The sequence below is a fragment of the Amblyomma americanum genome, chromosome 7 (genome assembly GCF_052857255.1).
Source record: "Amblyomma americanum isolate KBUSLIRL-KWMA chromosome 7, ASM5285725v1, whole genome shotgun sequence".
Lineage (NCBI taxonomy): Eukaryota > Metazoa > Arthropoda > Arachnida > Ixodida > Ixodidae > Amblyomma > Amblyomma americanum.
The window spans coordinates 117,872,509-117,944,597 of NC_135503.1; the positions used below are offsets into that span (position 1 = coordinate 117,872,509).

Consider the following 72,089-nt stretch of genomic DNA (forward strand, 5'->3'; position numbering starts at 1 on the left):
CCGGAAATGGCGGAACTTCGCGCGAAGGTAGCTCAGCTAGCTGCGGAAAACAAAATTTTGCGCTCTGCGCAGGCAGAATCACCATCCCCGCCGTCGTCACCGGCGGTCCCAGTGGTGCGCCCTGTGGAATCTGAGCCTATGTGCGAGAGCCCTCAAGAAAAGGCGATGGACAGCCGTTTAACGGCTGTAGAACACGCCCTAGCCGAGTTGGTAGGCCAGCTTTCTAACTTTGGTAAGCTAGTGGAAGACATCACTCAGAAGGTGACCATTGTGGTCACCAATAACATTAAAACATGGATGAATGAGACTGCCCCGCGCCTTTGCAGCAGGCCTAGCCCACTGAAGGACGTTAGCCGTCCACCAAAATTTACCAGGAGTATTGACCTGGGCGAAATTGCCGAAGATTCCGTTCAGTCCCTCTCAGTTCAGGGCCTGGGAGCCGTAGCTGCGGAGTCTAGCCCAGCTCAACCCCAAATTAAACATGGCAGTGGGAACTAGGCCCACCCGCCCCTGATAACATCAGGCTTTCGCTGTCGTGCAATGGAACTGCCGCGGTTTCAAAAACCATAAAAAACGAGCCCACTTGACATTATATCTCGACACTTTTGAGCGTACGACAGAATTAGTCGCACTCCAGGAACCTGGGGCGGCGGTGAAGCTGTCACGTTACAACACTTTCCAACGGGACCCGTCCGCCTCTCTTCTTGTCCACAAAGGCTTTACCGCGCAAGAGGTCGATCTCCAACCAAATCTATTCCATTCGTACGTGATGGTGACAATCCTCTCCCTGCGTCGCACTGACCCACCCGTCCACATCTTAAATATTTACTGCCCCCTAAACTTAAGACCATTAAGTTCTCGGACATCTTTTGTAAAGCACTAAAGATAGCAGGTCGCGACCCCCTTCTGATTGTGGGTGATTTTAACGCCCCCAGTCGCTTGTGGGGCTATCGCAAGGAAGAGTCGCGTGGCAGAAAGCTTGCGGAACTAATCTCCACGCTGGGTATTACTCTCCATACTGACCCTGTCTATCCAGCACGTGTGGGTAACTCCATAACTCGAGACACCTGTCCCGAACTCACCCTCACCCGCAACATAAGGCACGCAGACTGGGTCAACACCGAGGACACCGTTGGCAGTGACCACTGCATTATCAACACTATGATTTACACTCGCCCCTTACACCGCTCCATTGCACAGGCCCACCTGCCAGACTGGACGGCTTTCTGGCAATCGCTGCCCCCCTACAGTCTGCTCCAAAACGATTATTCTTCCTGGGCCCACACCCTCATCCGAACGCTACACAAACACGAGAAGCAAATACAACTCACAGATAAGGTGACGGATGTGGACAACCATCTCCTTCATCTTTCGGCAGTGCGGCGCAGCCTCACTAAGAGGTGGCGCCGTCAGAAACATTACAGGAAACTCCGCTTGCGGATTCACGACCACACCCAGAAGGCGGCTGAGTATGCTGCCAAGCTCGCCGATTCAAACTGGGTGGATCGCTGTAACTCTGTTGCTAGACAAATGTCTAGTCGCAACACTTGGAAGGTATTCCGCAGCCTGATAGATCCAACTCATACCCGCGCAGAAACACAGAAACATCGGCAACGAGCGATTCACAATTTCAAAGGTAATACGGACCAACTTGGCCAGACTTTACGAGATCAGTACCTGTCTCAATTCCAAGACCCCTGTGGACAGGAATATCTCTATGCAAGCAGAGATAATCCGGATCTGGATCGTCCGTTCCAGCTCCACGATCTGCGGGCGGCTCCTACTAAAATGAGACGGGGTACCGCGCCGGGCAGGGACAAGGTTACGATCAAGCATTTGCCCAACCTTCCTGAGCCGACGTATGAGGCCCTGCTAGAATACATCAACGCAATCTGGAAAAACGATACACCCCTCCCCTAGAATGGAAAACGGCTCTTGTCACCTACATCCCAAAGGCAGACAAGCCCATCAATACCGATCATCTCCGACCCATCTCTTTAACGTGTTGTGTGGGCAATCTTATGGAGGCCATGGTTGGAGATCGCCTCTCCCAATATCTGGAGGCCCGTAACACTTTCGCAGACACGATGTTTGGATTCCGGCCTCACAAGTCGGCACAAGGCATTTTGCTTCAACTCAGCCACGAGGTACTCACGCCTGTCGAGCACCCTCATAATGACAAGGTGGTTCTCGCCTTGGATTTAAAGGGTGCCTTCGACAACGTGGAACACAGCGTCATTCTCTCTCACCTCAGCGAGAAACAGTGTGGACAGAACACTTTTAATTACATTAAACATTTCCTAACGTACCGCGAAGCCATTATCCGCATTCAGGACAAGGAGCATGGTCCTTACACTATGGGTACACGGGGCACACCACAAGTCGCAGTACTGTCTCCACTACTCTTTAATCGCGCAATGCTCCATCTCCCTGCCCAACTGGCTGAGGTTGAAGGTGTACAGCATGCGCTGTATGCCTACGACATCACCATTTGGGCAAGAAGGCAACATTAGTCAACTGGAAGACCGCCTGCAAACAGCGGCGAGCGTAGTGGAACGCTATGCTACGTACTGTGGTCTCCAGTGCTCTCCTCAAAAATCAGAATTTGTACATCTCCGCCCGTCGCAGAGATGCAAGACCCCAATACTTCTCTCTCTGGCTAGCGGACCCATACACGAAGGTTTTGATTAGAGTCCTCGGACTATTTATTCACCCGAACCGTCGCGCTGACACAACCATAGCCAAGCTTCGCAAGGTTGGCGATCAAGTGGGCCGCATGGTCCGCCGCGTCTCCAACAAGCGTGGGGGGCCTCAGAAGTAGGAATGCGATGCGACTCGCCCATGCTTTTGTGACGAGTCGAATTCTATATTCGACTCTATACCTGCGCTTGCGCAAGCATAAAGAAGACATCTTGGAGGTTACTCTCCGCAAGATGATCAAAAGGGCGCTCGACCTCCCGATCTCTAACTCAAGTGCGGGCTCCTTGCACTGGGGGTGGTGAACACCTATCGGGAGCTGCGCGAGGCGCACCTCACTAATCAATACACGCGTCTTGCCCAGACGTTGTCCGGTCGTCGCCTACAGGGCCGGCTAAATATACAACATGACCATCATATTGAGGAAAGGGTACGAGTGCCAGAACTATGGAGAGGCGCCCTCCGTGTTCGACCCCTTCCTACCAAAATGGACAGAGAGAACCACAATGGACGGCGTCAGGCGCGGGCGAATGCCCTGCACGCCATTATGGCTCTAAACACAGCGTTTTATATGTAGACGTTGCGGGCCCACATCATTCCAGGGGAGGATGGTACACGGCCGCAGTCGTTCACGAGAGAAGACAGGTGAACGGTCTCACTTTTAAGGCACATAGCACAACCCACGCGGAGGAGGTAGCAATCGCCCTAGCCGCCTCCCACGCTGAATCTAAATTCATCATATCTGACTCGCGAGGGGCTTGCCAGAATTATGAACTGGGCTGAATAACGCCAACAGCGCAACGAAAACTTCGGAGAGAAGCTCGGGATCAGGACCCCACGACCCGATTTCTCATTTGGACTCAAGGCCACCAGGGCCTGCCAGGGAATGAGGCCGCCAACTCGGTAGCCCGCGCACTCACTAACCGGGCCCCGGACGTAAACCCTACGATCTGGACCAGGACTCCTATCCTCTGTTAACTTAAAAAAATATCTCCGCTTATTACAAGGACTCGCACCGTCAGTGCCGGGCTCCACTCAAGGGGCTAGGGATAGCGGACGAGAGAATACTGCTTAGACTTTTTACTAACACTCTACTGTGCCCGGCAGTGCTCAAACATTTCGACACTTCTTTTTCTGGCCTCTGCTCTTTCTGTGGGGAAGTGGCTGACACATTCCACATGGTCTGGGCATGTCAACACAATCATTCTCTTCCGCCCCTAACCCCTTCCCCTACCCGAGAAGACTGGGAGGTGGCCCTGCTCAGATGCCTGGGCCTACCGGCACAACAAGCCCTAGTTCAGCGAGCTCGAGTGGCGGCCCAGACCAATGGCGTCCCTGAATAAGGGACTCCACCTAGTACTGTAAAGGGAGCGGCCCACTAGGGATTGCTCCTCATGCAACCTCTCAGCAATATTCAAATAAATGCTTTTACCACCACCTGTGCGATGTCAGCCAGGCTACCGCAACAATTGAATTGAATTGCCTGTTGTTGAAAGGAAATAGCGCAGTATCTGTGTCACATATCGGCGGACACCTGAACTGCGCCGCAAGGGAAGGGATAAAGGAGGGACTGAGAGAAGAGAGAGGTACCGTAGTGGAGGGCTCCGGAATAATTTCGACCACCTGGGGATCTTTAACGTGCACTGGCAACGCGCAGCACACGGGCGCTTTTCCGTTTCGCCTCCATCGAAACGTGGCCGCTGCAGTCAGGTTAGAACCCGGGTACTCCGGATCAGTAGCCGAGCGCTCTATCCACTGAGCCACCGCGGGAGGTCGAAAAAACTCCGGAGAACTCGATAACTATTTTCCTTCTTTCCCTCCATCCTAAATCTACTGCTTCACGGCGTGGTTAATAATAATTGGTTTTGGGGGGAAAGGAAATGGCGCAGTATCTGTCTCATATATCGTTGGGCACCTGAACCATGCCGTAAGGGAAAGGATAAAGGAGGGAGTGAAAGAAGAAAGGGAGGAAGACGTGCCGTAGTGGAGGGCTCCGGAATAATTTCGACCACTTGGGGATCTTTACCGTGCACTGACATCGCACAGCGAACGGGTGCCTTAGCGTTTTGCCTCCATAAAAACGCAGCCGCCGTGGTCGGGTTCGAACCCGGGAACTCCGGATCAGTAGCCGAGCGCCCTAACCACTGAGCCACCGCGGCGGGTCACAGCTTGGTTAATTATCATTTTTTATTCCATTCCATGGGGGACTTGAGAGGGCAAGTGAAAAAAGCTGCCTTGTAGAAAGGTTGACAAGCTCTACCAAATAAAGGTTAACGGCAAAGGCATGCAAAGAACAAATGACACGTTAAAGATTAGGGACAACACAATGTGTGCATTTAGCTGCCATTAAAAAAAAACCATTCATGTCGCAAGACATGACACGATTGAATAATCGCTCTAGTAAAGCAATGTTTCGGATAGTTCAATCGCCACACCAAATGCAGTGAGGCAATTGGCACAGTCACGTGGCATGAACGCTAATATTCTCGAAGGCAGACTCTTTCGAGCTGCGTAACCAACGCAGGGGAGAGAGATGAAGAAGAGACATGGGAGGTCTGATGCGGTTGGCTGCGTTCGTGTGAATATTCAACGTCAGCATGGTACGCGTGATAAGGGCACAGCCAGGCCTAGAGATAAATACTGCAAAATCATTTGATGGCTCACCGACACGAAAACCCTCGTCGCACAAAGCATGGGAGAGTTTCACAGGTGGTAATTGGTTAAATAAGTGTAAAAGTATATGTGGCTCAACTCAACTGAGCCAGGATATACACAGTGCAAGCTCTGTTGATCATTGGTAGACACGGTTTAGCTTTCGTTCATCTTTTTTTTCAAGACTTCAGCGAGAGCAAATCACGTGATGCTTCGCGTGCCACAAGTGCAAAATCGAGCGTCCAAAGCGGCGGTCGGCGCAGCGGTGGACGTCACTGCCAAGCACAAGAGCGTATAACGTTGACATATGACATGCTACAACCGGCGAGAAGGAGCGGCCGAGCAGCAGCCTTGCGCAGCGGTGGACGTAACTTCCAAGCGCGCAGCTATGGCGCTGATGAAAAAAATCGACGCAACTGCTACGCGGGATTTTGCACATGGGGCACGCCTGCCGTTACAGGTTAAATCCAAAAGCTAGATTACCTTCAGGATCAGCATTCGAGACGACCATTTTGCTCCAAAAGGTGCAATGGCATGAAGGTCGGCAAAATATGAAATGATAACCATTGATACTACTATTGTTTAGCACTGAACCAACTACAAAAAATACAATCGAATTCGAATAGAATTTGAAAAGAATTAGAATAGATATGGAATAGAATGGAAAGAGAAAGAAAGGTGGGCGGATAACATTACGAAGTTTACGGGGATAAAGTGGCCTCAGCTGGCACATAATCGGTTTAATTCGGGAGATATGGGAGAGGAATTTGGCCTGCAGTGGGCGTAGTCCGGTTGCTGTTGATGACTATTATTACAGAATTGTATGGTGTTGAATTACCGTGGACATGGAGAGAGAAATTGGTTTTTGAGGAAAGTAAATGACGTAGTAATTGTCTCACATATCACGGTGTACACCCGACCCGTCTTACGAACGGGGGTAGCCTAAAAGCGATGAAGCGGAAACTAGGCATAGGTAAAACCCAGATGAATGCATTAAGGGACAAAGCTCGCAATGTCGTCAGCAGTTTGTATATGGTATTTAAATTAGCCGAAAAGTTCTACACAAATGTACCCAGCCGTCAAAGTAATCAGAACGTTAGTGGGAGAGGCAGTCACGCCTAGCCATGAGAGATTCCGCCAGCGAACAAAAAGGAAGTAAAGGAAGCCTTGGGAGCAACGCAAAGACCAAAGCAGCTAGTGAAGGGCAGGTAACAGCAGATCTGTCGAAGGACGGAGGAGAGATTGTACTAAAAAACTAGCCACCCTTCATACGCAATGCCTAATGTCCTCCAGCGTACTTGAAGATTGGAAGAACGCAAACATAACCTTAATTCGTAATAAAGGAGACGCCAAAGACGAAAAATTACCGACCGATCTGCTTACTGTTCGTTGCCTAGAAGGTATTATTTAAGCTAATTGCTAAGATAGTCAGGACAACCTCAGACTTCAATCAAGCAAATGATCTTGCAGGCTTATTTGTAAAGGATACTCAACAATAGGCCATGTTCGCACTATAAACTAGGTGATAAAGAAATGCGCAGAATGTAACCAATCCTTACATATATATAGCCTTCATTAATTAAGAGGAAGCATTAAACTTTTGAAACCTCACCAGCCATGCAGGAATTCATGAATTAGGGTTAGAAGAGGCTTATCAAAATTAATGAAAAATACACAAAATGGCCGCACAGCTACCATAGTCCTCGATAAAAACAGAAATATAATTTCTGTAAGGAAGGGCATCGGTCAGGGAGAAACGAAATCGCCAATGTTATTCACCGCCTGTTTACAGGAGATTTTCCGAGGCCTGGATTGCCTGCAGTTGGGAATAAGAGCTAGTTAATGGAGAATACCTAAGGAATCTGTGATTCATTGTTGCCATTGACGTGCTAACCACTCAGGATACGGACTGCGAAGCATGATAAACGTGCTAGAACGGAAGGTCCTGACGGTTAGTTAAATATAACATGCTGAAAAACAAAGTGTGTTCAACAGTCGTGCAAAGGAACATGCGTTCACAATAGGTAGCGAGGTGCTCGAATTGGCAGGAGGATAAGAATACTTGGGTTATGAGAGGGAAATAGCCATAAAAATAAGAATGAGGTAGAACGCTTAAGGCAGGCTGTCTGACATCATGAGTGGCAGTTTGCCTATATACCTCGAGTTAAAAGTATATAACCGCTTTTTCTTACCGGCACTCACCTATACGAAAGAAACATGGAGGCTAACGAAAAGGGTTCAGCTCAAGTTAAGGACAACTACGCGAGTTATGGAAAGGAAAGCGATAGATGAAACGTTAAGAGACAGGAAGCTGGCAGAATGGGTGAGAGAAAACGCTGATTGTTGAAATCAAGAAGAAGAAATGGGCTTGGGATGGCATGCAATGTGAAGGCAAGATATCTGTTGGTCCACCTTAAATGTAACGAAGTGTATACCAAGAGAAAGTAAGCGTAGCAAGGGGCGGCAGAAGGTTAGGTGGGCGGATGATATTAAGACGGTTGCGGAGAAATGTTGACCGCAGCTGACAAAAGACCGGGTTAATTGGAGGAAGAGTGGAGAGTCATTTGTCCTGCTGCATCGGGAGTTGTCAGGCTCAATATGAATGCAATTACGACTGGTAACAACTTCCGGTGCTTTTAATAAAAAAAAACAATTTTTATAAGCAAAAACGTAAGCAAGAGTCAAAATTGCAACATAATCGAAAGCACAGTAAAAGACGAAAACAATTTACAACCATAGAAAAGCTAGCCATGTTAGCTTCACGGCTTGAGAAGGCATGTGCGTTTTCAGTTCCCTGCTTTTTAAGTCTAAGCTATTCCTCTTTTCTTTCTCGTCACGTGCCTCTTCACGTAGTTTACGTACAGGAAGTGATCACGTGTGGTGTTGTTCATTTGCGATAAAACTTCAATCCCGCTTTAATCACGCCGTCTATTCCATCGAAATGAATGTTTCACATCATATTAACAGAGGATTAAAAATGTGTAGTGGCGTAGCTAGGTGAAACCAAAGACGTATTTTTTCCCGTCGTGTGGCATTCCTCAGGACTTTTTTAAATTTCACTTTATTAATTGGCTGAGAATAATTATAAAAAACTCTAATATTCATTTTAAGGACCCGTGTGTATTCTTCAGTTTTAGTGGGGGTCACGAAAGAACCGATCCGTTTTTTTAGGAAGGTATGTTGGACGTGGTCATTTTTTTCCAGCATTTAAATAAAGCCCGCGAAATATGAAAAATATCACATGATTGCGAAATTATGCTACCCTGTTATTGCACTGCTGAAGCGCGTTCTGATGAACGATGCGTGCGCGCTCGCCGTCTCGAAGTGGCGGCGCCTCACTCAGCATAGCCTTGGAATTGCGCTAGCGCATTCTTCACTTATCGGGTGATCTGCGATAAGTAACGCTTGAGGTTCTTCAACGTGCGCTGACATCGCACAGTACACGTATAGAACTCTATAGCATTTCGCCTCCATCGAAATGCAACTGCCGCAGCCGGAATCGAACCCGCGTCTTTGGGGTCAGCAGCCGAACGCCATAACCACGGCCACATCTCCTTTAATCACTCTCGTTAATGCACTGCTAATAAAGTATGTGACGAATATATTAGTGCGTGATAACTCGTTTCTTAAAACAGCATGACCAAATTTGTTTCGGGGCAACAAAATTCATGTGGTGGTCCATGGTAGCAGCTTTTCAAATTGTCAAGGTCTACGATGGAAGAACTGAAGAGAATGTGGGCCTATGTGGCGAGTGTTCAAATTCGCCGAGGCCTACGTTAGAGCAACGGAAGTCAGCGTGGGCCAAAGTGGCCAGTTCTTAAAGTCCGCGATGCCTATGTTGGTTAAACAGAGGTCAGCATCGGCCAAAGTGGCTAGTGTTTAAAGTCGGTGAGGCCTACGTCGGATGGACAGGGGTCAACGTTGGCAATGGGGCCAGTATTTAAAGCCGGTAAGGTATACGTTCGATGAACAAAGGTAAGCGTAGGACAATGTGTCTTGTTTTATAAGTCGGCAAGGCTTACGTTGGATGAAGAGAGGTCAACGTGGGTCAACATGGGCAGTGTTTAAAGTGGGCAAGGCCTACGTTGGATGAAAAGAGGTGCACTTGGGCCAATGTGGCTGGTTTTAAAAGTCGCATAATGGCTGACGTTGTCACACGCCTTGTGAACGTCCATAGAAGCGTGCGAATTTTGCGAGATCTGCCTCCGAGCAGCACCATGCTTTATAGGCGGTCCACTCCGTCCTCTGCGCCAAAATGAGGGCGACATCCAATCTGAGCAGGGTGATTCCATTGATACCGTTCTAGCCACCATGAGAGCCTCGGAGCTAGCATTCGTCCTAGGAGCTTACATAGAGTTGACCTAAGCGCTATCGGGCGAAGGTTGCCTAACCTGCGAGGATCCTTTCCTGACTTAGGGGTCGGCACTACTTCTGCCTGTTGCCATGATGTTGAGTTGTGTCCGAATATCAAAATTGTGCTCAGGGCTTCAAGTAACAACTCTAATGCCGGGCCTTTATTATTTTTCAAAACCTCATACTTAGGTCCATCCGGCCTAGGAGCTTTACGCAGTATCGTTCGGTCTATGGCTGCAAGAAACTCAGCCATGGTGAACTGCTTCTTCCTGCCTGCAAGATCATCTTTGATTGGAGGCGAGCCTGCTTCTGAACGAAGAGTATTCGGGCAGATGAACGGCGGTGGTGGTTGGTCGAAAGCTGGAAATAAAGTTCTGACGACCTATCAAACGAACTGACTTGGCGTCTGTCCCAAAGCAAGACATGCTGAACTTGCGGGGTCTTTCGAACGCTTTCCGATTTCCACGAGACGAAAGGTGCGCTATATTGATGGGTGTCGTTGACGATGAGCCATGAGACGCGCACCAGTCCTGGCATCGCTGGCGAGAAAGGCGCTTCTCACTTCGGCTTGCTGCAGCCGTTAAACGATGTAATGTACTTCGGCGTTGCAACGAAGATGGGTCTCGAGCGACCGCCAGTTCTGCCCTACGTCGTGCTACCCAGAGTCGAAGGAGGTGCATATCCAGACTCGGCTGGCTTTCCTCCGCCCGAATTGAATGGGTGGCATTTTGAAGCGCTGCGCACAAAGCTTTCTGCAGATCCGATTATGCTGACAGCAGAAAGTCGTTGAGTGCCCTCCTGAAAGAGTCCCAGTCTGTGACATGGCAACAGTACTTACGGCTACGCTGTGAATCAGAATCCAACCCGATAAGCAATGGATAATGATCACTGCCCCAACAGTCTATTTTTCGGTCCCAGGATAACGGGTGTGCACCCCACCACCATGTTAGGTCTGGAGATGAAATATGAGACCGTGGTTGATCCCACCGGCGGGTTGCGGTGCCTGGGGAATTGAGAAGCTCAAACTCTGCCTCATTAAAAAGTGTTCAGCACCACATTTCACCGCAAACTATAGAAAGTGTCACCCCTAGTCTGATGCGGGGCATTGAAATCAACGCCAACCAAAATAGGACGTCCCGGGGATGCGCCGAATATGCGAGCTATCCATCCTAGTTGTAGGCGAGGAGCTCTGCCACTGTACGAATGTATGTAGCACGACACGGAAGGCGAGCCAGCGCAGCAGCAACTTCTTGCCAATTGTTGCACCGTGATGCCAGTGGATCTTCAGTATCAGGGTAACCTAGTGGCTACATAGACGGCGTCCTTTCAAGGTTTTCTGGAAGCCTTACTGCAACGGCTGTCTGGGCTAGTTGGGCAGGAGTAGGCAGTAAAGCCAGAATGCGCGGCAGAGCTTAAGTCTCTTCTAGAAGTAACGCCCACGCAGGAAGTTTACCTAAGCGCATTCGATGATAGATTTCGCCTGCCTTGTTCTGGAAACGCCGGCAGTTTCATTTCAACACATATCGGCGGGTGTTGAATTTTTAATCCATATCTAGGGAACCAAAGGAAGGTTACCTATAAACACCTTTGTCAGTTGTTGCAGTTGTCGCGCCACGAAGTGCAAGCGCTCTACAGAAGTCAACTGAGCAGGCTGTGGTGCTGCACAAGGGGCAGTCGATGTATGGAGACTGGAAGATTGAGGCGTTCGTTGTAGAAACCGACTACTTTCCATTGACTTGGTTAAATAGTACGTCGTCTAAAAGCAGCCGGTTGATAATGTAGAGTATGACACTGCAGAAGATCAATCTTGTCGTTCGTTATAAGAAAGAAAACTTCAGCGCAAACACAGCCGCACTACGCCACGCGTTCCCAGCAATTCTGCCTTTGACCTCCTCGTGAATTACATTTCGTCACTTCGCTAACAGCTATCAAGTTACCAGGGAGATGGGCGCAAAACTGATGTCCCGATTTGTAGCCACAGCTGAGTGTTTTCCGGCCCGAGTAATTTCAAGGGATCAAGTTTAGTTTGAATTCGTTTCATCCAGCGTGTTGCATGTATTTGATATTTGGTTTCAGTTCCGATTTTTAGTGTTTTATCTGCGACTTGTGCATCTTGATGTAGAGGGGCAAAATTGGGAATATACAGGTAGCTACGGAGACTATTATGATGTTTAAGTCTGGAGTCTTGACGTGTAGCACAAGGCACTCGCTCGTCCTCAGCGTTGCCTCTTGCCGGTCGGTTCTTGGCAAAATGCAGAACAATCAATGACCGGCGCTGAGAAGGGAGGTCGTCTCAACAACCGAGCGAAGCTGACCGAAACACCTGGGCGAAAAGGCGTTGTAGCTGTGATCTCGGTCTGACGAGTGGGACCTGTTCACAGATAAGAACGTGGGGCCACCTGCAGATGAACACCGGACAAGAACTTGGAGGCGCCTGGCGTACGGGCGCGCCCCGCATGAGACACGTGGAAGGAGCTCGTCTTCGTGGCGCATTGTCTTGCGGCGGGGGTGCTTTGTGCCTGAGCACGTGTTCCGCTGGTATCGCTTGGAAACCAGTGCCTTGCGCCCTGGCACCGCGCGAAGCAAGACCGGGGGTGCAACGACTGCCAAACTAGTTATGGCTTGCAGCATGACTCATCCAGGCTCGCCCAGAATCTGTTCCCCCCCCCCCCCATTCGCTATCCCCCAGCTCGAAACTGATACGACGCTTCGCCGGCATGCTTCTGAGCTGCAAACTTTGAACGGTTTAGCCCTCTCGCCGAGTAGTCGAACTCAAACGGCAACCGATGGGCGTCCTGATTAGAGTTTTCAAACTGCTGGCTGCTACAGCGGCTCCCGACGATATAGAACACGAGCTGCGGTGAGCAGGGTGGTGATGCAGACGTCAAGCGAAGAGAAGACGTCCTGCCGATTCATCGACGCGCAGCCTTGTGCGATACCGTTATGAGGTCGGCTCTTGTGCTGACAATGTAAAACTGTTGTGCGTACCGTATATAAAAAATGTTTCGTTAACTCAACGTCGCCTTGGTCGCTTCATCACTCATCTTCTCGCAGCAGTGGCAGCACGCTGAGGTGCGCGAAACCCAGCAGAGCGGAATTAGGGTGTCATCCATGTGACGGCGAAACACTTTTTCCGTAGCTGGATATACAGCCTCCACCTTTAGCAATGTTGGGAATGAGGAATGGGGAATGGGGTTGGAACGGCAATCCTCAACAGTGGTGTTGGTGATTGCGCCACCGGTGTCACGAGGGTTGGAGATGGGGGGGGGGGACTTAGTGTAGGCTGACTCGTTCAGCCCCGCAGGTCCCGTCTCCGAATGACGTTGTCGGACTCCGTTAAGTAGGGAAACTGTACAGTAGGGTTTATTTGCATTTTTACAAGGATGCGAATCAAAAGTGGGGATTTCGAGCTGATTTACTGCACTCGCTGTCGAGTTTTATGTCGTTCTTCGTCCCTAAATACCGTAGGTTTAGGACTTCCTCACCGGGGTGGCAGTGGGCTGAAACTTTCACTCAAGCGCACACACTCACACCACCGCACATAGGGACACGCCCCCCTCACATGTTGAGTCTGAAAGAGAGATGGATGCCGTTTGGTTCATGACGGCTAGAGAAGGTGATGTTATCTGGCCATTCGAAGGTTCCCACGCGCTGCCGACACCTGTTCATCGGATGACAGCCCACGGGTAAGGCCAGAAGGCAAGGTTGGGTAGAGAAGCCGAAAGGGGTCGTTTGTTCGTTGAGATGCTTGCGCAGATAGCGGATGATGACCGCCAGCCCGCCGCGGTGCTCCCAACGCCGACGAGCCACCGGAAACAAGGCTCTTGTGTTCCCCACATAGGAACGGAGATTGGTGAAGATAACATCCGCTTGCTCGTCCTTCCGGCCTCCGCTCTTTCGGGTCCCATACTCCGACCGGGCGGAGCTTGCTAATTGGAACCAGCTCACACCTGGGTCCATTCCGCGTGGTCGTTAACGGTAATCCTGGGAGCAGTCACCATCGAGTTGCTCGGAGACACTCAGTGGAAGCCTAAGTGTTGGCTGCCAGTAGGCGAGACTTGCTGTCGTCCTTTCTCTTCTAGACTGGCTGTCACCGTTCGTAACAACTATTGGCTTGGATATGTGATTACTCGCTTTAATTCGTCCTTCTTGTGGAAGAGCCCTGAGCGCTGAGGCCAAAGCTCCTTACGTCAGTTTGCATTTCTTTTGCTACTACTTCACCGAAGTAAGCGAGGGTTCGGGCTGCTTGAAAATGGTTTTGAAGCACCTTGAAACTTCAATCTGTATAGTTCTCCGTGAGAACAGAACGTTCGCGTTTCTGGGGTTAATCAAGGGTTCGGTAATGAGCGGGATGTCATTTAAAAAACAGCCTTAATCGGTCACAACCCATAAATGTTCGGAGGGTTTAACGCGATCGAGCTAGGTAGTGGTCCCTTTCAGTGGAAAACCCGCTGTCGCCGTCGTCGACGACAGCAGTGGTGGAGTGAGCAGAGAATATGCTCAAAGAAATCCACAGATCTCACCTTGTGACGTAATCACAACCTGCCCACTTGACTGAGAGCAAACTGCCTGCTGTGGCATGTGGCAGTACGTGATTGGTCGCCAGAGGTTGCTCCGGTAGATCAAACGGAGACTCAGAAGGCCCAGCGGTGGATGCGTTTGAAACAGCGACTTGCCTGGGAAGTGGAGCATCACCTAAGCTGTCCTGTGCTAGGCATTCTATGACTACTACAATAGGTCTATGAATGTAAAGTATAAAATGACCAATTAACCATCATCATCATCGAAGCCCGACTGCGCCCACTGCAGGACAAATGCCTCTCCCATATATCTCCAATCAGCCCTGTCCCGTGGCAGCTGCAGCCACCCTATGCCCACAAAGTTTATAATTTCATCCACCTACTTAACTCTCTGCCGCCGCCTGCTGCACGTTTTCTCTATTGCAATCCACTCTGTTACTCTTAACGACCATCTGCTATTTTTCCTTCGCAAGACGTGCCCTGCCAATATCTATTCCTTCCTCTTGATTTCGAATAGTTAAGATGTGAATAACCCGCGTTTGTTCCCTGACCAACTGACTCCTACCCTGGGCTCTTTTTTCTGTGTTACATGTCGAATCATCAAGAAGGTACTTTTTGCGCTTTGCTCATAGCAGCAACCACATGCAAGTCCCGCTTTTAGTCCTTAATTTTGTGAGAGAATGGGCCAAATCTGTTGTACCCCATTCTTGTTCATCTAGTTATTTCACTCTAGTGATGCCTATCTCCAGTCACTTTCTGCACTAAGTAGACGTCTTTACCACATTGAGCGCCCCGATACCAATCGTAAACTGCTGTTCCCTTCCTCGCAACAGGACGTACAGTCATGGTCCAAAATATGCAGCCTAATGCTCCGGCGCAAGGCGTGGCTGCTGGGCCTCATCGTGGTGCTGCTATCGCAGTCGGGCGCTCGCTGCGAGGGTGAGCACAGTGACGACAAAGCTTCGCCCTCATTCTCTCTTGGGCACGTCACGGGGCTGATAACATTCGCGGCTTTCACGATTTCACGGCTTAGGTCAGTACGAAGAGGGCTATGCAAGGCGTGCTGCGTTAGAGCCCCTCAATGAACTAAATGTAGCGACATCTCCCACCTCCTCCTAATCCGGCCCTCCTTCTTTCGGCTCCTCCCGAGCGGCGATGGTGGCGGCACCTTGGCAGGGGGAATCTAGCAGGCGTTGCCAACGCTCGATCTTTGCCGCGCAGTAGACAGCGCGTATGTTTTCGCCTTTGGGTTAATAATAATAATATTTGGTTTTGGGGGGAAAGGAAATGGCGCAGTATCTGTCTCATATATCGTTGGACACCTGAACCGCGCCTTAAGGGAAGGGATAAAAGAGGGAAAGAAAGAAGAAAGGAAGAAGAGGTGCCGTAGTGGAGGGCTCCGGAATAATATCGACCACCTGGGGATCTTTAACGTGCACTGACATCGCACAGCACACGGGCGCCTTAGCGTTTTTCCTCCATAAAAACTTTGGACTCGGTCAAAATGAGTTCACGGTATAGATTTAAAGAATTAATTACTCAAACAACTGCCCCGAGCAACGTTGCAATTATTTATCGAAGCTTTTTGTGCTGTGATTGCTTTGAATGCGGTGCTCACGGAGGAGGTGGTGTGCGTTACCGAGCTCCAGAGTTTTGTTTTCCAACGCTTGTGCTTTGGCGTGCAGTGGACGTGGAGCCCAAATCAATTGTTTGTTGTATTTTTTTCTTCGCATCTGCCGCAATTAGATCATGGCATGGAGGTTGTGGCAGTGGTTTTTACTAAAATAATAGTAAAAAGGAAGAAAAAGATTTTTGCTAGCCCCGGCATCTGCCATCGATACTGAAGCATCTGAGCTGAGGCAGCGGAAAAAAAGGATAGCAGGCCGAATGTAGAAATTAAATGAAAGAGGTGAGGGGACAGGAAGAGAGGATAGGGGTGAAGTAATATATAGAAACTATTTACACAATAAGAAATATGTCCAGCATGTGCGCGTGATTAGTTCATTTTAGAGGAATTAAAACACACGCGCACAGCACCGTGTTGGCAACAACTGAAGTGAGGCGTCCAGTTATTAATCGTTCAAGTTAGAACTCGCCAAGCGTTCGGTCACTGCGTGTAACTACCTGACGAAGAACAGACGGGACGTCAAGCCCGTGTGTTCGAGGAATACACAGAGGCTCACCAAAGTTCGCTCACGAGTGCGCGCACTGCCCTCCGGCCACAATAGCGCCTTGATGGAGTCTGGTAGATGCCATCCGCCCTATAGGTCACAAGCATATCGCGACGAGCATCGGCTAAAGCGGCACAGTGAAGGAGCAGGTGTTCTAATGTTTCCACTGCACCGCATCCGTCACATACATCACTCGTCGCGATTCCGTGACGCTCCCGTCGTTCCCTGGGCCACACGCAGCCAATGCGCGCACGGAGGATCATTGCACGTTGTGACCGTGTAAGTGCGCGACAGCCGGTGACACTGTCGATGCGCTCACCTCCCGCGATGCGTGGGTCGGGGTGCTGCTTTCGGAGATGGTCGTGGATGGCCGCACGCACGTCCTCCAGCGCAAGGGGCAGATCGCTGGCAGGTAGTTGGAGTGCAGCGGTCGCGAGGTCATCAGCTTCTTCGTTGTCGGCGATGCCGCAGTGTCCGGGCACCCACTGTGCACGCACAGCACATCCTATCTGAGCGAGGCGCTCGATGCGCGAGCAAATTTCCCGCACTAGTGGGGTACCGCGGTCGTTAGATTGTAGGCGGCTGAGGGCGGCGCGGGAGTCGCACAGCAGAGCACTCCTGGGCGGCGAAGGGGCCGAGGGTGAGCGGCAGGTCCAGCCCGAGCCGGATCCCCATCAACTCCGCCGTGGTGGAGGAGCCCAGGAAGGCTGCGTGTTGCTGGCTGTGCAGTCGCAGGGCGGGGATGGTAGCCGCCGCTGCAAGGGAGCGCTGTCGCGGTCCACTGAGCCGTCGGTGTACACGAGGAGATGGTCCTGGAGCTTCTCGTGTATGAAGGCTCTGGCCAGCTGCTGCACAGCACAGAGGGGTGTGCTCCGCTTTCCCGCAATGCCGACGATCTCTCGCTGTACCTCCGCGGCAGCAGGCCAAGGCGCGCAGGAGCCGTAGGGGGGTGGGTCTTGTGTCAATTGCTCGTACTCGAGCAGCGCCGCGCCCATTCGTAAGCGCGGGTGCGATCGCATACGCTGCAGCAGCGAGCCGCCGTCCGGTGTGCGGTGAAGCCGGTCGATGTGATTCAGTGCCCTGCGCGCTGCTTTTAGTTCAAGTGGCCACGCTCCTGCCTCCGTAACGTTCCGGCGCACTGCGAGGTTTTGGGCAGGCCTAGGCAAACGCGCTGGGACTTGCGGTGCTGGAGCTCGAGTTTCTTCCAGCACGGCTTGCGCACCGTGACGAGCGGCAGCGCATAAAGCACCGCCACCAAAGCTGCGGCATTGTATAGCCGTAGCGCCACTTGCTGGGAGATGCCCTGGCCTCGAGCAGTGGGCTTGTGAACGGTGGCGGTGATCCTCTTCATTTGCAGACAGGCCGTGGTCGCCGCCGGGCGGAAGGAAAGGCGCCAGTCGATGTCCAGGCCAAGGTACCGCACCGATTTACGCCAAGGAATCTGAGTCCCGTCCAGTGACAGTGGCGCAAAGTGCGCGCGCGAGCGCGAAACGCACGCCATGGCCACCGATTTGTCCGCGCTCAGCGACAGACCAAGGCCGCGCAAGCTGGCATCGATTGCGTTGAGGGCTCCCTGAAGGCACCCCCACACGCGGAACGCCTCGCCCGGTGGTCCCCGGCCCCACAGAGCTATGTCGTCGGCATACATGGACATGTACACATGGTGTCGGCCGCTCGTGGGGAGGCAGGCCGCCACCACTGACATGGCCACATAAAATAGAAATGGTGATAAGACATAGAGCCCTGCGGCACGCCCATGTCCAACGGGCGAGGCTTGGAGTGCTTATCCCCTCTTCGTACGAGCATGGTGCGCCCGCTCAGGAAGCCATGAACGTATCGCAAAAGACACCCACTCACACCGGCCCCCTCAAGCCCCGCGAGAATATGTGCGCGGTGAACATTGTCAAAAGCGCCCGAGACGCCCAGCAGCAGCAGCGCAACCTGGCCTGCCGCCCTGGCATGCTCCAGCGCTGTAACAACGTCCGATATAGAAACAGCCGTGCACCGCATCCCAGGGAAACGCGTCTGCCGCTCGTCAAACAAATCAGCCTCCGCAGCCCGCTCGTTCAGACGCTGTAACGCCATATGCTCCATGAGCTTTCCTGCCGCCGATGTTAATACCACTGGCCGGTATCCGCTCAGCACCGTAGGTGAGCGCCCTGCCCTTCGGATGGGACAAACGACCGCGGTTCGCCAAATCTCCGGTAGCTCCACGTGTTCCCACACCAGGTTGATCTGCTGCAGGAGGATCTGTCGTTGCTGCGCATCCAGGTTTCGCAGCATCTGGTATGTCACCCCGTCCGGTTTGGGCGCCGAGCGGCGGAGGCAGCGCTGCAGCGCATTGTTCAGTTCCGCCGCGTTGAACGCCGCGTCACGTGGACCTTCCGAGGCGACGGGAGAGGGATTGGCGTCGCTTCTGGGGCTCTCGGGAGCAGCTATGTTAGCTGCGTTTGCGAGGCTGGGCGGCGCGAACCGATCGGCAAACCGCTCTGCCAACTCTTTAACGCTGATCCCGCTGGAGATTGCGAGGGCGGCCAGCGGTTGATGGTTTGCCTGTGGTTCGTTGATGCGCCGCAGAGTGTCAAACAGCCTCCGCGAGCTGTCATCTTCCTCCCTCCTTTGGCATAGTGAAGCCCACTGCCGGCGGTATAGCTTGTTGGCGTGGCGGCGCGCTGCCGCGTCCCAGCGGTTGTAGACAGTCCAGTCGGCGGCTCTGTCATTCCGTCGCGCCCGTCACTCTGCGCGATCTCTCTTCTCGCGCAGATTGAGCAGCTTCATATCAGGTGTGGGCTGCCCTGCCCTTACCTCCGCTCGTTGGGTGGCTGCGAGAGCGCTTCGGTCTAGACTTGAAAAGAAATCTGCGCCAGTGGCCGCCGCCTCGTCGACCGCCCGCCTGAACGCACTCCAGTTGGTAATGGAGTAGGCACGTTTGGGGCGCGCGTCCAACTCAGTAGTTTCGATTAGGATGCAATAATGATCCAAGCCCCAGAGAGCTGGTGATCGGCGCCATGTCGCCTCGATGCCTCTGGATGCGAAGGCAACGTCGATGCAGGAGCCGCTTGTTCCGCGTTGTCGAAAGGTGGGCTCACCGGTGTTCAAGGGGCAAGGGGGTGAGTCCCAGCTGCGTTGCTGCGTCGTGCAGGTCGTCCCCACGCGCGGATTGGCACGCACTGCCCCACGCACTATGGTTGGCGTTTAAATCACCACAGGTGATTTGGTGCGTGGCACAGCACGAAAACACAGCGTGTTCCAGGCGACAGCAGGACGCACATAAACACTGACCACCGACGTGTCAATACCACCGACGCGCACTGTCACCACCACGCACTCCTGGGCGTTAGACGTCGCCGCCGCCGAGCCGACGAGGGTGTGCTGGACGTCCTGCCGCACGTATTTCGCGCACCTTGATTTCTCGGGGCAATGAGATGTGTCACAACAGGGAACTGCGGCACAGGTGGGTTCCTAGCACGTGGTGGCTGAGTGGTAGCCAATGTAGCCAGCTGGCAGCATCTGGGGTTCCCCGTCATGTGAACGCACGTACGTCTCCTGCAGCGCGATAACTTCCGGTGAATCGTGTGCGATGCGAACTCGCATTTCGGCGTACCGCGCCGCAAGTAAGCGCACGTTCCACTGCAGGATGGATGGTATGCGGGAGGGAGCCCGGCGGCTAGCCATCATGGTGGCTTATCTGTGCGGGAGCACCCGCTGCTTTTAAGCAAGCCCAGTGTCCATCGGTTCCCTCCAGGAAAAGTGCGCTGAGGGCGCGCAACGCCACCTTTAGGCATGGGAAATTCAAAAATTAGTTACTGAAGCAACTGCCCCCAACCATGTTGCACTGCTTTATCGTAACTTTTTTACTGCGATTGCATTGATTGCGGAGCACATGGTAGAAGTGGCGTGAAGGAGCGAGCTCGCGGCACAGCAGTATATACCCCGGAGTGTTGCTTTTCGACCGGCATCTCTTGAGCACTCGTATTCACAATTTAACTCCGCCAAGAGGAAGTGAAACAACATACGACTAGACGTGCGGCCCATGTACTTTGTATGAACCGATGGAGTGCGCTTGGTCATGCAGGAGGCTGAGCTAATTAGTGCGAAGGTGCCTCCTGATCTCGAGTTTTTTTTTTCGTGTAGGAAGGCTTGACGATTATTTCGGTGCTACTATACCTTGGACACCTCGCAGGCTAACGTTCCAAGGATCCGTCTGACGATAGTCCCTTCATGTTTATAAATAGGAGAATACGACACCCTTGTTTCACACTTTAACACGGTTGTGAGCACAATAATTTTGATTTAGGGTAATTGTTTGGGGTGATTAACAGCAATCAAAGAAGGCTTCTAACCGCCACTTCCCGCGCAGTTACAATGCTGCATGACTCACAAGAATGTTGAAAGTTTAGGTTTGTGGGTCAGCATAAACAATAATGGCTTTTTAACTTCCCTCTTGTAACGTTTAACTTCCCTCGTGTAGCCAGGACTGTCGAAGTTAATTATTTGCTTTTGGTCGAAGCAGCGTGCAAAAATAAAAAATTCAAGCGCCGAATAACCAAAACTCGAGTTTACCTATTCCTGCCTGAACCAAACATGTTGTTCGTTTAGGAAGTTGCTTGAAGGAAACATTGAAAACACAAGACGAAAATGTCGGCAACTGCAACGTTTGTCCGTAAAGTTTCGAGACTGATTTATTCTTCTCTAGAATTGATTCCCCAAAACAAATTCTGGTGTCTATGTGTAGCGCCATCTTTTCGGGCTAACGTGAAATTTATGTAATTGCTGTGGCTGCCACTAGATGGCACTGCATGTAGAAGAATACGTTGTGACTAGTCATCTGCGCATTCTGTTGTGAGTGAATGTGGAGAGATGGACATCCACCTCGAACAGCGTGTAAACACAAAATTCTGTGTGAAGCTTGGCCACGCAGCCACACAGACGTATGAGTTTATTCGTCGTGACGGTTCCGGCAAAGAGACATTATCGCGGGCGCGAGTTCTCGATTGGCACATAAGGTTCGTTTCGGGAACAACGTCGGTGGAAGACGACACAAGGCAGGGGCGCCTTTCAACCTCACGGAATGAAAAGAACGTTGCTCGGATCAGGGAAATCGTACAGCAAGACCTCACCATTACAGTCCGCATGCTATCAGATGCTCTCAGCATTAGTAAGACAACATGCCACCAAATTTTGCGTGAGAACTAGGGGAAACAAAACCAGAATGCCAGACTTGTGCCGCACTCTTTCACACAGGAGTAGAAGGACACGTGGGCATCACTAAGCGCTGATTTGTTCTCCGAGGCAAAGAAAGATGCTTAATTCGTCGACAGCATCAGTGCTGAAGACGAAACATGGTGTTTTCAATAGGATCCTCAAAGAGGAAGAGCGCCGAATGTCGGTCCACAAGCTCTCCGCGTCGAGAAAAGTTCGGCGACAGAAGAACAAAACAAAGACGATGCTGATAGTTTTTTTCGATGCCAGCAGTGTCATGAACCACGTGTTCGTCCCGCAAGGGCAGACGATGAATGAGAAGTTATATCCGTGTGCTCCAACACATGCGTGATGCACTGCGATGCCGTCGCCCTGACTTATGAAAATCTGGACAATGGAGCCTTCTCCACGATAACGCAAGGCCGTACACTGCTCTTAGCGTGACAACATTTTTCGCTAAGCACGAATTACAGTACTTCCCCAACCGCCACACTCTCCTGACGCCTCTCCATGAGATTTTTTTCTGTTTCCTCATGGGAAGATAGCCCTGAAAGATCGCTGGATGGGGACCGTGGCGGCCTTTCAAGCTGCCATGAAAAGGAGCTGACAACCCTGTCAAAAGAAGCGTTTTCCAGCTGTTTCCAAGACGTCAAGAACCGTTGGAAGCTGTGTATAGACTGCAAGGAAGACTGATGATGCAATGTTAAACGCATTTTTTTAATGGACTCTGTCTCGGAACTTTACGGGCAAAGGTTGTATGTTCAACGGAGGCACTCACTTGCATTCTCAATTGTTATCCACGCAGATATGAAGTATTCAAGCGATAGCTGCTCTTACAGTGCCTAACACAGTAACGGTGGGTTATGAAGTCTGAACCCTGACGGAGCAAACGCGTTCAGCATTGTGAGCGACAATGAAAGTTAGACCTGCACCGAGAGCAGCTTCAACAGCGCGGGCTTCAATAGCGAGAACCACCCCATTGGCATCAATTTCGTGAGCGTAGGAGTCCGACTGCAACAAAAAAATTATGTCCAGCGATGCGCGCAACATGAAAGCTATACGTGAACCGCGAGCAACGTAAACAGCGTGACTCAAACAATGCGAAGCGTAGCTTCCAAGTCGAGCCTGCGAACGAGTCTGACTACAACCACCGCCCGTAACGCACGGGACATCAAGGCTATACTTTCCTAGCCAGCAAAGCAGCGGGGCCTAGGACAAGAAGCGTGGCTTTCGTAGCACGCAAGCATTCGGAATGAATCCATCAACAACCATTCTAGGCACCTTTTACTGCGAAGAAAGACTGCAGTCGCTCGCGCTTCGCACACGACTGACACATGAAAACACGCGACTGGCAAATGAAGAACAGCCATTAATATTGTAAAGATGCCGATACATCACATTTTCAACGTTTTCCCGGCCGATCCCATTCGGCCAAACCGTTGCGCGAGCCGCGCTGCTTTTTCCGGGTGGAATGACGAAAACCTTTTCACATTGCCTCCTCGACTGTCGCTTCCGTAAGCGCAAGAGAAGAAGAAGGCGCCGTGAAAGGCAGAGAAATGCTTCCCTCAAAATCTCTGTCGCACAAAAAGAAAACGGGGCCGGTTTCTAACCCAACAATGGCGGCGGCGTCTGCTGCGGAGCCATAAAGCTAGCGCTAACACGTGACCGCGGCGCCTCGGCCAATGAGAGGCTTGATTATCCGGTGGCGCGCTGGGAGGAGAGAGCAGCCGGAAAGTTCAAAACTTTTCTTTACTTTTTCTTCACTGAGGGTGCTTTATGCTGCGTGTATGCTGCGTGTAAAGCCTCTCAGTAAAGCTCATTGAGGGGCTTTAGCTGCGTGTGATTTTCAGAGCCGCGCTAGCGCCTTCTCGAAAAGAAATTCAGGGGAGCCCTTAGGTCCCCTTACATGCATCAAGGCAAAAGACTGTGTCGTAATACTGAGCTCTCTAGCTCAACACGATGGCCTAACGATTCTCGAATTATTTTCGCTTTCAAGTTACGACATACTATACCTTCGTTGTATCCGGTTTCAAGTTACGACATACTACGCCTTCGTTATGACCGATGTGTTCGCTACATCCGGTTTCAAGTTGCGACATATGCCTTCTAAAAATTGGCAGTGGCATAGATCAGCTAGGCAGGATATGCATAGCGAAAGCTAAGGCATAGCTTGGTTAGGCTTCGTTAATCTTGATTTCAAGTCCAGGTTCGCCTGGTTGTCCGACTAGTTGTTGTCACGGGGTTCGTCACGCGGTGCGGTGCGACCACGGTGGGAATGCGAACACGGCATAAGTGCGAGTTCGTGGCCGATGTAGCTTTCGCTTCAAAACACCTTCGTTCCTTCGGACTCGGATGCTTGCGCCATGGGCGGTGGATTGCTGCCTGTGCAATACACCAGAGACAATAGGCCATTGTTTTATTCTGTGCATTGATGCTATGTTCTTCTGGGACTTATTACAATTGAGAAGGACGTTGACATCACACCCTACAGTATCCGTTCCTTACCTGCGCTGAAAAGATGTGTTGTGTCAAACGCTCTCTTTGTGTTGCTGGGACTATTTAGTCTCCGGAAAAGCGCCGCATAATGGACCCCCATGCCGAATTATCACGGTCGTCGAATTCTTTGTTTTGTGAGCAATGCGCTTTGGTGCGGGTAGTATATGCTGCCTTGGAAGAGCCACCTAGCTGGCTCCTCTGTCTGGGTGCATGTGTGTGCCTCCCAGACATTTGATGTTTTGGAAAGTGGGGTCGTGCAGGGGTATTATGGCCTGATGTTTTGTGGCGTAAGCAAGCTTAGAGTTTTATTTTCCGCAATATTTCCATGCAATAAAGGAAAAAAAATGGCTAGGTGGACGAGTGGTTAAGGCGATGGACTGCTAATCTATTGGGCTCTGCCAGCGTGGATACGAACCCCATGCTCGTCGAAATTTCTTTTCTTTTATTGACAGGTGGAGCGGACAATTTCTGCGGACGCACAAACCCTGTCCACAACGATGATCCTATTATTGGTTTTCGCCTTAATATCTCGTATCCCCTGTGCGCAGACCGGCTACGGCAGGCGCACATTCGGTAGTTTGATAACGTGCGCGGCGCGTTCGCCTGCGAAGTGTCCGAGTTCAGTTCGGTTCGCATTCCATATTTACGCGCTTCCCGCGTCAATGTACGCCGAGCCCGAGTTTCCGGCGTTTGGTCGGGTGCCACATGTGCATGCAGGCTCTAAGTGAGTGAGTGAATATACGTTTATTGACAAATTCTGATAAATCCTGACAGACGTGAGAGCTGTCCTACGTCAAGGACCCCAGCGGCGTTCGCTGCTGCCCGGGAGCTTGGAGCCAGGTGGAGCTGGCCCTCTGCGTCCTCGGTCCGCAACTTGTCGTTATGCGGTCATTCCCTTGATGCTAGATTTAGAGAGCGCTTTAGAGGCGGCAAAACATTTGGTGGGTGGATAAGGTTAGGAGGTTTGCAGATATGGAATATAAATCTGTTGTGCACTCGGCATAGTCAGGCTGAATATGATGATGCTTTCTGGCACGGATCACCGTCGCTACTTGCGAGGGTCGCCCTTGAACATACCGAGAGGGCGTGTCTATAGTTGTCGCTACATTAAAAACAAAAAAAGAGGAGCTTAGCGCGACACGGTTGGGAACATTTAAGAAGGGACCAGAAACATTTCCCCCCGACGGTACGCTTGACTGAGAAATGCGTTTATAAAGTAGGCAATAACATCGTGGTTGATGTGTAGGTCCAGGGAAATGCGATTATATGCCTAAAAATAGACAAAGTGCTATCAGCTCTTGGTTGTCGCATGCGACGTATATATGATTGTTTATCTTTTTTGTATCACAACTTTTAGGCAGAAAAATGCTTCCATTCGAAGAACTGCACATAGCTGGGAAAATTTTTTTTCTGCCAACCCAGGCATGCTAGTCCACTGAAACACTTTACAAAGTTAAGCACATACGTGCTCCGTGTACGGGGACTTAGCATAGTCGCTCAATTTTGAAGAAGATTAACTGTGAGCTCTGCAAACCTAGGTGAACTGTTCCTCTCGTTCACCTCGGCTTTCACGCGGTGCTTGCGGTTATTTTCTGTGAGAATACTGCCTTCGCACTCATAAACCTTTTTGCGCGAACATGGTGTTCCGCGTGAATAGTGATGAACCACAGGCGCACATTTGCATCGCGTGTTCAATATCCACAGGTAGCCACTGTAAAAAATGACGAGTAATTTGTGTTAGCGAATTGGAGGTTAGTACCGAAACACCAAAGTGGGAAGAGGAAGCAACCAAACAAAAAGACCACTTTGCGACCTTACAAGAAGGTCGATTTCCACGCGAATAAACGGTCTCCTTCACACGTAAATTACATGCGCCCGATAATTTGACAACGTACTGAAAAAATATAACAGTTATCCTCTTATTAAGCGTCATTTTGTAGAGAAAATACAAGCGCGAACATGGAGAATCGGCGAAGGTCGAACAGTACACCCTAAACACGAATACTCCCATATGGCAGTAAAACGGGAGTAAGCTGTCCTCTAGCACAGGGTGTGCGCTACCGCTTACTTTCTGTTTACTCCGTTCTGTTTAGAGTGTACAAACTACAAGCGCTGTCCCTCGTCCACTGCCCCCGTTCGCGGAGTCTTGTCACTTCAAAACGAGCGTCACCCAGCTGGAGCAACTTCGCAGCCAATTAATTGAACCGCGCTGACATAATTTTCAACGAAATCTGAGAGAGCTGTAAGTAGAGACGGCATAGCCATTTACAATAAGAAGTATTAAAACACGGTGTTCTCTCTACGCAATCGTAACTCGAGTTTTGCAACGCTCCCGCAGGAAAGATGGATCAAATGCGAAGAATAATTAGCTCAGCCGTCATCTCCTCCGTTACTTACTAGTTGATTAGGTACGGTGGGAGAAATAAAAGTAAAAAATACAGTGCAGGAAGTCATAAAAACCGCCAGGAAATGCTTAATTCTCCATACTGCCGTGACGAAAGTTTGTCGCTGTTCTTTCTCGTACCACGAGCCTAAGAATCGGTACAGATGTTGCAGGTGCATCTCACGATTTGGTGCTCCGTGTACGGTTGAGGCAGCCCGCAACGTAACAGTACGTCGTAACTCCCCTTTACTTCGCCGAGAAACCTTCTGTCCTCGCAAAAATATCGCGTAGGACAACTCCACTGTCGCATTTGCACACGAAGGTAGGAGAGCGGCTGCTCCGGCGCAGCCCCAACATTTCAAGGTTGGTTGCCAGGGAAGAAGTGTGGCGCTGCCATCACGCCACCACACATATGCGTGGGTTACTTTTTAAGGCGAAAGCCTGATATGGCTCACCAGAAACTAAACCCGGTGATGACGTGTTGACCAGTGGTCATGAAAATAAAGCGCGGCGTCACCATAGTGCTGGAAATCAGAAGTGACGTCAACCAAACCGGAATTGAAACCGCAGCTGACATTATCAAATCGTTAGTGAAAAGTGAAAGTGACGTCAACAGACCAGAGGTGACGTCCACAAAACCGAATGTTATGTGGTGGGTTGCTAACGCGGCGCTTTATATGTAGGAGTATGTCGTGTGGTCTATCCTAAATACCTATATCATAAGAAGTTTGACCTAAAGCCCTTTACCGGAAAGGCTTATAAGGCTTTAGTACTAGTTACTAACTCGTAAAAAACTATAGTTAACCAGTATATACCGATGACAAGCAGCTACTATCGCATTCAAACCAGATAGGTTGTCCTCAGTGCCCGCCGTAATATTGTTTATTTAACCATGTTCCTCAGTGGAAACTATATTATCTGGTCTCGTGCGAAGATGTGCCTCCTGTGAAACTCTCCGCCTGTGCCATTTCGGCACAAGACGTCCCATCTTTGAGCACATCTTCAAGCAGGCTACACAGCCCGAAAGCTCTCGCCATACTACCGTTCTTGACTTATCTGCGCAGAGCCACGTGCAGAGTTTGAGCACAAAATTTTGCTGCAATAGCAAGTTGCGATAGACATTAATTGTGAAAATGTTATGCAGTGTTTAACTACGGTTATACCCAAAGATCGAGCGATAGCGCTGGCATGTCGAGACAGACGGTTCGAACTCTTCTTACATTGCTAATGGGGCAAGCGCGCCCAAATAGCCAATGTCTAATTTTGACAATGGGCCAGGGCAAATTTGGAGGGCGCCTTTATGTGTGGCCCGCTCATTTATAGTTGGACATCGATTTTGGTCCAAATCGGCCAAGGTGAAATATCGGAGGTGACCGAATTTTGGAAATGACGCGTGCCAAATTGGAAAGTCGACATAGTGTCGGGCACGGTGGCGACATGGATTGTAGTCAAATCGCCGAAGGTCAAATTTCGGGTGTGGTCCGGGCCAAGTTTTGGAAATGACCCGGGACGAAGTTTTAGGACGCCATGATGTCGGGCACAGTCATGATGTCGGGCAAATTGGTACCACAAGTAGAAACAACGAAAACAGAATAAATATAACCTTTGCCAGTTAAAAATATTTCGTAACAAATCTGTCACCATGCTGCGAGCAAGAAAAAAGGACAACTATGCCCAGCTGATAGAGCGTGCCAAATGTGATCCCCAAGAAAAGTACGGCAAAGTGTGATAGCAGTTAGTGATCTTCAAATGAAACGTACACTCCTTACCAGAGATGGGCATCCTCACTAGGGCGCGCCCTCATTAGGGCGTCCTCACCCTCTCCTCATAAGGATTTCATTCGGTGAGATAAGGGTGAGAGAGGATGGACGCAAGAAAATTCGTGAGGACGAGGGTGAGGGAGGAAAGACATGGTGAGGTGAGGCTGAGGGAGGGCAAAAGGCACTGTCTGAGGGCGAGGGTGGTGGCCTGAGCCCTACTCCCAGCTAATATTTTTTGTCTGTGCAGCCCGTTATGGATTCGCGTTCTAAAGCGGTAGTTATTAGGGAGAAGGTTCCCGGAGAAAACGTACTTTCTGCAGTCTGGAGGTACAGGAGGCGAACACGAAAGAAGAGGAGCCGCATGCCTTCTCCGCCGCCCTGATTTACTGCACCACTGACAATGCTATGGCCAAAAAAGAGCTCTTCTAACCCAAAAAGCCTATTTTCTAAAATTTTGTAAAGTGTTAGGTGAAACACCCTGTATGATGTGCTAAAAGGAGGCACTGGTTCGGCCGTGCGGGTGGCCGCCGTCAACGGGACCCGTGCTGCCGCAATCAGCATTTTGATTATCAGCCCCGAGTCTTTCAGGACATCAGAGAGTAGAGTAAAACATGTAGAAATTATACATTTAAGGCTGTTAAACTCCCAAATTCTAAGCTTTGCTTTCCGAAACGAAGTTCGATTTCAGCTCAGTGAGGTTTCATAGAAGCTTTCATAGCTGGAGCGCAAAAAATGGTTCTGCGAAATTCCACTGTCAAATCAAAGCATGTTGGCGGTACTAGTCTCGAATTTTTCCATTCATACTTTATTAGCTCAGTACAGTCGTACATTTTTTATATTGTCTAGTTTCGCTGGCATTACGGTAGCGGAAAGTGGTACCGCAATCGGGTGTGCAAAGCGAACCATTGTAGTTTTAGTATATAAATAAAACAGCAGCTTAACCACCTTGGTCTGGAACATCTCTCGCTCCTCCTCGTACGAGATGTTGCAAAAGGAAAAGTTGAACTGCTCTCCAAATAACAGGAACATCTCTCGGTATATTTCTGTCGGTGAAACGTGTAACCACGTAATCGAGCGCATAATTTTCTGAACCAAATTTCTCGTAGGCATGGCCAGGAATTGACACTCTGCGTTTGGGTAATGCGTAAACGTGCAAGCAAAAATTACGGGCGGTTTAGTCTGGGGTTAACGTCGAATTATCGTGCTCTAGCACGATTAGTCCTGGTTTTGCATGGTGTATACCTTGACTTTCTATGTTTTTTTTAACCTGAACTGGCCTAATTCAGTTTATATATCATATGATGTAAGTTTGCATGCTAATGCATCATTTTGGACTTTTACGGCGGTAGATTTGGTAAATCCTCTACATTCGCAAATCCATGGCAGTCGTTCAGTCCAGACTCAAGGAATTAGTTGTTACCATGCATTATTCAGCCCAAAAACTCTAGTGATCCGTTTCATCTTCAAGCGGCGTAAATATTTTTAAGCGACAGCATAAGAGCCTCACTGCAGGGGAAAGCCGGCATCGCACTATGGAAAGACACTAGTGAATAAACACTTCACAGCTGGAGGAGCGGAATCCGAACCCGCAGCGGCGCTAAAATTCAGTTCGGCTGGCCGCTGCTTCAGACCACTACTCCATCGCCAGAGCTTTTCTAAGCATGTGATTTATTACATTGGAAACACATTCTATTTACAATAAATAAATTATTTAAAAAGCTTTCAGGAAACGCCACAAAACACATTGCAAAAAGACAGCGCAACAGAGCACTAGACTCAAGGTAAGGCTGAGCATATCACCAAGAGGGAATGCCACTCCGACCTGAAGTCGGTGGGTTCATACACTTCCCTCAGATGAACATTCAGTTGGGAGAAATCTTAACATACTGCCTGTATGAACTGCTAAATAGAAAATGTCTTCCACTTCATACGTCTGGGCCTGGAACTCTGTGGCTAAAAGCGACACGTAAATCTCCTCACGCTATTCTCAGTCTCATTCGACGCATATCTATGCGCTCTGGCGAAGCGCATTCTGATACTGTCCGTTATCTTGGGGGCTCCATTCTATAGCCTCGGATTTTGTACCGGGCTCAATTTCACCGCCTCATGCGTCGACAGTGGGACTCCCATGAAGCAATCTATCGGGAGGCTATGCGCGCCATAACTTATCTCCCTCGTATTACGGCCATACCCAATCTGCAAGAGTACGCTCAACCATATACATTAAATGGAATCATCGACCAGCGTGAGGCAAAGAGAGCCCACAAGGTGTCGCTTCACCTTCATCGTTTACAGATTCTTCCTTCATAGCCATACTGTCAACTCCTAGAAAATTGCTTCTCTGCTTCGCCGCTGATATCAGCCGCGCATCAACGTCCAGTGTGCATAGTTTACACCGATGCATCACACACAGCACTGCAGGGAGTTACCACATCTTTTACAGTGCCTCCTATCCGCATCTTAACTCCTGCGCTACACATAGCGCGGATACTTGCACCCACATTGCCTTGGAGCTTTAGGCGATACACAGTGCAATTGCTTCCCTTCCTCTCGTATCCACTTTCGGTATTGTTCAAGTTTACGCTCTCTTGCCGCCCTTAAGCAGTTTAAGCTTTCCGGCGCACATTCCAAATTCCGCAATCCATTCACCAACTCTGCAAAAAAATATCCCTGCCCGGTGCGTGTACACAGGATTCGCGCCGATGCTCACGATCCGCATAATATTCATGTGGATAAAACGACACACCTTCACACATCAGATACCCCGCCACCTTCCCCTCTTCCCCCAGAGTCGTTGCTGTCCCATATTTTCGAGAAAACAAGCTTTGCGTCAGCGCACACGCGCTCTAATTCCTCCGTGTTCGTACCCTCTACCCCGTTGGCTCACTCGGGAGGAGGAGGCATCTATGGGCCGGATCCGGGCAGAAGGGGCTCTGACTTCCTCTGGGCGTCATCGGTGGCGTGACAGACGCTAAGAACTTACTGACAACTGTCTCCATTGTGGTGCTGCGCCTGAACTGTATGACGCAAAACACTTCCTGTAGACTTGCCCGGCTACAGCCTTCGTGAGACGACGCTTCCTAAGGAAGGTAGGCAAGCGATGGGACGTTGAAGACGACTATCGGAAGTAGACTCTAGATAATCGCTTTATCGAGAACGTTTGACACTTTTTAAGGAAGGCTTGTTTATACTCCTTCCTCTAACTTTCGCTCCTTTTCCCATTATGCCTAAAAGGCAAACGTCTCGAATAAAAAAAAATGCTAATAAATGTCCTCATCTTCGTCAAGTACCCGCATTTGCGCGTGTTAAGTTGCCAGCCTCCCACGCTGTAGTTTGGAAGAGTGGTCTTCATCATCTTCCATCCGTGAGCGCGGAAGGGTCATCAGACGAGCACGCAGCTAACCGCACGAAATGGCGGGAGATTAGAAGCAGTGAAATTTCGATGACCTAGTGCTATCGCAGTGTCATCGGGAAATGATAATTAAATGACCTACAAACTTTCCTTGTTCTCAGTATAATCTGTGCCTAGAATTTAATCTAAGTGTCACGTAAACGCTACGCATTATTATAGAAATTGAGTTGAGGTGGTGAATGCTACAGGTGGGCTTAGCCTTGCTTTATCTGCCGGCAATGGCTCCACCGTAGCGTCCCTTCTATACTAACAATGTCCTAAAGCCTGTCGCATCTACCCCGCTATGCGCACAATCTCTTATAGTAGCACACATTCTCTCCTGCAGTCACCATCTATGCACACAATTAATCCACACATTCCACATCACAGTCCACTCCAGAAGTCACCATCTATGCACATATTCAGTCACAGTAGAACATAGGCCATTGTAGTGCCACAATCCATGCACACATTCACTCACAGTATAACGTAGTCCACCCCAGAAGACACCATCTACGCACATATTCAATCACAGTAGGCCATAGTCAGTTCCTGCTGTCACCATTTAAAACAAAATCCGTGTCGTGCAAAAATGTTCAAAGAAGGCGTGCAGCCTCCCTTCTGCATGTCTGGTTTCCACTCGGGTAGACAATGTCCTGAACTGTGCTGTGACAGGTTCCTGTCTTCTTGAAGGAAGCGAACATCACATGCCTTTGCGCGTTGTACTCTGGGCAGTACATAATATAATGTTCGATATCCCCGCACACACCACATAAAGAGCAGAGCGGAGACGATGATATGCCCGTCTTATGCATCCGTGCAGGAGTGCGAGCAGAGGCCGTGCGAATTCGATGTAGAAGGGTCGCCTGAGAGCTTCTCAGTCCCTTGGTCACACATGGCTTGTGAGACGCACTCCACAGGGTACTGAAGTGATCGAGCACCGTTTTCCTCTAGAGACTTTCCACCGTGAGGTACTTTTTTTGATGGAATCCTTGAGAGAGCTTTATGGGCGAGACTGCCTGCCACCTCATTACCGTTGACTCCTATGTGAGAGGGCACCCTTTGAAATAGAGGGTAAAGTGTCTGCAGTGCATGTTCTGCACCAAGCGCAGAGAGCTTACTGACAAGGCGTCAGTAGGGAATCCGCATTATTTTAGAAATATTCTTGGCGTACATTAGTTTTCGTTCACAACGCGGGTTGTCTCAATTTAGCAGTGCATATAGATAACAATGAAATGCTATAAGGGGAGGGCACATGTATGCATCCAGTGCGTGCCAGAAGTAAAGGCAGAGTGATATTTTGGGGCTCAACTTGTAGCTGTCTCGCCTTTGTGTCACGTATTACCTCGAACAGCACATATGCGTACACACGCACAAACAACAATATAAGCATCTAGCCTGTCGTCCAATAGTCGAATAGTTGAGGGCTTGTCTTATTACTGTTTATGTTTATTACTGTAATGTTTATTTCTCGATATTATCGCCAGAAGTAGCCGGCTACAAAAATAACTAGTTTTAAAACGTCTGTTAGTGAGGGTGAGGGTGAATGAGGACCAGTGATCTGAGGGGGGGGGGGGGGGGCGATGGAGGGCCAGCAAATTTTTCGAAGTGAGGGTGAGGGTGAGGAGGGCCGAATGGCCCCCTCCTCAAAATGGGGGCGTCCTCTGCTCCCTACAAATATAGCCATTAGCCATTGGTACAGTAGAAAACTTCAATTCTTTACCAGCATAGCCTCTTCATTAGCAGCAAGCCGTTGCTGTCCTAATACTGAAGTGTCCTTATCAAGTCCCGTAAGCAACAGTTTCTACGTTCATGAAATTGACTTGGACGATGTAGTGTTCGCCCCATCAAAATTATCTGGTAACAAAGCTCCCGGAATAGAAGGAATGACTTTGTGTAAAATTAATGAAAATATTGACATATTGGGCCCGATTGTGTGCATTATATTCAATTATGCATCATCCAGTTCAACATATCCTTTACCCCTAAAAGCGGCAAAAAATGTACCAAGACTTAAAGATCGTGACTCTTCGGAGCTCTCATGTTACCGCCCGATATCAGTTCTCAGTATCATCAAGAACAGATTTGAAAAATTCTTTCCACTCGCATCCACAAGTGTTTCGCAAAACATAAGGAATATGCCCTCAGCAACACAGCTTTCGCACAACATTTTCTATTTCAACCGCTGTCCTTATACTCCCACAACTAATTAATTCTGCGCTAAATAGAAACAAACTCATTGCTGTCATTTTTCTGGACCTATAAAAAGCATTCGATACCGCTGATCACAGTACCTTATTGAATAAACTGCACCATTATGTCGGCCGTGCTCAATTTAAAACAAACTGTTCGCGAACTTTCTAGATAAAGCGTGCAAAGTTACTAGAACATTCTGAAACAACGTAGAATCAGCTCTGCCTGGATACCACCAATAGAGATAAATCTGGTCGCATCTTGCATCGCAAACAAAGCGATAAAGCGGCGTAGCGGCAGCTTTGAAAAATGAACAAACACTGCAAAGATTCGCCGCAACACAATGCCTGTTTAATTACACGTCTGACTTGTACCCATTTACTATCCGTTGGCTAAGGGTGCAAACAGTTCTTTTGCCCTTTTGTACTGTGCAAGGAACCAAATAAATCTTGAATTGAATTTATGGTTGGATACATGACCTTTAACTTACGGCTGTTGCTAAGGGGCTTTGCAAGTTCAAACTAAGTATAAACCCATGCACATAACGAAATTTCGCATCTAATATACCTATCGCTTTAAAAGGCTCGCGGTGGGCTAACACGCTTTTACAGGCTGCCCAGTCAGCCTGCGACCATGGAACTGAGAGCGGTCACTTGCTACTTTTACATAGAAAAATCCGTCTCGGGAGGAAATGCGTGAGTGAAGAGACCGGCAAAATAGAGAGAGCTTCCGTCACAGGCACACGCCGTCAGATAGCTAATAAGCCGTTCTATTAGCGTTCCCGTAGTCTTTTTGTATATGCTGACGTCTGTACAATAAGAAGCCTCGTCTGACGGGTAAAAAGAGAAATAGTAAGTATATCCTTTCTGATTCACGTAGTAAAGGTTTGCCAGTGGTGTTGGTCCGGTGATTTCCAGGAACTGGATGCACCGCTTGAAGGCTCCTCGATGAATGACTTCCAGGCGAAGCGATTTAGTGAGGAAAGAACTTTTATACAGGCTATTTAGAGATGGATACAAACAAAAGTCAGAATACGGCCACAACTATCCGCGGCCGGCCTAGCCGACCGTCTGCACAGAGGCGAGGGACACCGCGTCCCAACAGTCAAACTGGCGCGCCTCGCACCAGCTCTCAACGGTCACTCCCTCCGCACTCGGCCAGACCGAGCGCCTGCCAGCTAGGAGTCGCTACAGACCAAAGCTCACCGGCGCGGCTCCCTTCGCGGGTACACCCCCAAGATGCCCGCGCTCCTTTCCACACGTAAAAATTAACTGCTAACTGCGCCTCATCGGTTTTGACGAATAGGAAAGCTCAGAACTGATGTCAGCGTTTTCCCTTACCCCTGAGGCCTCCATAGGTGGTCTCGCAATCCTTCGCCAAGGGGACAGGGGTCCAAGGTCGAGGCCGGCAAATAGCCCCGCCGTCCGGAGCGGCGAAGGAAACCGCAAGGGCGAATGGGGAGACTAACCAAAACGGCATGAGTCCCCTTCTAATGGCTTGAACCAAAGCAAAACAAAATAAAACAAAACCGGACGATGGATGAATGGATGGATACGGCTGAACCCTTTACATCGGGCGGTGGCTCAACGCACCTAGCCATGTCTTGTGAAATTTTACTCCTGTCTTGCTTTTAGCCACCAATCAGATAACCTTCGCTTGGTTACTTCTAACCTCTTAAAATCCACTTTCCCTTCACTATCCCTAAACCCCAATGCCTAGGGTAAGTCAGCCCCGCTGCCTTCCAGTGTAGGGTGAAGCCCTTACAGAAAAGTATCAAGTGTTCAGCAGTTTCCTCCTCCTCTCCGCACGGAATGCACAAAGTGTCTATCACCTGGTACCTGACTCTATACGTCTTAGTCCGCAAAACTCCAGTCCTGGCCTCAAGCAACAAAGAACTTCCCCTACAATTATCATAGATATTTTCTTTGAGAATTTCCTGTTTAAAGGTCCGGTATGTTTCCAGTGCCGATTTCGTCAGCATCCCTGTTTTCCACAAAGCCTGTTCCTTTAACCTTTTTCTTAACCGATAATTGCTGATTTCCCCCTTACTGCTGTCCAGATATTTGCTTGTCAATTTTCTAGTTCGCTTTCTCCATTTCGTGTCAACATTTTTTATATACATGTATCTGAAAACTTTCCTAGCCCACCGCTTTTCCTCCATCTTTCTCAATCGTTCCTCAAATGCTATCTTACTGCTAGCCTCTCTGCTCTCGAAAGACGCCCATCCGATATCACCCTGTACCCCCTGATTTGCTGTATTGCCATGTGCTCCCAAAGCTAACCTCCCTACTCCCCGTTGCCTAATTTCCAGCCTTGCTTGAACATCTGGCCTCATACACAGGACCGCATTCCCGAAGGTCAGGCTAGGGACCATCACCCCTTTCCAGATCCCTCTTACCACCTCATACCTATTGTAATTCCACAGTGCGCTATTTTTCATGACAGCTGCATTCCTACTAGCTTTATTCATTACATATTTTTCATGCTCTGTCAGATACTCAACACTGTTATTTATCCACACCACAAGATACTTGTACTCATTCACTACTTTTAGCACGAACTCCTGTATTCTATGCTCGCCGCCCTCTTCATTAAATATCATGACTGCAGATATTTCCTTACTATACTTGAAGCCTAATCTATCTCCCTCTGTACGGCAGATGTCTAACAACTTCTGCAGGTCTTCCTTGTTGTCAGCCATTATCACTATATCGTCCGCGTATATTAGTCCCGGTAATGTCTGTTTAATCAATTCCCCTTGCATGAAAAAAGATAGGTTGAAGCCTAGTCCGCTCCCCATCTAGCTTGGCCTCCAAACCTTGCAGGTACAACATGAACAACAAAGGGGACAGAGGACATCCTTGTCTAAGCCCCCGCTGTATCTCTACAGGCCCTGATACATTTTTTTTCCCATTTTATGAGCACTCTGTTACCTCTATATATATCTTTTAAAAGATTAATTACTCCATTTTCCACCTCCAATGTGCCGAATATGTCCCACAAATGCTCCTGAGTAACGTTGTCATAGGCTGCCCTAATATCCAGAAATGCTAGCAGCCTAGGTCACTGCCCTCTCGCGGAATATTCGCAACATATGTACAACAAGGTGCGACAGCGCGCCGAGCCCTACACCTTCCCCCCAAGACTCAGCTAATCTATTCAGAGATAAGCCGAGGCAACAAACAACAAAAAGGGTTCGGCAAGTGGCGGTTGAGTACCTCTGCACGAGCAAGCAACCGGAGCCTGCGAGACCGCATGTTGCGACCCTTCGTCACACACACAGATACATGCTACTAAGGTCCACAAAATATAGAAAAAAAAATCACGCACAGAAATCCCACACTTTCGTTCGATCGACGTGCGCCTTTCTTGAGTACAACGAGTAGTTTGTTGTCCATGCACACAGTTCCCTGGTCCACTATCCCCAGCGGTCACTGCGGGACGTCAGCCAGTGCACTATCCCAGCAAGCGTTGGGTATTCTATACAAGGCATCTGCGTTAGCGTGGTCGGCTCCTCTGCGATGTTCAATGGTAACATTGTAGCGTTAGAGCGCAAGAGCCCAGCGCGTAAGCTTTGCACTTTGAGGCACACTGCTCGTTAGAAAGGAGGGCGGATTGTGGTCAGTGATGACAGTCACGGTGGCGGCGAACACCAACGTCTGAAACTTTTTTAATGTCCAGATTACCCCGAATGCCTCCCTCTGGATTGCCGCCCACCGCATCTGCGATGGTGTGAACTTGTGACTGGCGAAGGCTATCGGCGCCTCAGTGCCGTTGTCAGAAAGCTGCGCTAAACAGGCACCGGCTGCTACTGCCGACGCGTCTGTAAAAAGCAGATACGGCTTTCGCGGGTCCGGAGTGGTCAGTGAAACCGCCTCGCTTAGAGCTTTCTTCAGGGCTTTCAAGGCTTTGTCCGCGTCATCTGGCCACGGTATTTTGTTCGGCACGCCTTTTTCTGTCAGGCGTTTTAGTGGCAGAGCAATTTCTGCAAAATTGGGAACATAGCTACGGTAGTAGCCGCACAGCCCAAGGGTGCTCCTCAATTCTTTCTTTGTCTTAGGGACTTGAATTCCTTCGATGGCCTCAAATTTCTCTTTGGCTGGGCCATGCCAGCCTGAGCCGACAACATGCCCCAGGTAGCGGATTGAAGGCATCGCTACCTGGCACTTCTCCCAGCTAGCGTGCAGGCCCACCTCCTCCAGAGTGCAAAACACCCGCTTTAAATGATGGATATGCGCTTCTAGAGATTGGCTGAATACGGCGATATCGTCTAGATAGGCGCAAGCGTATTCTTCCTGCCCGGCTAACAACTGGTTCATGTTCCTTTGGAAGGTTGCCGCTGCGTTCTTAAGACCGAGATGCATCACCCGCCAGGCAAATTGACCTAGGTGCGAGATGAACGCTGTCGGAAGCTGAGAATCCTGAGCGAGTGGCACCTGCCAATAGCCGCGCCTGAGGTCCAGAAGTGTTATGAACCTCGCGGCTCCGACTCGCGTGATCAGCTCCTGGGGGCAAACCATCGGAAATGCGTCCGTCTCGGTCACCCCGTTCAGCGCTCGGTAGTCTATGCAAAAACGTACCGACCCGCCTTTTTTGGGAACGCACACGATCGGGTGTGCAAAAGGGCTTTTACAGGGGTAGATGAGGCCTTGTGCAAGGAGCTCATCAATTTGCCTCGTTACTTCGTCTTTTAAAGCCTCTGGGATCCTATAAGGGTGGCCTCGCCTTGGAGTTGCCCCCTCCGCGAGCTTTATGCTGTGCTCGCCCACGCGCGCGATCGACGGTTCGTTCGCAAATAATGCCTGGTGCTGCTCGAACGTGGCGTGCACCAGCTCCGCTGCATCCCTGTCTAAGTGGCTTGTTTTATCCGGCGTAGGCATTACCCGGTCCTTCGGGACGTTGCTCGCGCGCGGGGTATATTCGATTTCTCCGAAATCGCAGTCGTCATCAAATATGACGCTCACCGAACTTACCTTCCCGACGTAAGGGCGTAGCTTATTTGCATGTACTAGCATGCGGCGGCCGTCACTCATCTGCACATAGTACGAGTGCTCACGGTACCTTTTTGTCACCCCCGCCGGCCCTAGCCACTTCGGGTACATTTTCCCTGGCCTCTTGTCATCAAAGACGAGGACCGCGTCACCTTCGCGAAAGGTTTTTACCATTGCGTGCTTGTTGTAGTGCGACGAGTACGCCTCTTGCCGTTTTCTAGTCGTTAGCTCCGCAATGTCAGCCGCGATTTCGAGCTGTGCTTTCAGATTTTTCAAATACTCAGCGGGGGCACTCGCTAGCTCCCCGGGTACCTCAATGTCTCCTGCCCAGCTTTGCTTCAGGATACCGAGTGGTCCTACTGGGTCTCGGCCGTAAAGCATTCGGAAGGGTGACACGAAAATGGTGTCGTGTGGCACCTCCCGATAGGCCCAAAGAAGAAAGGGAATGAACTTGTCCCAGTCTTTCGGTTCATTTTCGATTACGTGTGAGAGCATGGTCTTAAAGACTCTGTTCCACCTATCCACCGCCCCATTGCTCTCCGGATGATTGGGAGCGGAAAAGCGCGGGGTACAGCCGAGTCTTTCGAGGAACTCCTTCGTAAGTGCGGCTGTGAAATTGGTGCCGCAGTCTGAGCACACCACCTCGGGAACCCCGGTCCGGCTAAACACCGAAAGTAGCGCGTCGCAGGTTGCCCTGGCGGACAAAGACCTTAGGCAGACTACTTCTGGCCAACGCGTGCACAGATCTATTATGCAAAGCGCGTACCGATGTCCTCGGCCAGACGATGGCTCAATCGGACCTATGATATCCACGTTCACTTTCTGAAAGGGAAACTTCGGGCCAGTGAGAGGCGTTATCGGTACCCTATCGGTTCGCCGGTGGTCTGAACGCACTTGACAGCTATGGCAGCTGTCACAGTGTTTGAGAATATCCGACTGGTGTGCTAGGCTGAGTGCGGCCTCGCGCCGTAATCTTGGCAGTACTAACTGATGTACCCCTTGGCCTAGCACCTGGTCTTTATGATACAAAACTCCGTCTACGATAGTCATGCCCGCCTTTCCTTGCTTGGCGTTCTGCCAGGCCTGACGCAGAGTCTCATCCTCATGCTGCTCCGCGCGAAACTTCTGTGCCCCGCTAAGCTCAGCCGTGCCGCCCACCTGTGATGGCTCGACCTGAATACTGTCAACTGTCTGCTGGGGCAGGGTTTCGTCTGCAAACGCCAGGACGGGCTCGGTGCCCACGTCTGGCCCTGATCTATCTGGTCTGTCTCCAGCCGGCGGCGACAGAGTTCCCACCGCCTGCACGAGACCCTCACTGTCCGTCTTGCCCGAGTCGTGCAGCTGTTCCCATGCGTCTGCGGAAATTAGACAGTCGGCTTGTGTGAGCTTGTCGGTGAGCGCACACAACACCGGTGTCGCATCGTCCACATTCTCGATCAGGGAAGCGCCACGACACAGCGCCAATGAAACTACTGGCAGTTTTGCCTCTACCTTCTCTCCGAAAGCGGAGACGAGATCGATCGTCTCATGTGGGGATACGAACTCCTCAGGTACAAGGCTTTCGCGCACTACGGTGATATCTGCACCGGTGTCCACAATAGCGCCAATAACCGCTTCCCTACAGCGGATTTTAATGTCCCTGAGCGCTGAACGCGTGGATGGCAAGGCATGGGTGGACACGCGTGCCGTTAGCCTATCATCGCGCGGTGGATTCTCTCGTCTGTCAGCTGGGTTCTCACTATCAAATGGGCAGTTCGCGACAACATGTCTCCAGCTTCCGCATCGGAAACAGCCACCCGACCGCGATACCTTTTTCTTTTCTCCTCCTGGCCTGACTGCGGCTATTCTGTCTCCTCGCTCTGCTCCATGCTTCTGCGTAGGTGAGACTTCAGTTCTCGGTTTTGGGGGCGTGTCAAAACCTTTAAAGCTGTCGGCTTCCCTCTGAGCGCTTCCCTTCCCGGCAGCTTCCTCTTATGTCTATAGCAGTGCAGCTATCTCATCCGCATTCAGCCATTTCTCACCCTCGCGCAGCTTGACATATTTATGTGCTTCTTCTGATAGCCCCGCCTTGAGTAGGCCGGCAACGAGTAGCTTCAATAATCCGTCAAAAGACGACACGCATCGTGACTTTAAATAAAAATTTAAGTAACTCTGGATGCGTGTGACAAAAGCCTTCCAGGTTTCTTTGCGGCGCTTGGTGGCCCCAGAAAACCGCCTTTGATACTCTGCGGCTGAAAGTTTCAACTTGTCATAATCCCTGTGCCGCTCTGCGGTGAACCGTGTCGATAAGTAGGCTACCCGCCCAGCCAGCACCGGGAACACAAGCTGCGCCCAATGTTCCTTAGGCACGTTGTAAGCCACGAGCGAGCATTCCACTGACTCAAACCAGACGGGTACTTCACCGTCTGCTGGCAATTTGGGGAACGCGCTGGCGAGTAGCTTAACGTACTGTCTCAACCGCTCGACCTCGGAAGGCGCCGCATTCTGGCTTCGAGCACGCATGATTTGCATCTCGAGCTCTAAGGCTCTTATTTTTTTCCATACAATTCCAACTCTTTCTCAATGTTTTGGCCATGCCGTGACCCCGACGCCTCGTTGCTGCCCATGTCTCCCCCGTCCCCCCTGTCACCACTGTCACTACCGCTGTCCATCGTAGATGCCTTGTCGGGGTTAAGATGACCAAATCGGGTTATCATCAACTACGCAAGCCTTAGTCAAACAGTGACCGCTAAGAAAAGGAAGGAACCAGCCCAAGCAGCACAGGTAATCGGCCCAATATTGCAACAGGATGGCCCCATCCTGGTCCTTTGTAGGGCCAGCTTTGCCAATACCGTTCCAATGTTGGGCCAATTGCTTGTGCTGCTTGGGAGGGAACTCACTCGGAGCTGCGCTCAGGGTCCTCTTTTCGGGCAGGAATGGCGGCGACCTCGGACCAGGTGCCGACTGAAGCCGTGGGCTGCTGCCTTTACTCGGGGATGCCGTTTTCTGTCCGCTGAAGGCCGTGTACGCTTGAATCTTCCAACTGCCGCCGTTGCTCAGGGATACCACTCTGTGTCTGTTGAAGGCCTTGTCTTCGGCGTTTCACGCCCGATGCGGTTCGCACCTTCGTACCCCTGTAGCCTGTCGTCCTTTCGGTATCTCGCCTTCGATGCCGAACTTCGTCGTTCTCTCCGTGGATGTCTTCGTCCGTTCCTCGGGGCCGCTGCAGAGCACCAGTACTGTCGACTGCGCCAGTAAAGGTTGGCCGGTGGTGTTGGTCCGGTGATTTCCAGGAACTGGATGCACCGCTTGAAGGCTCCTCGATGAATGACTTCCAGGCGAAGCGATTTATTGAGGAACGAACTTTTATACAGGCTATTTACAGATGGATACAAACAAAAGTCAGAATACGGCCACAACTATCCGCGGCCGGCCTAGCCGACCGTCTGCACAGAGGCGAGGGACACCGCGTCCCAACAGTCAAACTGGCGCGCCTCGCACCAGCTCTCAACGGTCACTCCCTCCGCACTCGGCCAGACCGAGCGCCTGCCAGCTAGGAGTCGCTAGAGACCAAAGCTCACCGGCGCGGCTCCCTTCGCGGGTACATCCCCAATATGCCCGCGCCCCTTTCCACACGTAAAAATTAACTGCTAACTGCGGCTCATCAGTTTTGACGAATAGGAAAGCTCAGAACTGATGTCAGCGTTTTCCCTTACCCCCGAGGCCTCCCTAGGTGGTCTCGCCATCCTTCGCCAAGGGGACAGGGGTCCAAGGTCGAGGCCGGCAAATAGCCCCGCCGTCCGGAGCGGCGAAGGAAACCGCAAAGACGAATGGGGAGACTAACCAAAAAAGGCATGAGTCCCCTTCTAACGGCGTGCACCAAAGCAAAACAAAATAAAACAAAACCGGACGCGCAGCCTAGGTCACTGCCCTCTAGCGGATTATTCGCAACACATGTACAACAAGGTGCGACAGCGCGCCGAACCCTACACACGTAATGTTCACTCTACAGGCTGGAGACAAATATTATTTCGTGTTTGCTGCAACTTTCATATTAAGCGACGGCTTTTTCAGCGGATAGAGATTTAAGATTAAGAAAGCTAAATTGAGTGTCTTAAATGTTTTTGTTACACCTTTTTCTCCAATGCACCCTCCTGGCTTTAAAATGATGCCGTTGCTGCTTTTTCTTTTCAATTTATTTAACGAATACTTTTGTTGAAGTATGTCATTTATTTCATGTGCAACAATTTTGGACAAAAATTCTGAACATTGCAAGTTTGTAGGGCTTTGTTATGAAAACTATGAAGGTATTCGTACATTCTTCCTATGAGTAACAAATCTTACTTTTAAAGTTTTTCCGTTTCCTCCATCGAGCAGTTAAGAGTGCGATGCAAAACCTGCGGAAGGCGTTTTTGGGGCTATCTGATACGCTAACAGCAAAAAAATTTTAATTTTCCGACGGAAGATCTAGGGATATATTGATGTTAATAAAGAAATGTTGCAATATATCAAACATATGCAATCATAAATTCTTTTGCGTTCAAAATTTTGTTTTGGCCAGAATTTTTGGCCCCGGCTGTATTTTTCGTTTCCATCGTAAGGAAACATTTTCTGGTCAGAAATGCTACTTTCACGCCTTAGACAAGTCAGTTTGATGCGTTTCGAGCGCAAAATGTAGCGGGTTATTTTTATCAGGCAGTTGAGTTTTTTTTTTGAAAAAGAAGCGTTATATTTGATAGAAACTTATCGTCACAAAAATTTTACAAGTTACCATGAAAACATATTATGGCCGTGGGGCGACTTTCGATTATGAGGGTGCACATTGCGCTTGAAATTGCGAAAAAAAACGACGTTCTTTGAAAAATATATCCGCATAAAATTGGCGACGAACTGCTACCCGACTCCCTCTTTAGCTAATATTTTTTTTGCCTCTTTCGAGAAGACGACCTTATTTGTGGCATGAAGGATTTGAAATTAGGCTGAACCAAAAAAATCACTTCCAGATGCAGCACACTGTCAGAAAAAGCTACCTGTTAGCTCACTTTGTACAGAGTTGTGCGCGTTGAGGCTTAAAATACGTAGACTCTCAGAAATCCTTTATTTCAGACTCCCCTATTGGCGCTATTTTCTCTGACTACCAAGGCAGAACTGCGGTCGCGTTTTTCAGAACAACACTGTTAATTTTAGCACATTCTTTATTGAAATACATCAGTTATTATAATGTCGCTTATATTGAAGCAAGTACTCCAAGAAAAAAACGACTAGCTTGGTGATGAAATGCGCAAGTAAACACGAGGTCACCGTTTTCGGAGTTTCAGCAAGTGGATGCTGCCCTGATTCTTTCCTATTTAGCCGCAGGCTGGCGGAGTTTGTGCGTCAAGGAGGCAACCTACATGCATGTCGATTCGTGACACGGTCTAACCATGCCTCCGCAACAATCAGCAGATTCTTGGCACTAGAGAAAAAAAAAGTATTTATTAGCGCTTATTATGTGGACAGGTTGAATGCTACTAATACATCCACATTCACTAAGGTATCTACGAGCAACGTAGCAAAGGGGGGGGGGGGGCAGCGCGCAGGACCTCTGACGTGTTTTGTAACGTTCTCGGCTTCAAGGCATTTTAATAATGGTGCTTTCAGCACTGCACTAGTCTTGCAGGGCCGGTCGACGTCAAGCACATGTAAACCATCACCGTAGAGACAGCACATGTATAACGATATACACGGACGCCGGACGGTCTAATATGGGGTCCAACGCGTATGCATTATATGCACCCGGACAGACAGCACCAATCACCCGCACAGCTGGGCCATTTTCCAACCCTCGCAACGTAACTACTCTAGAAGCTCACGCGATAGCATGTGCAATACAAGAAGCGTCTTCAATAACTAAACACCAGACCACTAACATAAACATCTGTACCGACTCCAGCAAAGTCATCCGAAATACACAACGCAAACTACTAAAAACCCATCTACATGACATTCTAGTAGAATCTTATGACACAATTCGAGCACTACAATCACCCTGTGTTGGATGCCTGTTCATGCTGGGACTGAAGGAAATGAGTTGGTTCATAACGGGCCCGCGAATTTGACATCCGGACGCCTTCGATCCCTTTGCCAAATCCAACGAGAGTGCAAAACGTCCCCAATATACAATGACTAAATAGCTTAACACTACAAGAAAATCAGAGAAAATCGCACAGCTTTACACCTTCCTCACCGCAGAGTTCAAATGCTCTACAGCTTAGAATGGTGTGACACAGCTCATCACTGTACCAACTGTTCAGAGATCAAGGCAAGCATAGAACACTGCCATTACCTCTCCTTATTTCATTTGCCCTCCGCCTCCTTTCTTGAGTGATTGGCTTCAATAGAGCTCGGATGATCATCAGCGGGCCATGGCAGAGCAAGCGGTCTTCTTCAATGGGCCTTAGCGCTGGTTGAAATGAGGTTTTTCCCCTTCCGCCTTGCAGTTAGAAAGGAAATGTAAATTTGTATTGGTGTTTGAATTTACTTAATTTCCTCGCCTGTGTGGATGATAAGACACTGATAAGATAAGAGAAATGGTACGATTGAAAGTGCCCTCAGAAATTTTAAATAGGTCGAAAAGCCTTCAAATGGCGCTTTTCTTCATTCAGGACTACTTAGAAAGAGATAGAGAACCCTTTGGAAGTTACGTGGAAGGGTTGTATATTACGGCGGCTCTGGACAGGCCGCAATTGGAAACTGAACCTGGAAACGTTTAACGCTAGAAGCTTATTTACTGACTCTAGTTTAGCATTGCTGTTCGAGGAACTAGAATGTTATAAATGGGATGTAATAGGGCCTAGTGAGGTTAGAAGGACAAATGGGACGATTGCACGGCTTAAGGGCGGGCACGTATGTTAATCGTGGAATAGCGGACGCATGAGAACTAGGTGTGCGATTTCCCATGACACAGGATATAGCTATCCACACAGACGAATTCTAGAGTATCAGAGAGAAGGTGGCAGTTATCAGAATTATGATTAAGAGGTAAAAACTGAAGCTAATACAGGCCTACGCGCCTCACAAGCCATGCTAACCAGAACATCGAAAGGTTCTATGAAGACGTGTAATCGGCAATGAACAAAGTTTCCAGCCTAGATAAGAAAGTTTGGTATGGAGGGAATAGGGCATGCTGTACAGAATGGGGGTAGCGCAAAGACAGTGAAAGCAAAACTAGGCTAGGCAAAAATCAGAATTATGCCTTAAGAGACAAGGAGTACAATGTGATCAGTAATATGGACGAGTTCGTTAAAGCAAGAAAAAAGTTCTCCACAAATCTATGGAGTACCGAACTCAATCAGGATGTTAATGAGAGAGCCAAACCGCACCTCAATGAGACATTCTGCCAGTAACGAAATATGAAGTAAAGATAGCCCTAGGGGCAATGAAAAGGGCGGAAAAGTCTGGTGAGAATCACGTAACAGCAGATCTCTTGAATGATGGAGGGGCGACGGTGCTACAAAAAGTAGCCACCCTGTGTAAGCAATGCCTTATGACCCACAGCGTGCTGTAAGCTTGGAAGAACGGTAACATAATGCTAACTCTTAGCAAGGGGACGTGAAGGACTTGAAAAATTGCTGACCGATAAGCTAAAAAGTTTTCACTCCTGTAATCGCTGAGAAACGATGGCCACTGAGGGTAACAAAGTGAATGCAAAGGGAAAGAAAGCGTAGCAGGGGGCAGCAGAAAGTTAGGTAGGCGGGTAAGATTAAATTTCCTGGGATACGCTGGCTGCATCTGTCACAGGACCGTATTAATTGGATAGGTATGGGAGATCCCATTGTCCTGCACTGGACTTACGCTGACGATGATGATGATGATGATAACTCAGAGATGAGATACTGACGAGGCCATGCTTCGAAGAGAATAATAGCACATTAAGTTTATAAGCCATGAGCTACTATAGAGGCCGAAATATTCATATGTATGAGAACCTTTGTTTGCAGCCGTTATCCGCTAGTTGCAAGCATGGGTGGTCCGTGATCAACGGAACTGAGGGAAACATTGCAAGATGCAAAATCGGGTGTTCTTCAATTGTTGCTCTTTTCCAAGATCAATAAATGAGCCAGCTAGCCAAGGGAGACTAAGGAGAAGAAGACACGTATAGGTGCCAAAAATGACATTTGAAAAGAGGGTATCTTACAAGATCCCCGGGGCAAACCTATACCTGTGCTTTTATCAACCGCACCAGTCATATACTTAAAATCTTAGTTGGGCTGCGCTGACAACTTCAATAAGTCGATCTCACGTCCCCTGCGAGAAAAACTCAAAATGACAGAGCGCTGACACTTGATCGAATACGGTGTTTCATGCCTCCAGACGACATTATTAGTGCTTGTCATGTCCTATTGCCAACTGAACACAGGTCTTCACTGTATATGTATAGTTATTCTCGGAGTTATTCTGAAAGCTGCTTTTCTGTCTTTCTGTGGGTCATGTATATCATGCGTGACTGAGCGTGCGAGCATGGGTGTTTGCGAGGTTTAAGTCAACGGCAATGCTACACAAGGTACATCGTCGCGTGTCACCTCCTGCTTCTTCTCCGTCTGGCATTCAAAATTATCTTCTGTTAGCAAGACGTTAATGTCCAGCGATATTAGTCCGGCCACTTCCTCACTCAGCCACCCTTTTGCTTTGTTCTATGAATTAAATCGCATGGCTCAGTTCTTAAAGTCTGGCAGGCTGTGAAAAAACAAGGCCCAGCAAGAGGCCTGTCGTGTTCGCGACTTATGTTTTTCATATGAACCATCAATACTAAAGAGCACTAACATCAGATCTCTAGCAAAGGAAGCACAAGCTTTCCAGAAATGACTTTTAGAGCTCAGAAGTAGTTGCTTAATTCGTTTGACTGGCCAGCACAAAGCGTGTTTATTGGCGTCAAATGAAACGCGAACAGTAGAACGCGTGGACAAAGGTCCAGTTTCCGTCGTGTGCCAGTCGTAGCCAGATATAGGCGCTTATTCCAGATGGTAGCAGTTGTTCTCATTTCTTAGAAGTCCGTTTTCTCGCTTTGCCACAGCAGCGCCTCATTTAAGTTTCCACTGCGGCAATCAAATTCTGCTCGCAGCCACAAACAAGCCATCAGCAACGGTGACACTCGACTCCAACGGCAATCCATTCGTCTTTTTCAATGCGCGCCTCGCAAACAGACGCTGATATCAACGCCATGATAGAAATAGAATCAAAGCACTGCTGTCCAGGCCACTAAGAGCGCCGCTCCCTTCACCCCCACATGTTAGAGCCGCTGCCGCCTGCGAATCAGCGCTGTGCAAATAACGGTGGGTGGAAAGTATGAATGCGGCACTCCTGAAGCAAAGCGAGGAAACTTGCGCCCAAGAAAACAAGAAAAATAACCGGAAGCCATTTGAGCGCCTCTAACTCTGATGACGACTAGCAGACGATGTATACACCTAACCATTAGCCATACTCTCCGCTGTTCGCATTTCAATTGAGGCCGATAGTACATCTGAATATAAAGCAACTTTTCCAAACTATCCCAATCCAAATATCTTGAAGCAGTGATACAGTCACTGTACCATTTCATGACCAAACTAAGATTTCATACTCACCGGCTGACCTGACACTTGGCACGGTAACAGTTGGTTCGGATAGTGTGCCGCTGGTTGCTTTCCTAGCGATCCGCTTGACTCGTCATCCTCCTGCGTGTTACAGTCAATACTCAGTCAGCAAAAATTCTGTCATTCTCATGACCCCTTGCATCGCTCTTTGCGGTTTCGCTCGGCAGCACCATGAGAGCCCGTCGTGGAATCGTTATTTTACCTCCCTCTTAAATATTCTTTCATCATCTCTGTTTTACTGTAAGGATGTAAGTAACGGTTTTTGCAGAAGCGGATCATTAGGCTGTTTATATGTTCCGACCTAAAGAGGTGCTCAAAAGTTCGAAAGCTATGACGCAGCTCTTAACTACCTTCACCAATGACTATAGCTCGTGTATACGAAAGTCTCAAAGCTCAAACAAATATTACTTAAACTGGCACTCGTAAAATCTCTCCAGCACAAAAATCATTTTAATAAAGACAGTAAGTATCCATTACTATCGACAGCCATACCAGAGCCAGAAAAATTTACACAACTTTCTACGGATCTGGCGGTTTCGGAAACATTTGTCCTGAGCCAGGAATCGTATCCGGGAACACATATCTAACACATATCTAATGAGCTAACAAGCACGGATAGCAATGCTAAACAGAATCGATGAATTTTGAAATAGCGAAGGATTTAAATCGCTGCCAGTGCAGGAATTCTGATAAAACTGCCAATTTTTTTCTTTTGTTAATCTTCATTGCGTACAGGTATAGCCCAGTAAGACAAAGAAGAAATTCCTTCTTTGCATACAATAAATTACCTGCCCTGGAGGCAAGGGAGTGGAAAACAAAAAGACAGAAGGGCAGAGATGTTAACTAGGCGGTGCCCAGTTGGCTACCATACATGTGGGGAAGGAAAAAGGGGAAGAAAGGAAAGAAAGAGCGGCGATGAGGCAAAGTTCAGACCAAAACAGGCGCCTGAACCTCGGAAATGCGAGCACGTTGACCATGTTTGCTTGTACCCCACGACCTAAATTGAAGGCGCATTATTATCAGTAAAGCTGGTGTGAGATGTCTGAGTACTCAGGGCACACCTAAGTAGCAAATGTAACTTGAGTGCGATTTTTTCTCCAATAAATAAGATTTTTAATCTTTATTCGCGCTACTTAAGTAATAAATTTTAACCATGCGAATACGTCTTACTGTTTAGAGTGATCTGCTCCATACCTAGCTGGTATAGTCGTCCATTAACTCAGAAATAAATTTTCAATAAGAAAGGGCGTGAGGCACTCAGGCACAGTGTCAATGCTATTCGCAGCCTGTTTACACGAGGTATTCAGAGGCTTCGATTGGGAACAGCTGGGGATAAGCGCTAATAGAGAATGCCTTAGTATTCTGCTACGTCATTCAGGAGATGAATGGAAAAACATGATGAATGATTTACAATTGCAGAAAATACTATAAATGAAAAAGTTATTACGCAGAAAGGCAACGTAATGTTGAAATTTCTCGGAAGGGAACAGCAGTTTACAGTTGCTAGCGGGTGCTGGCAGTCGTAAGGGGATACACCTATGAGGGCAGGTAGTGACCGCTGATCCGGATCATGAGAGTGAAATAACAGAACAATAAGAATGGGTTGGAGCGCATATGGCAGGTCATCTCGTATCATAAACGGTATTTTACCAATACCATTCAAGAGAAAAGTACGTAAGGGCAGTATCTTACCGGTGCTTACATATGAGGCATAAACGCAGAGGCTAACGAAAAGCGTTCAAATTAGGGGTTGAACACTTTCTTAAGGGTTCAGCTTAAGTATAATGTTCGTCATCAGCCTGACTACGCCCACTGAAGGACAAAGGCCTCTTCCATACCTCTCCGAATAACCATGTCCTGTACAAGCTGCGGCCATCTTATCCCCGCAAACGTCATCTCATCCACTCATCTGACTTACTGCTGACGCTTGCTACGCTTGCCATAAGTATGCAGTCCGTTAACCTTTAACGGCCATATGTTAGCTTGCCTTCACCTTCCATGCCCTGCCCAAGCCCATTTATTCTTGATATCCATTAGTATGTGTTTGACTGGCGTTTGTTTTCTGGTTCACTCTGGCCTCTTCCTCTTCATAACCGTTAAGCCTACCACTTTTCATTCCATAGCTCGCTTCGTTGTCTTCAATTTAGATGTGCCATTTTCATTAGCCTCCACGATAGCCTCCGGCTGTGGAATAAATGTAAACTGCCATTCATGATCTCAGTGAACCAGACAATTGTTGTAAACGTTTCCCTCTCGTGATCTTGATCCGGGGTCACTACCTGCCCTAAGTGGACGTATTCCCAAAACAACTGGAGCGCTTCGCTACCATTTTTAAACTCCGCCTCCCTTGCGCGATTGTTGAGCATTACTTTCGTTTCCTGCCTCTTAGTCTTTTGACCAACCCTTCTGCTCGTTATCAGGCATTGATCATACTTTGAAATTCATCCCCTGAGTGAGTTAGCAAGATGTCACCAGTGAACCGCAGATTACTAAGGCATTCTTCACTAAATCATGAGCCCAACTGTTCCAAATTTAGGCTTCGGAATACCTCCTTTAAACAGGCAGTGAATAGCGTTGGCGAGATCGCGTCGGCTTAGCTGACGCCCTTTGTTCGTGAAATTTTATTGTTGACTTTATAAAGGACTACAGTAGTTGTACAGATGTTATATATATCTTTCAGTATTTTCACATAAGGCTCTTCTTCACACTAATTCCGCAATGCCTGCATGACTGCCGAGATCTCCACTGAGTCATATGCTTTCTCGTAATCTAGCTGTGGGGGCTATATATGGGGGTTGCTTATTTGCTGCGTGTTTCGCTATCAGCTTACTGATAGTGTGATTATGATCTTTTGTGGATTATCTCTTACGAGAACCTGCCTGATCATTGGACTGATTAAAGTCTATGGTTGCCTTGACTCTATTAGCGACTACTTTAATTAGCAAATACTTTGTAGGCAAAGGCCAGTAAGCTGATCGGTCTCTAAATTTTCTAATTCTTTACGTCATCGGGTTTTATGGACTTAGATTATGTTAGCGCACTTCCATGTTTGTGGTACGCTCCAGGTCATAAAGGATTGCATATGCAACTTGGCTAGTCTCTGCAGCACAACCTCTCCACCTTCTTTGAACAGATCTGCTTCTATCTGATCTTCACCAATTGCTTTCCCTTTTCGCATTGCTACAAAGGCTTTCTTTACTCTCCTATTTCTTTACTAGGGGGGGGGGGGGGGGATGTCCTATTTCTGTGCAGTAGCGGCTCCCTCATTAACATCCTGAATCGTTGGCTAGTGTATGGATTTGTACAAACTCTTCGGCTAGTTTAACTATCTTACCTGTATTGCTAATGACACTGCCCTCTTGGTCTCTGAACACAATCATCAGGTTTTTGCCTATGTCTACGTTGCCCTTTACCGCTTTTAGGCTATCTATGTTGTTTACAGCGTGTTCGATTCTATCCATATAGACTTGCTTATATAAGTTACCTTCTGCTAAGTGATTAGTTTTGGTACCTCTTGTAGTTCTTTCTGTGGGGTTAGAGGCTTTCATGGTTTGACATTTCTAAACCAGATATGTTTCTCCTAAGACTGCTTGCTCGTATCCTCTCTAACTATCCCAAAACATACTTCTACTGCGCACTCTGTAATAATAGCTGAGAGATATTCGTTCATTTCTTAAACTTTAAGGTCGTCTTATTTAAAGCCAATTATCTGCAGTGCAGAGAGATATTGCTTTCCTCTATTTCCCTCTTGCCAGTAACTCGTTGATGAGCTTCTTTCTCAGTATTGTTTTTTTTTCTCGCAAGTATAGGCTAATTCGATATTTTAGCATCCCATGGTCGCTACAACGGACATTTCCGAGGACCTCCACGTCCTCCTGATATCAGGGTGTGCACACAGTATAGACACTTTTTTATTTTTATTTTCACCATTGAGGCTCTTGCACGACCACCGTCGTTTGCGAAAGAATGTATTCGTTATCCTCTACGATTGAGAAAGAAGCTATTCGTGGTAGTTAAAATATTTCTCTCTGCGAACACTACTGATTACTCCCCCTGCATTTCTGGTCACTGCTGGCTTAGAGCAAATCCACAAATTCATTTGATTAGTCTGAATAACCGCAACGTTGTGTGAAGTGTACACAAATGATAGCTGTGTTTTCTCATTGGTAAAGTCATGCTGGTGGTAATTGATGCGCTTAACTTCAGTCCCCATCTTGGATACAGTGTTTAAATTGAATTCAGCGAATTCAAGAAATTGAATTGAATTTCTGTTAATCTTTCATATTTATAGTTCAGTAAAAGAATCCATCATTAGCAAGCAGTAAAATTTGGACTTCGTGATAGAAACAAACTTTTGTCGATTATATAAACGAGAAACAACAGTTACTCGAGAACAGAGCACTGCGGAAGCCTGAAAATAACTTCCAGATTGGTAGAAGTGTGCCCATTCATAGCCGCACATTGTTCTCTGTTCTTGAGTTAGCACGTTATACATAGCCATAATGGTTCGTCAATTGTAAAAGCTGTAAGCTTAGCTACTAAATCCTCATAAAAAACGATTTCATACACTTAAGAAAAATACAGGTATATAGCATCTATTTAACTCCTGTGGTAAATGCCTCCGCAAAATTTTAAGCTTTTTCAGCACGATTGGTAGAGTTGACAGGCATGACCTAAATCCAGGCTGTCGGTCATAAAGCAGATTATCACTTTCCAGGTAAGATACGATCCCTTCAAGTATTATGTGCTACAGCATCTTACAAGAGCTACTTTTACGAAACTTCACTGTAATCGTTGACACAATGTATGAGCCTGGTTGACCTTCGGTAATGGTTATTTTCATCTGCCAGTCATCGAGGTAATTGATGTGTTAAGGAAGTTACAAAAATTTTATACGAATATTTCACAAACACGAACACATATTTCTCCCACCAAGAGCGTTTCATATGTTGTGAGGATTGGAGGATTTGTTAACTTCCACTTTGCTCAAAATTGGCAGATCTAGTTGTGCCCCATATTGAGCCGGCGTAGTTAACATGACCGTGTGCTTCATTAGAACCAAGCATCGGCACGGGGTTGCTCTCTGCGATTTAGGGCTACCTCAAGGAATCCAAAAATATACACCTTTTCTATGTGAAGAGTTTCTTTCTAAGCATAAAAATTCTTGAGTTCAGTTATTTACTGATTCCTGCTCAAAGACTTCATGACGCTCAAAGTCAAATGATAAAATACATCCGCCGCATTGTCATCATATGCATATTTATTCGTAAAACCATGACTGGAATTGTTGCACTACAATTCTTCTGAAATCTTGTAGTGAAACAGGTACTTCTCTTATACGCTGTCCTTTGCAAGGCACTGTATTTTAACGCGGCAGCATTAGGGGGCTCGTTTTTCGAAAAAGCCGTTGTCAGCGTTCTTGGTGTGGGCCGTGTAGGCGTTCCAACACGAGAACCTCCAAATGAAAAAAAGGATTGTGCAGATACGGGGAGTCAAACTCAGATGCTTCAGATTGCGGAGGCAAGCACGCACAGAAAACGCTACGCAGGCTGGTTGTTTCGAACTGAATAAAAGCAGACCCAGTGATTAGTTGTGGTCTTTAGCTTCTTGAAGTCTCTTTGTGTACTGATGCGTACATGAGTAGCACCCTGGCGGCACGGCAACACTCTGTCGCTTTGCACTGTTAAAAGCGAAGCTTAAGTGCCCTTTAATATTTTACCTCCTTCTTGGCGGGTAAACACGCATGAAGCAAGTTTAGCCAAAAACGACGAACTAAAATGTGTGGTATGAGGAGGCAAAACGCTAAGGCACCCGTGTGCTGTGCGATGTCAGTGCACGTGAAAGATTCCCAGACTCCGGAATAATGTCGACCACCTGGGGATCATTGACGTCCACTGACATCGCACAGCACACGGGCATCTTAGCGTTTTACCTCCATAAAAACGCAGCCGACCGCGGCGGCTGCGTTTTTATGGAGGCAAAACGCTAAGGCGCCCATGTTTTGTGCGATGTCAGTGCACGTCAAAGATCCCCACGGGGTCGAAATTATTACGGAGCCGTCCACTACTGCCCTCTCTCTTCCTTTCTTCTTTCGCTCCCTCCTTTATCCCTTCCCTTATGGCGCGGTCCAGGTGTCCAACGATATATGAGAGAGATACTGCGCCCTTCCCTTTCACCAAAAACCAATTATTAATATTATTAATATTATTAGCCAATAGGTGCCTTAAAAACAATATCCTTGACGAAGTCATAGCATGTCCGCGCTTGAACGGTCAACACAGTCGAACCTCTGTGCCTGCATGCAACTGAGCATTACCGGTTTTAATGCCTGAGCATTAAGAATGAGTTTGATATCGATTTATAATTTCTGATTTCAAAACTATTTTATTATCAGTGTCATTGTTTGGTCTACTGGGGCAATGCATATTTTTATGACGGCGATTTATTTTGTGGCTTCAAAGAAGAAAAAAAAACGTCTCGTTGCACGGGCTAGACTACATTTATGAAAACAAATCATCCGGTTGGCTTTCATACCCAGAGACAACGAAAATATAAAATACCACATTTTTACCAAAATGAATACTATCGACTGAAATCAGATCTTGATTCGGAACTTTGCGAAGTGCTTTGGCGACAGGTTCCTCCGCACTTTAGCAAAGTCAATGATGTCGCCGGCGTGTAGACGCTAGTCTGATGGCTCATTCAAAGTGAGTGTGAGTGTGCAGAAGCCCACGAGCTTTACCGCACAGACGCATTCAGAGGTTCAAAAGATGACTGTAGTTAAAAGCACTTGGTTATGTCCTAAAAACCCAAGACAATCAGGAGCACTAGCTCTTAGGGCATACTGCACTTGCATTATATGAGCAAACACAAGAAACGGTTTTGCCTGGTTTTTAAATATATAGAAGCGGTTTATAAAGTTTAGTCACATTGAAGAGCAAATACTGCAGGTGAACGCGAAATTCGGCCGATATCAAGTAAAACTGGCTAATAGGTTTACCACGTTACGTCAAAGCTACATCTTTCTAAACTAAAATATGGTTAGCAGTGTTAACGCTGGATGCCTAGGAAAAGAATTTGTATTAAGGAGTACCTTCATACATCACGCCAATGATACCGATAGTTTAACCAGTTTTAAGTTTCTACTGAATGGCACCAGTTCTACAGCCTTTCATATGCGTGCTGTATGTGTATATTTAACTGCGTCTTCTAGACTCATTCTGTTTTTCGCATAACGTACCTCTGCATTCTTTATCTCATGGCAAGGGCTACAAGAGCGTTTATTCCTTGTTTAGCACGATTTCTTCTACGTTCAGTCTGCCTCCTACACAAGCTCAGGTCCTGATCTTATCTTTTAAGACTCAGAGATCAATCAGTATTTTAGGTTCCGGTACGCAGGAGGGCTATGCTGAATGAGCATTCGCTGCCGACTGTCCACCTATGCCACAGGCGCCATGTTAGGCCTAGCAGAGGCCTGCACGCCTTTTCTGTTTTTGAGTTCTATTTCAGCGTTATTATCCTAAGCGGAACCGCATTCTTGTGCTAAGAATGAAAGCATGAATTATTCCTGATGACTTCTGGTTGCCATTATGTATATGTCTCCACCACTGTTCGAATGGCAAGAAATTTTGCCATGCTGGCGAGGAGAATTATTGTGCGTGAAACTCTGGTGCCACCACACTGCGTTTCAAAGGAAACGAAGGAAAAGCCACATTTATGAATACCAACCTCTGTTGCAGCTGTAAGCATTATTCCGATGCAAAACAGGCCCCCCAAAAGAAGCCAGTGGACTGGTTCCATATCTGGGAGCAGAGTCGCCTGTGAAGAGCACCATTAAGCATAACATATGTCAGCCGTGAAGTTACAAAAGGCGCAGACTCGCTGCGCAGAGGTTGCTTATGAGGCTATGAAGTTCTTTGCGCACACTTTACACGGGTAGCCACGGAGCAGTCCGTAAGCATTTCATATACCACGTTTCGAAACTTCGAAAATATCCATGCAAACAATCGTCTTGATGGGCTTTCCAAATTTTGCTCTCGAATACTGTTTTCGCATGCGCACGGCAATAAAATTTATAAGAAAATCAATATTTTTTGTTTAAAATGTCTCGAAAACGAAGATTTCCCGCGAAAAACATTGCAGTGGGTTTCTGCGTATTCTGTTTTTTTATTCTTAGGGCGTGTAAATAGGTCTTTTTGTAAACAAGAAGCAAAAAATCCAAAATCGGTTTACAGGTGCAGAAGCGCCTGCAAGGCATGGCTGTTAAGCACAGCAGGTAACAGATTCGAAACGCGAAGCAAAATTGCAACAGTTGCAGAAGAAGAGCATTGTACCGCTTTTCTATAATGCCTTCTATTAATAATATTTTTACATATAGAAAGTACGTTACAAAATGATAACTCATATGTGTCTACTTTTAAATTAAACGGCCTACGTTGGGTAGAGCTTCGTGTTGCATGCAACGAAAACAAAAACGTTTACGAAGGATTCTCCCGAGAAACTTTTCCTCTTGTTTGTGCTAATGTCAGTACTGATTCTGAGAGAAAAATTCAGCAAAAGCAATCATAAAACGGCGAACAGAAATGCCGTCGAAGGTCTTCTAAAAAAATTTTTAAACAGTTGGCCCACTGTATACAGCATCACAATGAGCAGCAAGCTGTGATAAGTTTTTTATTAATTAATGCAAATAAAACAAGTCCTAGCACATTTAATGGGCAAGTATTTGATTTGTTGGGCGCGTACTTAGCCCGCTTAATAAAACAAAAAAAGAAAGAATGGAGCAAAGTGGAGTTCACTATTCTGCGAGTAATTGAAAGTTCATATAGAGAACGAGCTCTCTTTTTCTAGTTAATCCCGAGGCATTATAACTAACACATGATATTCGGACCGCCTCATCAGGCCACAAACAAAACAACACGTGCTTGTAGAAAAGCACATCTAGCAAGAAAAAGTCACTGCTTGAAATATTTATATTTATTAAGAAATACAGTAGACTAAAATAGTCTTCGTAACCAAGCAGTCAGATTGGGCACGTTAATATCAGTTCAAAGGAACTTAAAAGCATCGTTTCTCTGTTGTATATTCGCAGCAATATGTTCGTTTCAGTACATGCAGCTGCTCTTCTGTCGACTTGAAGAACAGTGCTGTAAGCATAACTAAACAGAAATTATGCTAAAATAAAGAAACCTTACGTACTCTTTGTGCAGTGTTGTGACTATAGAATTTAGAATACAAATTTAGCTCTTATCGTAATCATTTCCTGCGTTTAACGCTGTTATCCTGCGAGCTTAGTATCCCCGTCTTTTCCGGAGTTAAATTTGCTTACCTCTAAGGTGGCCGTTTCGAAATTTCTCTCCTACAGAGGTCGAAAAATAAGTACGGGCCACACGCAAAGCCACCCTATGAAAATATCACACGTTATGAGAAGAACCAAAGATGCCTGTGTCCCTCTAGATGACGCGTTAACATCTGGGTCATACGCTGTTATCATTTCGCCAAAATAGCAGCTAACGAGGAATAAAAGGCATCTCGTTTCTTCTTAAACGCATTTTCATGTAGTATATTATAACACGTATGTATTCTTTTGGCGCTCTCAGTGTGCCTAGAGCAGCTGCTTCCAGAACGCTGTGCTAAACCATCTGTTAATTGTTTGCGCAGAAAACCACAAAAGACAGTGTTTGAGAGCAGTTTTCGAGAAAAAACACCTGCGCATAAATTTCCCGTTCTCGATGTACATGCTAAGCGCTATGAGGAATGAGAAAACGTTTAAAAGTACCTTTCATAAAAAGCACTCAACACTAATAGCCTGAGAGGCTCGAGCATATAATTGGCGTGTAACGATAGTCCATGTCGCATTGCATCACCAAAATAATTTAAAGTTGATAATGCAAGAAAAATTGAAAGGAAGGACGGGTTTTGGGAAGATATGTATTTTTGCCTTTTGCCAGAGGCGGTTAATTTGGAGGCCATCTTCGTGTTGTATGGTCCAGTTACCCTGGCATATCTTTGCACATGATTTCGGATTACTGAAAAGCTGGATTTGATTTCCAAACATGTCAACCCTTCCCTACTGTCATTCGTGCTAGATTTAGTAACCAGCATAAATCCTAAACGTAATGAGAATCCCCATATTCCGCTGCTGAGTGAAGCCTGCGGCACCTGCACAGGTCGTAACCATCGACTTCCTGAGAAGTTACATCTTCAGTGCTAACTGTTCTCTATCACACAGATTATGTGTTTCTTTGTTTGGTGCAGTTTTTCACGCTAATACAAGGTTTACAAACTCTTCCACGAAATAATTTTCCTTCTACTTTTCTTGTGCACGGTTGTTTCGGTGAAGATAAGTTTCTTACCCTTAGTTGTGCTCGGTGAATAATAAATTCAGAATGCTTAAGACTGCTTGCGTGTGGGAAGATGTAAGCCCGCCCGTTTTCGATGTGAACGAGGTCGCCGCCAGGCATGATGTAACCCGACGCCACGCAGCTGGCAATTTTCCATCTGCACGGCTGTATAGAGCCGCCGCCGCAACAACATCGCACCCCTTCTAATCAGCGCGCTAACTTCGCGAAGGCAGTCTGCGCCGCATGGCGGCCCGCTCTTCGTCTTAACAATATTACGCGGTAGCTATTAAGTTATTACCATATATGCAGAACAGCTCTTTGTCTGCTTAACATTTATAGATTCCTGTGAGGCCTCATACCGCTCCTGGCTCGGTGGTGCAGCGGTTAAGCAGTGCCCGCCACTGCCCTTGGACTGCAGGTGCTCTCACCGGTATGACTTGTGAGACGTTGGTTGTCCCGAGCAACCTCTTGCGTTGCTCATTAATCATTAATTTAACCGCCATTTCACAGGTTGTATGAGGACGCCATTTATTATGGATACAATCGAGTATTAACACACACACACACACACACACACACACACACACACACACACACACACACACACACACACACACACACACACACACACACACACACACACACACACACACACACACACACACACACACACACACGCACGCACGCACGCACGCACACACACACGCACGCACACACACACACACACACACACACACACTCGCGCGCGCGCGGGTTTTCGCTTAATGGGGCAAGTAAGGCTTACACCTTAATAGCTGAGAACGAACAGCACGCCAGTTCCTTGCAATGCTTTGCGAGTTACAGGCTTGAACGTTGACTCGTGAATGGGCCACTTTATTGCCTGGCTACAGATGTCGCAGGAAAGAGGAAATAATGAAGTTACCCACCAAATTCGACGAACATGACGTAGCATTACCTGCTTGTACGCTTCAATCAAGAAAATGTTGTAAATCTGCCCCCGTATTATCTTACAGCGCATTTATCAATTGCTACAATATTTGTCAAGGTCTGCTGAATGGTGTTCACTGACCCACAGTTACATGGAATATGAGGATATGAGGGACGCCGCCGACATAATTTAGACCAGCTGTGTCTGTAACGTGTACTGACATCGTATGGTGCATCGCCGCCTTACACTTCACCACAATAAAAAACGGGGCTCCTACGGCAAGAATCTAACCCGAATACTCGAGCGCAGTGGTTGACCGTCCTAACGCCTGAGCCAACATGGCGGGGCTTTTTGTGTAGGAAAAGACCAATGTCGCGCTAAAACATGCCAACCCCGAGCTGTAAAACAATGATATTGAAAATAATTAAGGTGTAAACTCTAACTAGACGGACTCAAAGTTCAGCAGATGTTGAGCTTCAGTGCACACCCACTCAATCAAAAAGTCACGCCCGGTATATCTTACTTCGAGTCACCAGTTAAATACATGTAAAGCGGCAGAGCGAAGCAACAAGGACGACAGAGGGACACGACCACACAGGACAAGCGCTGAGTTTTATTATATTCGCTTGAGCAGCAGCTCGGGCAGTGCTTCCCTTGGTCCGTGCATGCAAGTCTGAGACCGTAATGTTCCTACTAGGAGGGACTATTGAGTGAGTTCTTAAAGGTGCATACTGGGTGGAAGAGCGCAAAAGAGAGGGAATTAAGAACAAGTAACACACAGACGAGCGCTGACTCACAAATTTTGGTTTTTATTCGTAAAACCACTTAGTAAAGCTACAGTGACAAGACTCAACATCTCTCGAGCACATGCTCAGAGTGCCATGTAAACGACCACGTCTTCAGTCTTGGCTAAACGAATAAAAACCACAAAATCACATATGTGTAGATTAGAAGGATTCGCCTGCCTCAACAATCACTTCTTTTTGTTTATAGATCAGATGACTTGCAATACATATTTCAAGATATGTAGATGATTCACACATGTTACTAGAGCATATAAACAGACACCGACAACTGAGGGAACAGGATGGACGCTAGACTTACTGACTTTACTGACTGAAGGAAGTATTTTTACATTCATTATCTTGTACCGCTGGTGCGACCTGTCAGCTACTATCGCGTCATATAAAGAAAAATACAAGAAAAGCAAAGAACAGAAAGACTAGATTCCAATGAAAAAGAGAAAAATTTTACCAGATAAAACCACACAGAGAGAACGCAGGGACCTATAGCATGAAAGATGCCCACACACATCGAACAGATAGAGGCATGAATTCACACGAACTGCAGGAGAGATAAAGGCCTTAAATGCTGTGGAATGCACTCCAATGCTAATGTGGATATGAAATGCATACACTCCGTATGTGAACTAAAATTCTAAAAAATTGAAAACCTTATCGAGTAAAAGAAAGATGAGAACACTTGAGAGAAGCAGCATTACAACTTTGTGAAAATAGTTAAAATACATATAAAAGGAGGTGTATCGGCAGGAGCAAAGTGAGAGAAACGAGCGAAAAACGGGCAATGCGAAGAAAAAAAAATTTGTAGAGGACTTGTAAAAGGCTTAAAGTGACGTCACATAACATTACGCAATAATCGTAATTAATACTTTTGCAATAATGCAATAAAATAATATGCAAGAAAACCTTATCAATAATGAAAATAAAACCAAATCTCTACTTATGAAATAATTAGGTACTGGGGTGTCTACCCAAAAACCACCTGTCATACGTTGGAGTGCACGGCGTACCTCTCCAAATAAAGCCTTTCCTTGGTTGTGAGGGCGACAGGAGGCCGTTGCTGTCAATTCATGCTTTTATCTGTTCGATTTCTGTAGGCATCGTTCATGCTATATATCCCTGCCTTTCCAGTGTGTAGTCTCGAAAACTTTTTCTCTTTGTCATTGCTATCTGTTCTATTTGTTCTTTTCTTCCGCTGGATTTTTCTTCATATGACGCGATAGCAGCTGATAGTTGCCGCCAGTGGTACAAGACAATGAATGTATAAATACTGCTTTTGGTCAGTAAAGTCTCAGTTGCAAGTTAGCTTGCATCCTGTTCCCTTTCTTGTCCATGTCAGTTTATATTTGCTAGTAACATGTGTTATTACTACCAACTAGCCAAATTGAGAGCCTTAGTAGATGATTCTTAGTCTTGGTTGATAGGAACAGTTTTAATACATGAATTATGGACATAGTAAAGAATTTTGCGGAATATGATAATTGTTCTCTTTCAATTTTGTAATGCCTTCGAAAAATGCTCTCCAGCTTTAGAGTTCAAAGCAGTTTTTATATGGATGATCACATCAGCTTGACATACTCATCGGGGTCCCAGAAAACACCAGCTTATTATTATCCTGGGCTCTCAAAAGTGGGGAAGAATGGCATTGCGATCACGAGCTTCCCTTCAGCCCTGACCAATTCATAACATCACTGCATAGCACAAGGGCTGCTGTCACATGCACGCTGATCAGAACCCGGAGGCTTTCCGAAGCGAGCGATTTAAGGAACTTGCGAAAAGTTGTGGCGAGGTGTACTTGCAGGGTTCTCAAATGCAATGATGCATAATAAAAATTACAAAAATGCAGTTATTATGTATTGCACAGAACGGGTCACAATCTGAAATAAGTTTCGAAACATTCTGATTTGAAAGTGGCGTTTTCTACCCAACATAAAAAGGGGAGGGGGGGGGGGGTGCTGTGTCGAATTATAAACAACCGCAGTGAGATCGTGAAAGAATCAGCCCATTTCATTCTCCTGTGTCGAATAGATCAAGATGCGTGGAATGCCCACGTTCAGTGGTGTATCGTCATTCCTTATGTAAAAAAGTAACGCTGGACAGACCAGCCAGGGTATCAATTTTCGGCTGAGGGAAAATCTCTGGTCACTCTCGTATCGACATTATTCCCGCGTGACAGAGCACTACCAGGACTGCAAAGGGATAAACAAGAATGTGTACATATCATTAACCATCCACGCAAGCACTGTATTTCGTCACAGAAATGAGAAAGCGAGGGGGTTAGAGGCGATATATTTTATTTGAAAAAGAAAAATTAACGCGTTAACCAGCCATCCTTGATGCTGGTAATAAACAAGTCGCTTTGCTCGAAAATAAATGGTGTATTTTTATTTTTCTGTGTACATTTTTGTATTTTGCCATTAACTAATGATGCGGTTGCTTAGATTGTGCTCTGATCATGTGTGTGAGAACTGTTGGGACTTGTGGTTGTAGCTCTCACTGTGTAATTTTCACAATAAAACATGTAGTTGTGAGTGAGCGTCCGTCTCTGCGTTCCTTGTTCTTTTGCTGTATATCTCTGTTTCGTACTTTTTCATCCAATATGCGGAACGTTGCTTTCTACATTGGTCGACACTAAACGAAGCGCTGAATGTAGTGTCGTGATCAGAACACTGCCGGACGTGCAAAAGCGTGGAAAAACCACGGTCTGTGCCACCTAACGATACTTGACCCTTGTTTCGTCCCTCACAGGTGTCTCATTACCCGCAACCCTACCTTCAGTGTAACTTAAGTACATTGGAGCCGGCGACAGATGTCGCTATGATACTGTGCGGGCATTTGGCGTAGCTTTGGTAATGGGTGGAGGAGATCACGTGCCGCCTTTCGCAGCTCGGCGACTCTGAGTAATGGAGGGGGGGGGGGGGGGAGCGAGCGTGCAATTATCTATTTTCCTGTTATTCCAGTGCCAATGGCACTTGGCGACAAGGCCAGTATTTGTGTTTGAAATCTCTACCTACCATAATCCCCACCCATTGCTAAAGTCGCCACCTCAACTCCGTTGATACAGGATCGCCGACTCACCCTCCAGAAGCACCAACCGCCACCCGACCGCCCAGCTTTATCTTCAAGAAGCGCTCCTCACCATCATTTCCATGCACCTTCACGTAAACCCAGCTGCCCTCCAGAAGAACCACTCACCAGGCCCCTCGCCACCTCACCCCGCTGGCTACGGAGCTGTTCAACCACCCACTTCACACTCGAAACTTTGTGACGTAACTTCCCTCCAGAAGTTTCACCCTCCAGATACCTTCCCATCAGACCCCTAGCTATAGGGCTGCCCAAATCCACCCAACAGGCCGCCCCTTCCCCCCCCCCCCCCTCATACACACACACGCGACGCTAGGACCTTGCTGGAGTGTGAAGTTGGCGGAGGTAGGCTGAGTGCTGGTTGGGACATTTGAAAGATGATTACTAGGTAGGGAAGGGGAGCAGTATGAACTAGCAGCTGTAAGGGGCAGTGAAAACGGGAGGGCAGGTGGCCAGTGGGCTGAGGCTTTCCGAAGGATGCAGTTGGTTTACGGGTGGAGGCTTATACATGGGAGATGTATTTTTGCCGTTTGGTTTCCGGACACACACACGCACACGCACTCGCACGCACGTACGCGCGGACACACACACACATGCACGCACGCACGCACGCACTCACGCAGAGACACACACATCAGCTTTTCACAGAAAGATAATCATGCTGATATTGCATTAAACCCAAAACCTACATGTCTGCATGCACACCCCCTTCACCACACTCCGTAATGCAGACCAGCCGTGCGGCGAAAGGCGGTACGCGGCCTGCTTCACCTATCACATTTCCTATGGCAGAAGCGAGCCGGATATCGAAGCGGCACCTGAGACGGGTCCTGTTCTACATACGGTGCGCGTAAGGTAAGAGGGAGGCTACAGAGATGCCAGCGAGGGCCGAAAGAACGGGCGAGCTCCATTAGGTGGTGCTGAACTCAGTTTTACCCCGCTTTCCCATGTCCCGCAATATTCTGATGGCGACAGTACTTCTTGGTGGGTGCAACATCAACATGTTTCCTAGGCTTTTCGCAAACGACCTTTTAGAGTACGATCAGTTTATTTCGCAATGAAAACAACAGTCGTACTTCAATGCACCAGCAAATCTTCTAAGGCTGTTGCTGCCGCAGTGTAGTGCTGCGGGGATCCCACATCTTCCAACGACTTCTTGTATTAGCCCTACCGTCGAAGCAGACCCCAGGTAGCACTGATTGAGGAAATGTCGGGCGTTTGAGGCACCGGCGCGGGGAGGTGTGTCGCCGAATCAGAAACTTAAAGCTTCGTGCTTATGGCATAGATGAAAAATTAGAGCTGCCTATAGAGGGCAGAAGAAGCGCTTGTATACACTGCACACTTTCTGGGAAAATTCTGCGTTCAATAAAGCAATAAGTTCAGCAGTTCAAACCATCACTCGACACTGATCACTGGCACACGCAGCCCCATCACATCACACATTTGAAAACTATGGGAAAGTGTTGCACATGTTTTTGGCAGTCGTGTAAAAATCAACTGAACTTGTTCACAACCAACACATTGCTGGTAACCACGTTCATATATATCCGCAACCGAGAAGTCTTCTGGCTTAGCGATAGCAGCCCGTTGTGCCGAAGTCCAAAGACTTTTAAAGTCTTCTGACGTCTCTTATGGATGTTACGAGCTTGTAGGCGGGCACAAGCAATAAGAGAGCGATCCACGTGCTGCCTTCATGTGTATGCCAAGCGATCGCCCGGCATAGCATACGTGCTAAGGCAGCTGCTAGTGTTATTGCTCGAGGCCAGTAATTCACTCAATGCGAACTTTGCACTAATCACCGAACGAATCCTTTGACGCGAAACGTAAGAACACGCCATCATCATCATTAATCTGACTATGCCCACTGCAGGGGATTGGCATTTTCCTTGTGTCTCCGATTAACCGTTTCCTTTGCAAGCTACATAACCATACTTTTTGACCGCTCTTGCCCGCAGGTACTCGTCTGACCGACTACAGTTCATGTGCGGCTAATGGAACGGGAACAGCGCAGGCGACCGACCTCAAGGAACGTAGTTTAATGAAATAGCCCGACTTCACTTGATCGTGAAGAGACCAAACCAGGGCATTCCTTGCGGCTGCCATAAAATGATCAACTCATATTGAGACTCAACCGAAAACCATGCGTTAGCGTATCTTGCGTAGCCGATTTTGTGTTCCTGAGAAATTGTACACATTGGCACTCTCTAGTGAGGGGCTCCGGAACAATTTATACCGCCTGACGTTTTTTATCGTCAAAAGGACAACCATGAGGGTTAATTCATGACCTTCGTCAATCAGCTGGACTACACCCACTCCAACGCAAAGGCATCTAACATGTCTCTCCAATTAACCCTGTGCTTTGCCAGCTGCGCCCACCCTATGCCTGCAAATTTCTTAATCTCATCCGCCCACCTAATCTTCAGCCGCCCTCTGCTACGTTTGCCTTCTCTTGCAACCCACCCCGTTAACCGTTAAGGATCAGCGATTATCTTGCCTTCGCATTACATGCACTGCCCAAGCCCATTTGTTCCTCTTTATTTCGACTAGAATGTGATTAACCCGCGCCTGTTCTCTCACTCACTCTGCCCGCTTCCGGTCTCTTAACGTTACAACTATAATTTTTCTTTCCATGGCTCGCTGTCTTGACCTTAACTTTTGCTGAACCCTTTTCGTTAGCCTCCACGTTTATGCTCTGTAGGTGAGTATACCGGTAAGATATAGCTGTTGTACACCTTTCTCTTGTGCGATATTGGTAAAATATTATCTGAGAGAACCTACCATATGCGCTCCACCTCATTTTTGTCCTTCAAGCTACTTCTCTCTCACTAACCGCATCAGCTGTCACTACCTTTCCTAAGTAGACGTATTCCTTTACCACATCCAGCAGCTCGCTGCAAAATGTGAACTTCTGTTCCCTTGCAGGACTGTTGAATATTACTTTGGTTTCGTGCATGTTAATTTTTGGACCCACCGTTCTGCTCTGTCTGCTTAACTCATTTATCATGATTTGCAGTTCATTTCCTGAGTGACTCAACAAGGCAATGTCATCAGCGAATAGCAGATTATTGAGGTATTCTTCCTTAACTCTTATCCTCAACTGTTCCCAGTTAAGGCCTCGAAATACCTCCTCTAAACAGCCGGTGAATAGCATTGGCGAAACCTTGTCTCCTTGCCTGACGCCCTTCCTTATTGGAATTTTATTGCTCACTTTATCGAGGACTATGGTAGCAGTGGATCTCCTACATATATCTTCCATTATTTTGACATAAAGCTCATCTACACCCTGATTCCGCAATGCCTGTATGACTGCTGAGGTTTCCACTAAGTCAAATTCTTTCTCGTAATCAATGAAGGTGAAGAGCGGTTTATTGTAGAGCTGAAAGGGCTGGCGGCGTAGAAGTTGCACAAACTGGCCCAGCAGCGGCGATACAAGTACGGACATCCAGAGTGAGCTCGAGCTCTCCAACGCGCGTGGCAGCCGGTCTTCGAGGCCGGCCGAATCTCTTCATCGTCGTCAATGGTGGCGCACTGTCTTCTTCATCGCATCAGTGATCACTTCCTTCTGAATGAGTCTTTTGGGATATTCTGTGATTGGTGCAATACGTGGCAGATGAAAATCAACTTCAGCAAAACAGTTGCCATGTCTTTCACCAACCGCCTATGCCCTTCTAATTACAATTATTCATACCCTTCTAATTACGATTATTCATCCCTGCAAAGGGTACATGAATATAAATATCTTGGCGTTGTTTTTTCACACAATATGTCATGGTCAAAACACATCGATCATATCGCAGCTAATAAAGCTCTTAAAAAGGTAGGTTACTTGAGGCGCACAGTACGGGATGCTCCTAAAGAGACGAAACTGGTCATGTATAAAACTCTAATTCGCCCTATTCTTGAATACGCTTCCAATGTTTGGAATCCATATAAGCAATGTGAAATTGATCAAATAGAATCTGTACAACGAAAAGCTGTAAGATTTATTTTTCGCCGCTACGACTTTCATTTTTCACCCTCATCTGCGATATCTTCCTTAAACTTAAGTACGCTCGCATCCCGCCGGAAAACTGAGTCCTTAAAACTTCTTCACTCAATAGTGCATTCTGCTAATTGCCTCTCAGAGAGTAAGCATGTCACGTTTTCAAAACCATCTCTAACCAGGAGCCATCACGATCTTAATATCCAACCCTTTTTTGCCCGTACTAACGCTTTCAAATACAGTTTTTTTCCGCGTACCGTGGAGAGTTGGAACTCTTTAAATGGAAATATACGTGCCTTTTCTGTGTCTGATTTTGCGTCCGAAATTGAGACGTAGCATTATATGATGTTGTATGCAGCGTTTGTTTCACATTTTGCCATGTACCCCTTTATGCGCGCAACTGTACCGCATGATATATGTAGCCACTCCTGCTATAGCCCCTGGAATGGGGCTGCAGTATTTTCAAATAAAAATAAACTGCCCCGGCCACAAGAGGGAGCCATTCTGGCGACTCGAGGCGAAAAGATGACAAGGGGTTTGTAGTAAGGCTTTAGCCAGCTGACATGAACAATTTCGCGGACCCGACTGCGGTGATCTGAAGAGGGGGTCACTGGCTCGACGGTGTAGTTCATTGGTGACCAGCGCTCCAAGACACGGTAAGGGCCTAGATACTTAAGTGCAAACTTGGAGGCAGCCGACATGAACAACCAGATGAGCGAGTCAGTCGGAAAATCATGGGCGGATTGGCCGCTGTCACTCGTACATGTACGGAGGCCTGGAGTGGTACTCGTCAACGAGCGAGCCAGCTGTCGGCACTACTCGGCATGACGAGCAACGTCAGAGCGAAAAGTTCATTCCGAGCTGTCGGGGTGGTACGGAAGGATGGTATCTAGGAGACAAGAAGGTTGACGGCCATATAAAAGAAAGAACGGAGAAAAACTGGTTGTGGCTTGAGAGGCAGTATTGCAAGCATAAGTGACGAATGGAAGTACTTGATCCCAATAGGAGGCGTCGGATGAAATGTACATGGCAAGCATGTCTTCAAGAATCTGGTTGAAGCGTTCAGTGAGGCCATTCGTTTGAAAATGGTAGACAGTGGACTTGCGATGAACGGTGTGGCACGCATCCAGTAGCTTGTCAACGACGTCAGATAAGAAAACCCGGCCGCGGTCGCTGAGAAGTTCCCGAGGGGCTCCGTGGCGCAGGATGAAATAATGAAGGAGGAAGTATGCGATGTCGCGAGCACCAGCAGAGGGCAGGGCTGCCGTCTCCGCATACCTAGTGAGGTGGTCCACGGCAACTATAATCCAATGACTCCCGGCAAGCGTGGACGGCAGGGGACCACACAGATCGATGCCCACGCGATCGAAGTGGCGAGCTGGGCAAGGCAATGACTGTAACGGGCCGGGGAAGGGGCGAGGAGCGGACTTGCGCTGCTGACAGGCAATGCAGGAGCGTATATAACGGCGGACAAAATTGCACATTCCACACCAGTAGTATCGCTGTCGCAGACGTTCGTATGTTTTCAGCAATCCAGCATGAGCGATTCGTGGCTCGGAGTGGTGATGAGCACAAACATCAGAGCTGAACTGATGACGAACAACCAAGAGCCATTTGCGGCCATCCGGGTGATAGTTGCGGCGATATAGTAGACTGTCGCGAATCGCGAAATGAGAAGCTTGACGACGAAGGGCCTGAGATAACGAAGCCGTAGTCGGCGCATTGAGGGCATCTAGGAGCGAATAAATCCATGGATCTCGACGCTGTTCCATGGGGAGGTCCATGGCAGTGAGCGCGGCCATCCCCGAGGCGGACAAGGACGAAGAGGGCGTAAAAGTTGGCAGAGGTGAGCGCTACTAGGCGTCAGCGTCGGAATGTTTGCGGCCCGACCGACATACGACGTTAATGTCGTATTCCTTAAGACGAAGGGCCCAGCGGCCAAGGCGTCGAGAAGGGTTTTTAAGGGTAGCCAACAAGCAGCGGGCACGGTGGTCAGTAATGACGTCGATGGAGCGGCCATAAATGTAAGGACAAAATTTTGTCAGTGCCCACACTATGGCGAGGCACTCTTTTTTCCGTAAGGGTGTAACTTATTCAGATTTCATGAGCGTACGATGGACGTAAGCAACAACGTATTCTGAAAAGCCGGCCTTACGCTGTGCAAGAACGGCTCCGAGGCCTACGCCGTGGCGTTGGTGTGCAACTTGGTTGGCGCACTGGGGACTTAATGGCGCAGGATTGGTGGTGAATTCAGGAGACGACGGAGGGTAGCTAAAGCAGCGTCGCCGTTTGAGTTCCAAGCAGACAGACCGGCGGGCCCATTCAGAACCTTCGTAAGCGGGGTGATGATAGAGCCGAAGTTGGGCACAAAACGTCGAAAATATGAGCACAGGCCCACGAACCTTCGGAACTCCTTAGCCGAAGTCGGTTTGGGAAAGTCTGTGACAGCACGAAGCTTCTCCGGATCGGGCACGATGCCATCTTTGGAGACGACATGGCGAGCGCTAAATCGACATTTCTTGAGGTAGAGTGGGAGACCAGAATCGGTGAGACAGCGCAGTATCTTGTGCAAGCGCTGGAGATGTGTCGAAAAAGCAGGCGAAAAAACGACATCATCATCTAATTAGCATAGGAAAATGCACCATTTGAGGCCACGCAAGATGTTGTCCATCATGCGCTGCAACGTTGCGGGAGCGTTACAGACGCCGAATGATGACATGACGTTGAATTCATTGAGGCCGTCAGGGGTGACAAAAGTTGTTTTCCGGCAGTCAGATTCAGCCATGGGGACTTGCCAATAGGCGGAACGGAGGTCCAGGGAGGAAAAGAACTCGGCTCCTTGCAAACAGTCGAGGGCGTCATCAATACGGGGTAGCGGGTAGACGTCTTCGCGCGTAATTTTGTTTAGGCGATGATAATCAACAAATACCCGAATCGAACCATCCTTCTTTTTGACGAGCACGACGGGACAGGCGACAACCAGGGCCTAGAAGAGGAACTGATAACGCCGTGGTGCAGTAAGTCGTCAACCTGTTCAGAGGTGACGCGGCGCTCTGGAGGCGACACACGGTAGGGGCGTTGGTCTAGAGGGGCATGAGGCCTGTATCATTGCGGTGAACGATGGTGGTCGTGCGGCCCAAAGAAGTTGTCTGGTGGTCGAAGGAAGAGCGGAACTTGTGAAGCAGGGCAAGGAGCTTCTCGCGGTGAGCCGGGCCGAGGTCGCTGGCCACTGAACGGTGAAACATTTCCGGGGAAAGCGGGTCGGCGACAGCGCTAGGCGGTGTGAGGGCGGCGACGGATGTGCCACCGCAAAGAGGGTCATCGTGGAAGGGCATGAGCAGGTCAAGGTGTTCAATGTGTCCAAGACATTCTGCACGGAGCAAGGCGAACTGACAGGGCGAGGTATTCGAGACGGCGATTTCCGTGATACCGTGGCGTATGTCGAGGACAGCAAATGGAAGAGGTAGGTGTCGGCGAGAAGCGAATACGGGCAAAAGCGCGAATAGTAGTCTCGCTGGACCCAGCGGTGGCGGACACGGGAATGAGCACGGCACTGGCGGGGGGAACATCTGTGTCCGCGGCAAAGAGTTTGGTACCAGAGTGAGACGGCAGGTCGTCGGCGAGCGTATCAGGGAGCACGGAGAATGCCACATGAGCACAGGCACAGTATATGACGGCATGATGGCGGGATAGAAAATCCCAGCCAAGGATGAGGTCATGGGAGCAAGAACTGAGTACTAAGAATTCGACGACATACAAAACGTCTGCGATGATGACACGTGCTGTGCAAGCAGCGGAAGGATCAACAGTCTCGGCGCTAGCGGTGCAAAAAGATAATCCTGAAGGTGGTCACTTTACGCAGCGAACGACATAAGTTTTCGGATATAGCAGAAACGGCAGCACCTGTATTCACAAGCGCAAGTGCTCGAACGCCGTCAACTAACACATTTAAAAAGTTCAGTGGGGAAAGGCGAGGACTTGAGCTGATCGAAGTGTGCGCGGTTCGTGCCACAGGAACTGCGGCTCCTAATTTTGTAGTTCCGCGGGTACGCTGTGACGCCGCATGGGTGACAAGGAGCGACGGTGAGGGGAAGGTGAGCAGTGCGAAGCGAATTGCTGGCGGCCGGGAGTAGGGCCAGAAGAGGGCGCTGGGGTGGTGGTCCTGAAGGTGGGCGGAAGGGGCAGTAGGACTGGGTGTAGGCCGGCAAGGTTGCAGAGGGGGCAGGCAGAATACGGCGACCGAGGCGCGCGACATGGCCCGGTAGACAGCAAGCTTACCAAATCGGCTGGTTATCAGCCGTGCGCCAAGGGTTGTGAGCAGCCGGCGCTGGGTGGAGTCGAGGAGCAAGAGGTGGAGGCATTGGTGCGGGAACGTAGGCCAAGGCCTGCGGCTGCGATGGGCGTGCGACGATTTCAGCATATGTGAGAGGCCCAGGCATAGGGGCAGGAAGCATCGCAACGGTTGCACCGTAGCCCAAAGGTGCAGCAACGGGAGCGGGCTATATCTCGTGAAGGTTGACTTGAGGAGCTACGAGAACCGGCTGCCGACGAGCTGG

General features: G+C 48.3%; 1 long non-coding RNA gene across 1 annotated transcript; it reads right to left on the reverse strand.

Moving 5' to 3' along the window:
• Positions 1–43,965: 43,965 nt before the first annotated feature.
• On the reverse strand, positions 43,966–57,909 carry LOC144097416 (uncharacterized). Its single transcript, XR_013307009.1, has 4 exons — positions 57,725–57,909; positions 56,128–56,217; positions 48,391–48,480; positions 43,966–44,243 (listed from the first exon to the last, which is right to left on the reverse strand). It is a non-coding gene; the product is annotated as an uncharacterized LOC144097416 (long non-coding RNA).
• Positions 57,910–72,089: the final 14,180 nt, after the last annotated feature.